The sequence below is a fragment of the Lolium perenne genome, chromosome 2 (genome assembly GCF_019359855.2).
Source record: "Lolium perenne isolate Kyuss_39 chromosome 2, Kyuss_2.0, whole genome shotgun sequence".
Classification (NCBI taxonomy): Eukaryota; Viridiplantae; Streptophyta; class Magnoliopsida; order Poales; family Poaceae; genus Lolium; species Lolium perenne.
The window spans coordinates 315,888,145-315,949,092 of NC_067245.2; the positions used below are offsets into that span (position 1 = coordinate 315,888,145).

At 43.2% G+C, this 60,948-nt stretch overlaps 2 protein-coding genes and 1 long non-coding RNA gene across 4 annotated transcripts; all 3 read right to left on the reverse strand.

The window, feature by feature from the left end:
* Positions 1 to 19,350: 19,350 nt before the first annotated feature.
* On the reverse strand, positions 19,351 to 22,463 carry LOC127336756 (uncharacterized). 2 transcript variants are annotated; one of them, XR_007873519.1, is made up of 4 exons: positions 21,875 to 22,463; positions 20,717 to 20,807; positions 20,114 to 20,187; positions 19,351 to 19,610 (listed from the first exon to the last, which is right to left on the reverse strand). It is a non-coding gene; the product is annotated as an uncharacterized lncRNA (long non-coding RNA). The 2 variants fall into 2 exon arrangements; XR_007873518.1 differs by lacking the exon at positions 20,717 to 20,807.
* Positions 22,464 to 31,766: 9,303 nt separating this feature from the next.
* On the reverse strand, positions 31,767 to 33,284 carry LOC127329565 (F-box/LRR-repeat protein At4g14103-like). The gene has a single exon (XM_051356065.2). The coding sequence runs from the start codon at positions 33,267 to 33,269 to the stop codon at positions 31,821 to 31,823; it is 1,449 nt and encodes a 482-aa protein (XP_051212025.1). The 5' UTR covers positions 33,270 to 33,284; the 3' UTR covers positions 31,767 to 31,820.
* Positions 33,285 to 35,827: 2,543 nt separating this feature from the next.
* Positions 35,828 to 37,170, reverse strand: LOC139835886 (uncharacterized mitochondrial protein AtMg00810-like). Its single transcript, XM_071825783.1, has 3 exons — positions 37,024 to 37,170; positions 36,808 to 36,897; positions 35,828 to 36,571 (listed from the first exon to the last, which is right to left on the reverse strand). The coding sequence occupies exons 1-3, from the start codon at positions 37,168 to 37,170 to the stop codon at positions 35,828 to 35,830; spliced, it is 981 nt and encodes a 326-aa protein (XP_071681884.1).
* Positions 37,171 to 60,948: the final 23,778 nt, after the last annotated feature.

Sequence of the window (60,948 nt, forward strand, 5' to 3'; positions counted from 1 at the left end):
TTGCACACAAGATATAAGATCTCTCCTAGACGTTTACTGTTTTTGCATATCTTTCATGTTATTCATAGTTAATGCTTAGCAGATGAGGAAGCTACAAAAGGGTACAAAACTTCTTAGAAATTATATGCTACCTTTTCTGCAAAAAGATATCTTATCTGATAAATTTGCCCCCTTTATGTCAGTTTTGTCTAGACGAATTGGTTAGATGTAGCTACTTAGACAATAGTGTTGTGCAACCAATGAAACATATTATATTGTGTCGTTAAAAAGTTAATTATTTCTCAATGCATTGGATGAATGCTCCTTCTTTTTCTATTGGTGGACGCATATGAATTACTTAGATTAGCAGTTCAGTGGAGTTTCTTTTGTTCCAGAAGAAGATAACTTGCGGCAATAATTGGTTTCTGGTTTTATCACGCATAAGAGGTACATTAAAACAAATAATCTAATGGCTACAAATTTTATTTCGGTATCGAGACAGTTTCTAGATCAAACATCAGCCATGTAGTAGTGGATGGTTATAAAGTATATATAAATTTGGTTGTAAGTTCAGCCTTTTTCTCCTATTCGTGTACTAACCTTGAACTAATGGTGTTTTAATATTTATAAGCAGGGAATATGGGAGATATAAGAAAATTGTACTGCGGGTTGGTTGCCGTATATCACTGTCTCATCCTTGAAGATGTAATGTGTAGGGCCGGATTGCTCACAGAGGAGGAAGAAATGCCGAAACGAAGCTTGGCGGCTCTCATTCTTGAAGGTGGAATATCTCGAGACTGTTGATTCCTTCATGTCTTTACAGCCTCGCAACAGGAGATTAATTATAACATTTTGGTCCATCTTTACTTAGGGTGTGTGCCTTAAAGACATACTGATAAACACTACATATTTAGAAGTGGTTTAAATGCTTGCTTACGGCCGGCTGATAGTTTTGAGCATGTAATGCCTTGAAATGAATTAGTTTTTGCTTCTATTGGATATTTAGGCATGTTAAAATGTCTATCAGATCAACTCTATATGATATGGGTTTCTGAAAAAAAAAACTGTATGATATGATTGTTCATGGCTTCATTCCACACAAATAAAAGCCAAATGATCCTGCTCGCAAAGGGCAAAGCACACTGCTCAGCTGCTTAGAGCATGCACAACGTGGCCTCCTAGGATGGGCGCTAGGTTGCGTCCTAATGGTTGAAACAAAAGAAGGAGTTGGGCGCTCCACCTTTTTCTCCAACAAACTAGCGTTGTTTTTTAACAGCAAACGTTGCCTACACGTAAAAACTGTTCTTTTTAGCGCCAGTATCAGCGGCTAGCGCTGGAAAATCAGGCGCTTTGTTGTTTTCAATTTTCGGTAAGCATTTTTAATCCGTTAATCTCTTCCCTAAACGGCTTGGGTTGTACATGCCCTTAGCCACATTTCATGATTCAGAGCAGCACATGACTTCTGTTTCATGTATGTTTTGTTTATGCAGCACAGAAATGCCTAACCATTGGGTGTGGAAAAACGAGATATCAGCCCTATGCGTCTTGCCGATCACCTTATAGTTGTGCTGCATACCATCAAACATGGATGAGCGTTGAAAGGCCTAATAACTTTTTTAATTGAATAGTTAAGATGAGCTATTGATGTAAAAATGACAACAAAGAATGGCGCGGCAACGTGCGCAAGGTCCTTCTAGTAAGTTCACTAACCTCACTACGATCTGTTGAGCGGCTAATGTTGGACATGTGATATTGTTATGTTGCAGACGAGCAGATCATTCGAAATTTTGAATAAAATAAATCCAAATAATACAACAGAGCAGTCGAAAGGCAGACAACTCTAGGATAAAATAAACACTGATAGATTTTTTTTAAAAGCACCATGTACGGATATTGACATTTTATTTCGAAACCGGTTTTTTAGCGCTAGCTACAGTGTTGAGCATGATTGCTGATTTCTTTGCATGGTAGGATACTGTACACACATAGATACAAAGAAGTAAAGACAAAAAGGAGGAAAGAAAAGGTGAGTGGAGACATTGCATGCGGGGCTCACATGTAGTAGTACTTTTCTTTGCTAATCCCTTTGCAGCGCCTCTCTTTTCTCTCTGTAATAGTAAAAATGCCCGTGCGTTGCCACGGGTTTATCCAGTTTTATTTCTTAATGCACATAATTAATTTAACATGATAATACCGAACGTAATAACAAGATAATATTATTGTGCATTTGTGTGGTTCCAAGTTCTAGATCTTCTTGTTACTCTTTTCACACACCCTCATTCTGGTCAGAACTAAAAGAATACATTCTTTTCTAATTAACATTTTAATATTTATAAATATAATAACACATGTATTTCAAATCCTACTTGTATTTAATCAATTTTCTTTTTACCTTTTACCTATCTGTTGTTTAGTTAGCTACTTGAATAAGTTATACAGTGTAAGTGTGTGCATGCAATCGCAGGATCCACAAACAAGCGACAATTGTTCAAATTAAGTTATGTAAGTGCTTTCATGTTATGGAATAAACATTGTCTTAAAATATGTCATATGAATCTGATAAATAGTAGTATTAAGTAGTAGGTAGAGTTGTTTTTTAAAATAATAAATTCCTACAAAATAAGTATCTTGTTACCTAAGTAAATACATGTTCAAAAATATGAAGAAAATATTAAGTTTAACATCCACAGATGACTTACCATTACGGAATTTGTATGATGCAATTTGTTGAGAAAATGATGATATTTCTCAAAATAATCACTTTAAAACAATCATGAAAAATGTATTAGAAGATTTTAAAATTTGAAAGCAACCATAATGTTTAAAATCCTAATATAATCCTAACGCTAACTGGACCAAACCAAATCTGACATTTATTTCATTGCCAATACTGAGAAGTGTATAAATTGATGAAGTAGCTCACTTCATTGCCAAACTATAGAGAAGAAAAAAAGGAGAGGTGTATGGTCAGAGATTTGGTGCACATAAGCACTAGTGATCTCACTTCAAAAAATAAATTAAAAATCATATTTCTAAGCTTCATAAAAATCTGAAAATAAATCATGATGTAGCCAGTATTGTATCCCACAATCGTGTAAATTTTCAACTGAAAATAATGTGTATTTTAGGATGCACAAAAATAACAAATGCATAGATCTGAGTATAGTGATTCAAATCCTACAAACAGAAAACATATTTTGTCATTTTTGTATAGGACAAAAGACAAAACATTTGAAATTGAGATTTTGTAGGTTAGTGTGGTACATCATTAGGTACTTTTAGCATTTTGTTACATAATTTTTTTAAACATATAAATATAATTTTTGAATTTTTTAATCTAGCAAGAGCAATTGTGCCTAGGATCCAATATGACTTTTGGGAGGTGTATGCCCTACTATGGATTACGGAAAGAAAAGAAAATCACAGCACGAACCGGACACACTCTCAACCTCTGTCACTCTCTTCTCTTTCCCTTGTCCAGCAGCGTCGACCATCCCTTCCATTGCCTCCCTGTCGTTGGTGCCTATGGCCGCCCCTTATCTGCCTCCCCGCCGCTGGCGAGAGGATCCGGTCCTTCCCTGCCGCTCCAACACCGGTGCAAGGACCGCCAAAGTTCCGCGTTCAGCGGCCTTCGGAGACCACACCTAGTAGGCTCATCGTCAGACACCGATGCTGCACCATCATCGCCGTGGCTGTCTGCGTGAGACCATGGATTGGATATGCCAAGTGGGAGATCTTTACAACGGTACAATGCCTATCCATGTTTCAACATGTGAACCTGCGTTTTTTTAAACAAATGTTTCTACTGGAAGTTGCTTAAAGTATATACAAACATAAATATTCTATATTATTATATCAGAACCTTCTTTACCAATTGACATATCCAGAAATGCATCAATACTCTGAATTCTAACAATCATGTAGAAAATTTAGATATCCTTGAACCAAGGATATGAAAACATCTTCCTTCTAATAGTACCAATATTTTGAAGATCAGGATGCTGCTAACAAACAAATATTTTGAGCAAGAAAAGAAAATGCAAACTCACTTGTGGCCACGCGGACATGATGCCTGGCTCAATGGAAATCTCCAAAAAAATATGAAAAATAAAAAACAGATGAATCAAACTGAGATATATGAACATTCAGGGAAGCACACTCCTATGATTGTTTATTTTATTTTAAAGTTACACTGAAAATTTACAAAAGGCCGAATAACCAAAGAGAAGCCAATTTTAACAATATGATCTGTACCCTTTTTATACAAAACCCGCTGATAAAGTCTTATACTGGCTTAACCTATGACTTAAATATTGTCCCAATTTATTTTGTCACAAGATAAAGTTCTACTGGGCTACATTCCAATTCCAAGTTATTCACTTAGCCTGGAAGCAAGAAGGGGCCATTTCTCCTGGATAGTCATGATTGTTTGGTGGCATGCAAGGCGGGAGGAAATGACAGAATTTTCAATGCAAAGTTCTGTAGGTTCTTCGTTGTGTTCCTAGCTGCACACCCACAACAATTTGTATAGGCAGGGATTGGATGAGAAAAATAAATATAAATAGGAATGGCAAAACTGCTCATATACTGTGGTGTTAAGCTAGAGCTTTTCTATTTGTACCAAAACCAGTAGCAATAAATAGCAAGAGGCAATCTATTATATACTAAAAGCACAATACGGAGGTCTAAAATAGAGACACCACGTTAATCCACATCATCATGAATATTTTTAACTGTTAGATATGTAATTTACGGTTAGGATTTAACGAGAAATTACGTTACGTACATTTTTTATTCACCCAGACTGACTTCCATACGTGCCATATAAATAAATAGAAACATGTAAACATGCTACAACGGAAGAGTCCACGCATGGATCGTGCACTGGCTAGAGATATGCCAAGAAAAAACACATACTCACGCCACTACATGCTATAACAGTATTGGTTACTATTTATATTTGCCTATAGACAAGAATATATTATTGCAACTTTTAACTGAAAACATCAATGTTGTGTCAACATAAACCTATTTCAAAGAGTATTAACAGCGGACAAAAATCGTTGCCGTGCATAAAAGTAATTAAGCAATAACGACGCGATCTACGTTGATTACATCGTTCTATAAAGAGAAGAAAGAAACATCCGACCGTCGATTTGGAAGATACTTTTTAAAAAATATTACATATAACCGGTAGACTTTTATAATTTTGTTGAAAAAGTACTATTAGACTTTAACCGGTTTAACCTATCCTTTTAGCACTGGGCGCGCATCCGATCTGGCCTAGCCTTAGCACGTTGTATTGCGATTGCCGCCGTGCGAAAAATCTGTCGGGCAACTATTCAACGTTATTCCTCCCGCTGGCATAGGCAAATCACACTGCCACCAGGCACAAAATCAGCAAAGAACATCAACTAGGCAAAGATCCATTAGTATTCCTCCCACTATCTTGGGCAAATAAACCAAACAAAGAATACCACATGAGCGACGGATCAATCTATCGTATCAGCCAAGCTAAAGAAGGACAAAAATCGCTGCCGTGCATAAAAATAATTAAGCAATAACGACCGATCTACGTTGATTACATCATTCTATAAAGAAAAAAAGAAAAAAACATCTGACCGTCGATTTGAAAGATACTTTAAAAAAATTACATGTTACTGGTAGATTTTTATAATTTTGTTGAAGAAGTGTTATTAGACCTTTGACCGATTTAACCTATTTATGCCTATCGCGTGCCTTTTAGCATTCTGCGCGCATCCGATCTGGCCTAGCCTTAGCACATTGTATCGCGATTGCTGCCTTCTGAAAAATCAGCCGGGCAACTATCCAACGTTATTGCTCCCGCTGGCATGGGCAAATCACACTGCCACCGGGCAGAAAATCTGCAAAGAACATCAACTAGGCAAAGATCCATTAGTATTCCTCCCACTATCTTGGGCAAATAAAGCAAACAAAGAATACGACATGAGCTACGGATCAATCTATCATTATCAGCCAAGCGTGCTTTGACCTTCAACTCGGTGACATAAGTTCGTTGGTTTCCATCAACGATACTAATCATAAGAAAATAGTTCTATTGACTCAACTACTAATGAAATTGAAAGGCGATGGCTTGATTAAGCTATGGGTGGATGAATCACTAATCATAGTAGTGAGGTGGCTGGCAAATCAATCAACACTTTGATAGGGTTCTGCTGGAAAATCTTTTCACCCTAAATGCAAAGTTGATGCCTCCACACATTACATGTCACACATTACATGGTTATAAATAGCCGAAGTTCATCACATCTTGGAATTATAAATTATGGAGAGAAAAGAGAGGTACATGTCTGGCTGGACCATTACATTTGAAGGGCTGTTGTTTGTGGGTACATGGGATATAAGTTTTCATTATATATTAAGGTACATGGTTGAAAATAGATACACCCTGCTGATTTAGTTTTGAAGTTTACGTATTCGAAGCATGGATGCAATAAATAGAAATACTAAGTTAATTAAATTTTCATGCTCATGTATTTTAAGCTACATTTTTCTGACCAGATGTAAGAAAAAATACTTTTATTGCATATCAATACAAAATCTTGATTCCAAGATTCAGGACTTTAGTCCCTCAAAGTAACGACAGGAGACCTTGGCATTGGGTAATATCTCAGCTAGCTATATGCCTCAATGATTCTTTGATCATACTTTAAATTTTGTTTGCGTTGGCTTCCTCTTATTTTTTTTTTGGTTATATCTTTTATAGATAATTCAGTTCTAAAATTATGATAAATATTTAGTTAAGCACTCCCCGATTTCTTTGCTCGTGAGTATGAAATAATCTGATTGGATATTGAATATAGCTCTAGGTACATAAAAACTATGATTTTTTGTTTTACTTATGTTCCAAAATGTAACCCCCAAAGTTTGATGTCAAACCTATATACTCGGCTGCTAATTCAAATATATATCATTTCTTCAATAGGAAGTATGCATTAGGTCCATCACAAAAATTAATTTTACAAAAAGTCACAATTATTTTCATATGCATCGTTGCAATTGATCAACATCTAAATGTCATCTACTTTTGAATGGCGAAGTACTTTCATTAAGAATTTTGCCATTGGAAAAATCAAAGTAACGATGGCAAGATCATGAGGTCACTTACCTCTACAATGACATTGAGAGTATCAAAACAATGAGAAATAAAGAATGTCATGATATTTTATTTTTTGAGCAATCGGTATCATAAATTTTTTACGCTCACACGATTAGTAATTTTATTGTTTACTTAATAATATAATTATATACACAATTGTCAACAGTTTATCTTTGAAATATCTCAATATCAAGTATATAATTTATTTTGTATATAGAAGTTAATAGGGGGATAAAATCAACATTTAGAAATAAATGATAAATATGATACCCTCGCGTTTGTGAGGGCCACCTTGCTAGTTTGAAAGAAAGTCCACATGTACTGGTTGCAAGGCATTCTTGTAAACTCATACATGTACAAATGATATCTCTAAGAATGTTCCAAGATCTAGAATTTGTATCAAATAAATTAAACGGAGCAAATACATTCATTTCTCAATAGTTGTAGGCATGTCAGTTAGCAGTGCATATTCACCTAGACGCTACTATTTTTTACTGAGAACTGAATGCAGATGGCAACACCACAAGTAATATGGGAAATGAAAAATTCATTGTTCCTAGGTGTCCACTACCTGAATATTTAGTAATTATAGACATAACTATATATCTCTGAATAGAAGCACGTTCATCTGTCCATGATCAAGCTCGTGACTACAGAAAGCCTAACTTAGATCATGGCATCACAAGCTCTGGATGCCACATAGCCGCTCCAGCTCTGGTGTGAATCAGGTAGTAACAAAAGACAAAACCTGTTAAGCTCATGCAAGATACACATGCTGACGCCGTCACGATGGAGATGAGGGCCTGGCTAGTGCAAAGAGAGTTGAGACAGTGAGGATGTGACTGGCAGCGAGCGGCGGACATGGATGAGGGGTGAGAGAGGATTACCTCACAACATGGCATGCCATGAACAACAATTTATCTTTAGTCACAGTCTAGAGTATGATGCAGTATAACTTGCAACCATGTGCAATAAAATAGATTATTGAAGTCCTTCCACAAATAAACAAATATAGAGAGAGTGTACAGCTGAACGAAAAATATAGACAACACGGAAGCGGCTGCTTCTGGAGGTATTTCGACATCTTACCTATGACGATTATTAAAGTCCTTACACACATAAACAAATAACTATAACGACCGTAGAGCTGAACCAAAAAGTACACAATACGAAGCACATGTGTCTGCTTCTGCGTGTGTTTCAACATCTTACCTATGTCGTCGTATACTCGTGGACCCACTGTGCTTTCTCGATGCGTTTAGGTTGCCTCATCATTTCAGATAAAATTTCTGCTCAAATAAATTTAATTGGATCATGAATGGCATTTATAGAGCCTTACAACCGAACAAGAACCAACAAATAATGAAAACAAACAAGATGTCAGCAGAAGTACATCCTAGAATCATCTTGCAAGAAAGGAACACTTAGACAGAGTGATGGCAATTCCAATACTTTCAGTTTCAGACCATGGCATACATGGGCTGCAATTTTGTAAATGTAACTTGAGTCAGGACTACACATATATGAAAAGCACCGCAACTGCCAAATAGAAAAGGGTGGCATGACATACTACATCAATTCAAAAAATCGAACAACTACAACCAATTAAAGCATCATCCTCTGAACTAAAAGTATTGATGTGCTCGCCTTGGACCTGTAAGCGCACAACAACGTCCACCTTGCTCTGCCTAACAACCTCCACCTAGGATTTCCTAATGTGGTTTATCAGTTGTATCTAAATATGTACTATGTATCCCTCCTCTACACATTTCATTAGGATGATGCAATTATGCTATATTCAAGGAATAACTTAATCAAATGTAGTATTCTGTTCTTATTGATTGCAGGCTCTAATCAAATGTAGATATAAAATTTGTTGTCTACTCTAGTAGATTAATTATACTCTCAGATAGTCATTGTAAAAAGTAATACAGAGTCCAGTAAAGTTAGATCTCTTTGAAATTTGGCGGTCCAAACTATGGAATAAATCTCCAACCACCTAATAATATTCACTCCTCCAACAACTTGCTCCAGATGATTAGAGTATAACCATGATAGGAATCCAAGATAGGCAGATATACACCAACATGAGAATTCCAAATAACCACTGCAAAAAAAATGCATTTAGTATACTGTATACAACAGATGTAGCCCAACAGAAGACGAATTTTACAGTGAAGAATTCGAACAATGAGCTTTCTCTTAGCATCCAATGGAGACCATTAAACGAATTTAAATGCTACTAGAAAATGTGAACTAAAGTTATAGTGATCATTTTAATTAATAAGATTATTGTTTCCTAAAATGCTCTTCAAATACACGGTGAATTTTAAGCCTGATATCTTATGGAACCATCAATATATATCACCACTTCACAACTTAAGTTGACAAGGCATCATCTGACGATTTTTCTAGTAGGTTGAGGAACATGCTAAAATGATCTTCCACTATCACATCGTATGTAATATGCAATCTTTCTACCAAACAGTTGAGCTTTTGAGTACTGTTCCTTAAGTGCTTCATCATCCACTACTGTATGATTCTCAAAGTCAACTAGTAGAATCATTCTAGGGTTAAGTCTGCCCTTTCTCAGGACATTCTCAGTAGGAATATCCACAACGCCAACTTCACAACCCATGACTACACGTAAAATCGACCAGGCCTCAGGCCATGCTGTCGAGGGTAGCTCCAAGGTAACGACCATCAGTAACTAATGGTGAAACCCAAGTTAGCTCAAGTAATCCATCAGGAAACGGGTTAAGAGTTACAAGATATTAGAGCAGGCCCATCCCAAGGCTCAACTCGTAGAGGGCTCTCTTCTCAGGTTCCATGTTTACATCATTCTGCCACGCCTCAGAAATCATCATCATTATGGCTTCTGGCAGGCTTCATCGACCTTGGATAAGGAGCTCAAGAACACCATCGAATGAGCCTACAGTTCACATGCTTTTCACTTAATAACTCAAAATGATGAGGCAAAAAATAATAATTTGCCAAGTGAAAATCCATGATGCATATTGCACTGCAGACCTGAATCTGAAGAGGTGGCATCTACAATTGAAAGAATTTTTGACATTTTTTCCTCTGATAGGCCACACTTCAAGAGACCCCCACGAGCTTTCATCCTGACATATATGGAATGGGAATCATAAATCAAAACTGCAAAGGCATATGGAGATTATTGCATCAAGCATATACAACAGAGGAAAAGGTTTCACAAGATTACCAATTCTTGATCCCTTTGAGTGTACTGATCTCTCCATTGTGGCCTAAGAGTCTAAGACACGCATTGGCTGTGCACGGTCCCAGCTAGGGAAAGTGTTGGTGGAGAACCTGGAATGAACCTGTTCAGATATTATGACTTTTAGAAATCATATCGTGGTCATGTTTTGTGTATCTACAATTTAAAAACAACACTTAGCATCCTGACATATATTGGATGGCAATATATGTAAAGTTAGCCAGAAAATCGAGGAATACCTTAGCATCCACACTACAGGTTCTAGTGTCAGATCTTTGAACTCAGTGATAATGTAGTATCAAAGCTTCTCTGGCTGAGAAATTTCATCGAACAACATCACATAGAAAACCTTCAAATCAATTGAGTACTCAAACTTTATTATCAGTCCACGGTGAATCAACTCAGGAAACCAGATGTGTATTATTATTGCACAAAGGAAGAAAGGACTCGATTGTATTCCATAACCACTTCAGCGACTAGCGATCTGACCTGGAGAACATGCCCTGAAAGCAAGCCTTGGATGCAGCGGGGGAGAGATTGGGTAACCGAAAGACTTTGGATGCGGCAGCTTCAGAACTTGGACGATAATAAGCTGTGCACTCGAAGGCCAGGCATCTGGGAGGACGGAGGACGCTGGAGATGCGAACATGTCAACAACCAGACGAGTAAGGCCTCTGGGAGGCGTGACCCGCGTACAGCACGCGACCGTTGGGAACCCCAAGTGGAAGGTGTGATGCGTATAGCAGTAAGTTTCCCTCAGTTAGAAACCAAGGTTTATCGAACCAGTAGGAGTCAAGAAGCACGTTGAAGGTTTATGGCGGAGAGATGTAGTGCGGCGCAACACCAGGGATTCCGGCGCCAACGTGGAACCTGCACAACACAAACCAAGTACTTTGCCCCAACGAAACAGTGAGGTTGTCAATCTCACCGGCTTGCTGTAACAAAGGATTAGATGTATAGTGTGGATGATGATTGTTTGCAGAAAACAGTAGAACAAGTATTGCAGTAGATTGTATTTCAGATGTAAAGAATGGACCGGGGTCCACAGTTCACTAGAGGTATCTCTCCCATAAGATAAATAGCATGTTGGGTGAACAAATTACAGTTGGGCAATTGACAAATAGAGAGGGCATGACCATGCACATACATGATATGATGAGTATTGTGAGATTTAATTGGGCATTACGACAAAGTACATAGACCGCTATCCAGCATGCATCTATGCCTAAAAAGTCCACCTTCAGGTTATCATCCGAACCCCTTCCAGTATTAAGTTACTAACAACAGACAATTGCATTAAGTATTGCGCTAATGTAATCAATAACTGCATCCTCGGACATAGCATCAATGTTTTATTCCTAGTGGCAACAGCACATCCATAACCTTAGGGGTTCTTGTCACTCCCCCAGATTCACGGAGACATGAACCCACTATCGAGCATAAATACTCCCTCTTGGAGTTACAAGCATCAACTTGGCCAGAGCATCTACTAGTAACGGAGAGCATGCAAGATCATAAACAACACATAGACATAAATTGATAATCAACATAACATAGTATTCTCTATTCATCGGATCCCAACAAACACAACATATAGCATTACAGATAGATGATCTTGATCATGTTCGGCAGCTCACAAGACCCGATAATTAAGCATAATGAGGAGAAGACAACCATCTAGCTACTGCTATGGACCCATAGTCCAGGGGTAGACTACTCACTCATCACTCCGGAGGCGACCATGGCGGTGTAGAGTCCTCCGGGAGATGAATCCCCTCTCCGGCAGGGTGCCGGAGGCGATCTCCTGAATCCCCCGAGATGGGATTAGCGGCGGCGGCGTCTCTGGAAGGTTTTCCGTATCGTGGCTCTCGGTACTGGGGGTTTCGCGACGAAGGCTATTTGTAGGCGGAAGGGCAGGTCAGGGGGCGTCACGAGGGGCCCAGGAGACAGGGTGGCGCGGCCAAGGGCTGGGCCGCGCCGCCCTACCCTCTGGCCACCTCGTGGCCCCACTTCGTTGACTCTTCGGTCTTCTGGAAGCTTCGTGTGAAAATAGGCCCCTGGGCGTTGATTTCGTCCATTTCCGAGAATATTTCGTTACTAGGATTTCTGAAACCAAAAACAGCAGAAAAACAAAGAATCGGCTCTTCGGCATCTTGTTAATAGGTTAGTTCCAGAAAATGCATAAATATGATGTAAAGTATGCATAAAACATGTAGATATTATCAATAATGTGGCATGGAACATAAGAAATTATCGATACGTCGGAGACGTATCAGCATCCCCAAGCTTAGTTTCTCGTCATTCCGAGTGTAAACGATAACAAAGATAATTTCTGGAGTGACATGCCATCATAACCTTGATCATACTATTGTAAGCATATGTAATGAATGCAGCGATCCAAACAATGTAAATGACATGAGTAAACAAATAAATCATATTACAAAGACTTTTCATGAATAGTACTTCAAGACAAGCATCAATAAGTCTTGCATAAGAGTTAACTCATAAAGCAATAATTCAAAGTAAAGGCATTGAAGCAACAAAAAGGAAGATGAAGTTTCAGCGGTTGCTTTCAACTTATAACATATATATCTCATGGATATTGTCAATGCAAAGTAATATAACAAGTGCAATATGCAAGTATGTAGGAATCAATGCACAGTTCACACAAGTGTTTGCTTCTTGAGGTGGAGAGATATAGGTGAACTGACTCAACATAAAAGTAAAAGAATGGTCCTTCAAAGAGGAAAGCATCGATTTCTATATTTGTGCTAGAGCTTTGGTTTTGAAAACATATAGAGATCATAAAAGTAAAATTTTGAGAGGTGTTTGTTGTTGTCAACGAATGGTAGTGGGCACTCTAACCCCCTTGCCAGACAAACCTTCAAAGAGCGGCTCCCATTTTATTTTATTTTTGTGTGGCACTCCTTCCAACCTTTCTTTCACAAACCATGGCTAACTGAATCCTTCGGGTGCCTGCCAACAATCTCATACCATGAAGGAGTGCCTTTTTATTTTAGTTTTATTATGATGACACTCCTCCCCACCTTTGCTTTCTCAAGCCATGGCTAACCGAATCCTTCGGGTGCCGTCCAACAATCACATACCATGGAGGAGTGTCTATTTTTATTAATTAATTTGGGACTGGGAATCCCATTGTCAGCTCTTTTTGCAAAATTACTGGATAAGCGGATGAAGCCACTAGTCCATTGGTGAAAGTTGCCCAACAAGATTGAAAGATAAACACCACATACTTCCTCATGAGCTATAAAACATTGACACAAATCAGAGGTAATAAATTTTGAATTGTTTAAAGGTAGCACTCAAGCAATTTACTTTGGAATGGCGGAGAAATACCATGTAGTAGGTAGGTATGGTGGACACAAATGGCATAGTGGTTGGCTCAAGTATTTGGATGCATGAGAAGTATTCTCTCCCGATACAAGGTTTAGGCTAGCAAGGTTTATTTGAAACAAACACAAGGATGAAGCGGTGCAGCAAAACTAACATAAAAGTCATATTGTAAACATTATAAAACTCTACACCGTCTTCCTTGTTGTTCAAACTCAATACTAGAAATTATCTAGACTTTAGAGAGACCAAATATGCAAACCAAATTTTAGCATGCTCTATGTATTTCTTCATTAATAGGTGCAAAGTATATGATGCAAGAGCTTAATCATGAGCACAACAATTGCCAAGTATCACATTATCCAAGACATTTTAGCAAATTACTACATGTATCATTTTCCAATTCCAACCATATAACAATTTAACGAAGAAGAAACTTCGCCATGAATATTATGAGTAAAGCCTAAGGACATACTTGTCCATATGCAACAGCGGAGAGTGTCTCTCTCCCACACAAAGAATGCTAGGATCCATTTTATTCAAACAAATCAAAAACAAAAACAAACAGATGCTCCAAGCAAAGCACATAAGATGTGATGGAATAAAAATATAGTTTCAGGGGAGGAACCTGATAATGTTGTCGATGAAGAAGGGGATGCCTTGGGCATCCCCAAGCTTAGACGCTTGAGTCTTCTTGATGTATGCAGGGGTGAACCACCGGGGCATCCCCAAGCTTAGAGCTTTCACTCTCCTTGATCATGTTGTATCATCTCCCTCTCTTGATCCTTGAAAACTTCCTCCACACCAAACTCAAAACAACTCATTAGAGGGTTAGTGCACAATCAAAATATACATGTTAAGAGGTGACATAATCATTCTTAACACTTCTGGACATTGCACAAAGCTACTGAAAGTCAATGGAATCGAAAAATCCATCGAACATATCGAAACAGGCAATGCGAAATAAAAGGCAGAATCTGTCAAAACAGAACAGTTCGTAAAGACGAATTTTATTGAGGCACCAGACTTGCTCAAATGAAAATGCTCAAATTGAATGAAAGTTGCGTACATATCTGAGGATCACTCACGTAAATTGGCATAATTTTCTGAGTTACCTACAGAGAATTTTGCCCAGATTCGTGACAGTAAAGAAATCTGTTTCTGCGCAGTAATCCAAATCTAGTATGAACCTTACTATCAACGACTTTACTTGGCACAACAATGCACAAAACTAAGATAAGGAGAGGTTGCTACAGTAGTAAACAACTTCCAAGACACAAAATAAAACAAATTACTGTAGTAAAAACATGGGTTGTCTCCCATAAGCGCTTTTCTTTAACGCCTTTCAGCTAGGCGCAGAAAGTGTGTATCAAGTATTATCGAAGGATGATGCATCTACAGCGGGGTGTGGAGTTTTCTCAACCATGCATAGTATATTGGATACATAAGTTTCAGCGGCTCCCTTTTCATTAGTCTTGGGCTTGCTACTCTCATCAAACAAATTTTCAGGAACAATCCAATCAAAATTCTTTTCTAGTGCCTCGCACATTCCCAAGAGCTTGCAAGGTATTGATGTTTTAATATCCCCCTCATAATTAACTTCATTAGTGTACTTTTGTCTATCTTTTTCCATCTTCTCAAGGGTACTGGCAAAGTTGGTATAAGAGCCTAGCATATTATATTTAGTGAAGACTTTTCTAGCTTCTCTTGCTATTCCCCCAAATTCTTTAAGAAGGGTTTCTAATACAAAATCTTTCTTTTCTCATTCTTCCATATCACTGAGTGTAAGGAACATATGTTGAATTACAGGATTAAGATTAACAAATCTAGCTTCTAACGCGTGTACTAAAGAAGCAACAGCAATTTCATAAGTAGGAGCAAGTTCTACCAGGTGTCTATCTTCAAAATCCTCAACCGTACTAATATGAGTGAAAAAAAATTCTATATTATTTTTCCCAAGGATAGACCCTCGGCCTACCGGTACATCTTTAAGAACAAACTTAGGAGGAAACATGATGAAATAAGTAAAGTAAATGCAAGTAACTAATTTTTTTGTGTTTTTAATATAGCGTGCAAACAAGATAGCAAGTAAAATAAAACTAGCAACTAATTTTTTTGTGTTTTGATTTAGTGCAGCAAACAAAGTAGTAAATAAAGTAAAGGAAGACAAAAACAAAGTAAAGAGATTGCGATGTGGAGACTCCCCTTGCAGCGTGTCTTGATCTCCCCGGCAACGGCGCCAGAAATTTAGCTTGACACGCGTACAGCACGCGACCGTTGGGAACCCCAAGTGGAAGGTGTGATGCGTATAGCGATGAAGTTTCCTCGATTAGAAACCAAGGTTTATCGAACCAGTAGGAGTCAAGAAGCACGTTGAAGGTTGATGGCGGCGAGATGTAGTGCGGCGCAACACCAGGGATTCCGGCGCCAACGTGGAACCTGCGCAACACAAACCAAGTACTTTGCCCCAACGAAACAGTGAGGTTGTCAATCTCACCGGCTTGCTGTAACAAAGGATTAGATGTATAGTGTGGATGATGATTGTTTGCAGAAAACAGTAGAACAAGTATTGCAGTAGATTGTATTTCAGATGTAAAGAATGGACCGGGGTCCACAGTTCACTAGAGGTGTCTCTCCCATAAGATAAATAGCATGTTGGGTGAACAAATTACAGTTGGGCAATTGACAAATAGAGAGGGCATGACCATGCACATACATGATATGATGAGTATTGTGAGATTTAATTGGGCATTACGACAAAGTACATAGACCGCTATCCAGCATGCATCTATGCCTAAAAAGTCCACCTTCAGGTTATCATCCTAACCCCTTCCAGTATTAAGTTGCTAACAACAGACAATTGCATTAAGTATTGCGCGTAATGTAATCAATAACTACATCCTCGGACATAGCATCAATGTTTTATCCCTAGTGGCAACAGCACATCCATAACCTTAGGGGTTCTTGTCACTCCCCCAGATTCACGGAGACATGAACCCACTATCGAGCATAAATACTCCCTCTTGGAGTTACAAGCATCAACTTGGCCAGAGCATCTACTAGTAACGGAGAGCATGCAAGATCATAAACAACACATAGACATAAATTGATAATCAACATAACATAGTATTCTCTATTCATCGGATCCCAACAAACACAACATATAGCATTACAGATAGATGATCTTGATCATGTTCGGCAGCTCACAAGACCCGACAATTAAGCATAATGAGGAGAAGACAACCATCTAGCTACTGCTATGGACCCATAGTCCAGGGGTAGACTACTCACTCATCACTCCGGAGGCGACCATGGCGGTGTAGAGTCCTCCGGGAGATGAATCCCCTCTTCGGCAGGGTGCCGGAGGCGATCTCCTAAATCCCCCGAGATGGGATTGGCGGCGGCGTCTCTGGAAGGTTTTCCGTATCGTGGCTCTCGGTACTGGGGGTTTCGCGACGAAGGCTATTTGTAGGCGGAAGGGCAGGTCAGGGGGCGTCACGAGGGGCCAAGGAGACAGGGTGGCGTGGCCAAGGGGTGGGCCGCGCCGCCCTACCCTCTGGCCACCTCGTGGCCCCACTTCGTTGACTCTTCGGTCTTCTGGAAGCTTCGTGTGAAAATAGGCCCCTGGGCGTTGATTTCGTCCAATTCCGAGAATATTTCCTTACTAGGATTTCTGAAACCAAAAACAGCAGAAAACAGCAACTGGCTCTTCGGCATCTTGTTAATAGGTTAGTTCCAGAAAATGCATAAATATGATGTAAAGTATGCATAAAACATGTAGATATTATCAATAATGTGGCATGGAACATAAGAAATTATCGATACGTCGGAGACGTATCAAGGCGGAGGACGGAGGAGATGAGAGAAGCGTCGGGGGCGTGGAGGCAGGCGAGGTGGGGGCCTAACTGGCGGTGGCGTGGAGATGGAGGTTGATGGGAGACGGCAGCAGGGGAGCAGGTCGTGGTATCCCGGGGAATTGGAAGATGGAATGAGGGACGAGCGATGCGCGACGGATGCATTGTGAATGTGATGGGCCTGGCCCAACCTGGTGGAGCGACGTAGTGCGTAAGCTGCAGAAAAAGAGGATGACGAAGGTAGTGTTGTAGTGGTAGAAGAGGGAACAACTTCCTCCTTTTTAAGTAGTGTAGAAGTGTAGAAACTTCTTATTTTATTCTCTTCTTTAGTATTTTTATTTGTTTTGTCGACTAAAGAACATTTGTGGCAGCCTTGTTTGCAGGATAAATCAAATCAGTTTGCATAAAGCCACTATGTAAACTTCTTATTTTTTTCTCTGTAAACTTCTTATTTAGTACTACTTTTATTTGTTTTGTTGACTAAGAAACATTTGTGGTAGCTCAGATAGTAAATCAAATCAGTCTGCATAAAGCCACTATGTAATGCTAGAGAGCCCTAGACCCAAGAGAAGATTAGTCAACAAACATACTAATAATGAGAGGTTATTGCACCACAAGTACAACAACTTGCACTCTATGTGCATTTTCATACAAATTCTTGCAAAATGTGTTCCACTCATACAAGAATTTGTCCTGGATGTGCACAAGTCATACAATTCAATGTGGTGGTGCCACGTGGCAATTTTCAGGCTGGTGAGGAGGGTTTTCATTGCAGCGTTGAAGAAATAGGATAATTGCGAGCAGGTCCTCGCCCCTCTCTGTATAACCACCATAGAAATTACGGAATAGGACGTTGCCTTCCTTTCTCTTCTTCGTGGATGGCGACGACGAAGGCGAGTTCGTGGGCGGCGGCGGACATGGCGGACGATCCTCGCCGGCGAGAGTGGCGCGAGGAACCTCCGCACTACGGTACATCTGGTGGCTGTCCTCGTTTTCAGTTTCTCCTCTTCTTCTCTGTGTTTCTCCTCCACGGCCATGGATTTCTTGGGGCTGATATAGCTTATGTGTGGACGATTATCTGCATAAAATTAGTCGAAAATGTTGTTGTAGTGCTTAGGGATAGGTTTGGGAAGGTTTTGGTCGAGATGGTAGGTCACTACAACAGGACAGAGCTTTGGTAACACAGTGTTGTGTTACTACATGTCCAAAACAGTGTTACTAGGCCGTGTAGTAACACAATTTGTGATGTGTTCCATTAGGCCGTGTTACTAAGAGGTATCCATTGTCACACATAATAATTGTTCCTACATGTTTTAACGTGTTACAATTTTCTTGTAGTAACATTATTCATACGTGTTACTAAGTGCACTAGTAACATGTTTTTATAACTATAGTCACACATATAGTAACATCTTTCTATGCACCATAACACTACTAGTAACATAGTTTTCTAACTATGGTAACACAATTGGTAACACATATTGGTGGTTCTAGTAACACAATTAGTAACATATTCTCGAAATATTGTACCACAATAATTAGATAATAGTGTGATGTGGATGCCACATGTGTTGACTTGGCAATCTATGTGGACGTGGATGCCACATGGCCTAGATGTTGAATTTGGTTGATGAAATGGCATTTTTTATTTGATTGCCTGCATTCATGAACATTTAATTTTACCTAGAATTTTCTATACAAATTAGCACATGTTTCCACGATAATTCCTGTCCAGTTTTGCATTTTAATTTTTCCCATCTAATTTGGATTGCTTTTCAGGCTCCTTAAAATCATCAATTACGTTTCAGTTACAAACTATCGTTTCAGTTACAAAATATATAAAAATACTGAAAATTATGTTTACATTAGTGAGACACAAACAACAACTAGTCGTTTGCAACAACATCATATGGCCTCCTCATGGCAAAAACATTGAGCACTTCATAATAACTAATCCAGAATGCCAGAATAAGAATGTCTACGATGAAACCAAAAACAGACTTGATTCCTCCGCCAATCATGACAAGAGACAACACCAAAGCACCTGCAAAATTAAAGTGAACATGTTATTGTTGTTAGGAAGAGATAAAGAGTGAAAAAATTATAATATTTAGGAACAAACCTAGATCTTACAAGAAAATTGTTATTTCAATACACATTTCACTTTCACTACATCATCACTAGTCTTTTTATTATTTTTGTGTGGAATAACTTTTGATTTCATTTATAGCATTATATTTCTTTTGCCTACAGACAATCATGTCAAGTCTGTAAAACATAACATAATACGTATATAGCCATGTAGGATCTTTGACTAGCAAAGCATATAGCAAGTCCATAGAAATTCGGACTTTGCAAAGAATAGTATGCATAGGAAGCTTTAAGGAAGGTAAGTGGGCTAAATGAATTGGTCGGTGCATATATCGGCACCACATAGTGAAGACAGATATAGGTTTATGCATTTACTAAACCTGCTGGTGCTAAACTGCATATCAAACGTGATTTAAATGAGATATACTATAAGAAAAATATGGACATAAATCCCACCATAGTGTTGGTAATCCATACCAAGAATTGTTCTCCCTATCCATCAGTACTCGTGTGTACGTTAGTTACTCCACCTGAAATAAGAGAAAGATAATTACAAGAAAATTATTTGGCAAAAGTCAAAAGGTAATATAAATTTTGTACTTTTGCATAAGACAATAATGCTAGTTGATAACTATTATATCAAATCAGTGAAAGATTGTAATATCTCTGTAAGAATGTGCGCGATGTGCTGTCAGGTGCTCAAATGAAGGTGTACTGCTGCACATACAAGTTATAACTCCGCGCACTTGGAATCCAAATAAAACTAGCAATAGAAAACCAAGAGTTAGTTAAGGATACTCTCTCCTCAACATTGGACACGTAGTCGGTTATGGACATTGCCATGAATTTCTAGGTACACTTGTGCCAACAAATTTCATTTAGCCCTCAACATGTTACGTGGCACTACTCAGGCTACCTCTCAATCTGATATGCATATTTGATGGACTCCACCTCAGTATAGTTTGCAGTTGTTCTCCTATTGAATAAGACACTGAACATTCAATAAAAAAATGTACTTGGCTATCTACAACATGCACTAAAATATCAAAAATGATTTACCTAAAAGCTAAGCAATATGCCCATTTTATCGGATGGAGACATATCAAAATTTATATTGCCTAATTCCACTCCCATCTGGATGGAGGATAATCTGCATAAATGAAAAGTTAGTAGTGTTCTGCATAGGTACAGATTATATAGAATAACAAAGGAAGTATCGACATCTCAATGGCAAACTACCAAAAGAGTACAGCACTGGAGAGCTTGTGAATTATGATGGAATAATTGTGCTCGTTTCCTAAAGGTCCAGAACTAGAAGTCATCTCCGTAGTTGCCAAGGCATAAAAGAATGAAGTTTTTTATGTGTACTTTGGGCATAAGAGATGTGCGCTTCCCGTGATATGGAGTGTGCACTTGTGTTTTATAACTCTGGCATGACTGCAACCGACAGGGTGAAAAGGTGTACTTTCCGGAGGTGACAACCCAAACCGGTTCAAATTATATTTATCTGCTAAGAAGGAATATTTACCATATGGGTACAGAAAATCGTGAGGTCTAAGCATTTGAACAAACTGCATGTTATTATAACTGTGCCTTTATCCTTTTAAGAATTGTGGCTTCACGTAGAGACAACTCTGTTGACAAGTTCCTACAAGAAGTACCAAAATAAACAAAAATAGCAATCATCACAAACCCAGTTTTGTACTTGGTTTGTCCATCACCAGCACTCTAGTTGATGGTACTAACTTAAGTCGTGACAAAGGCTTACTTCACTATTCTTATTTGTCAATTGAAAATATGCTCCACCTAGACTATCCGTAGTACATAGATATAAATGAAATAATTTCTTCTCTGCAATTTTAAATGTTAAATTTAGTTGCTTTAGTAGCAATGAACATTATGCAATGCCAAATGAAATTTCTCGCAAATTATAGTCATCAAACCATGGATTAGATCATACAAAAGTTTCCCGACTCTAAGCCAGGAAGGTTCATGTATAAGTGGAGATAGCATTCTACATACGGACTCCATATACTCTTTAATTATGAATTTTCTACTCCATCTGATCCCACTAAATCTGAGTTAATTAAAAAGAAGTTGTACTAAATCCAAGTCAATTAAAAGGGATCAGAGGGAGTAGTTCATTACGATAATCAAGAATAAAATTTAAAATTAGATGGCGAGTATCAAATGTCTGGAGCTGAATGAAAATATTACCATAGGTTATGTTTCTCAAATGTCATTTCGTCAACAGCAATCAATGACAATAAAGAACCTTGAAACCAAAGGGGCATTTTATCGAGCAGCTTCTGATCATCACTGGACATGAAAATATGAGAGTTTTAATGCGGGCAATTAGAAAATCAGGGTGATGTCCCAGTCCATCAAATTATACTTCTATTCCACAATAAGTGTATCGAGATAGTAGAACACGTGGGCTTTCAGGAAGCATAATTCGAAGAAAAAAAACACGAATTGGAAATCTGCACCTTTGCGTTAGTAGAACATGTGGGCTTCCAGGAAGCATAACTTGGAAAAAAGAAGTCCAATCTGAATCTGCACCAGTGGCGTCCACCGTCCAGCAGGAGGCCAAAGATGATGGGATCTTGCTGCCGGCACTATGTCCGTGCAGGGCCGCCGGGCGATAGAGGGGAATGGAGATCCCAGTGATGTGGTGGTCGGTGGGGGTAGGGATGGGATGTGATGGGTGGCTCGGCGGCGAGGTCTTGCGGGCGGCGCGATGGTGGTTGACTAGCTCCCTCTATAGATGAGATTAGAAATAGAGTCTGAGTTAATTACGGGATTTTTTTTTTCACGCGCTGGTGATAAGGGATTTGGCAGGGAGCTCTCTATATATAGGAACTATTGATTGGAGGGAAAAGTGAAAAAAAAGCGGGAACAATTAAAACATTTCCCTCCCGATGGTTTTTAGTCTCAACAAAAAAAACAGATCGGGAGAAAAAGAATTTACTATTTTTTAGAGCAACTTCAACGTCATCTCGCACTGCGCTAAAAAAAACCCCGCCAATATAGCTTTCGGAAGGATGCTCACGCAGCTCCAGAGGGCGCGAAAAAAATGCACGTGCGGTAAAATATGGGAGCGTTTGGGATAATACCCTATCCGACGTGGGATATTTTGGGCACCGGCTCGCGCGTGCGCTACAAACAGAGCTCGCGCGGGAGGAAACCCTCGAGGACATTTCACGCGCCGCACCTCTTCGACGCCATGTGCAGCGCCGCTTCGTCACCTCGCCTCCGCTCCACCGCCCCTTCTAGCCCCTCCCTCCGATGTTGGGGTGCCGCCGTACCGCCGCGGGACGCTGAGCTCGTCCCGCTTCCGTGGTGTGCGCGCGCGGCTGAACGACACGTTCTACACCGAGCTCCGTGCAGTCGGGTTTCGCTTGTGCCTCGGCACCTACGAGATGTGGTGGCGTGGCACCGCGGCAGCCTGTGGCGTGATATAAACTTCAACGCATCAACTCGCCCGCTGAGGCGGAGTTCATAGTGCCGCCTCCAATCCTGATCAGTGACGAGGACCGTCACCGCCAGGCGCAGCGGTGGCTTACCATCGCCAAGGTGGACGAGCTCGCTATTCAAGCCTGGCACACGAACTTCCCCCAGGACATCATCGATAAGGAATTTCTTCATACCGAAGAGGCGAAGAGGAGGGCGAGGCAGACAGACCAGCGTCGAAGGAGGGCTTTTATCAACGCATAGCTGGAGGGCCCGTCCACCATCTCCGGCGACAAACCGAGCTGGGATGACCTGTGGATCGAGTCCGATGACAACACCAGAGAATTTCCTCCATGGCGTGCGGTGACGGGACACAATAGGGCAGCGTTATGTCCGTGTGGTGAGGCGAACCACCACTCCATAATTGTCATGCCCATGATGCCTCTATTGTGGAGTGATATGTTGGAAGGAACCCGTCCCTTCCCTCAAATCGACCGAACACTATTCCTACAACGCGGAACTTTGATGGGAGTATTGCAGCGTTACTCACAAGACCGGGGTAAGGTCACCCAAGAAGGGTGGAACTGAGTGGCGCCATATTTGTTTTCATATTCCTGTGCGGAAGCAGAAACAAATACATAAAACCTAAAAAACAAATACATAAACAGGTATTTTCGAAAGCACATGAGTAGCAAATAAGGTGTGGACATGAAGCGGAAGGCGAATGTTTATCGGAACCAAGAGATCATTTGAATCATGAAGGAAATATCATACAACAGAAGAACCGACAAGCCTAGTCCCTCAATCTATCGCGACTTATGAATGGCTTAATTGATCATCTATTTTGGGATAGGCTGCTTCGATGGTTCAACTTGTAACACATTCCCACCAACACACACCTATGTGCTACTATGTTAATATTATTGTAACACATTATGTCCCACACATATCTATATGTTACTGTGTCGATATCCCCGTAACACACTTTTGCCTCTGATACAGTTTGTGTTACTCTTAATTGTTGGCACACAAATGTCGTGTTACTGCAATTTTACATGTAACATATTTTGCCATGTGTTACATGATTATGTTACCAAAGCTCTGTTGTGTTGTAGTGGGTGTTCATGTTTGGCTCCAGAAAATTTTGATCGGAAAAGCTCCGATTTTTGCAGATGAACAATTCAATTCAGCTCGGATGAATGCATCTATTCTATTGCTGGTACTGTGTTTGTAACAATGTAGCAGTAATCCATCTTGTTTTACGAAGTTTAGGTCGAAATCAAAGATGCACAAGTTAAATGAATATAAAGACTGTATTTTTCACTGTTAACTGACATTTAACACTTGACCTAAATTCTGCAGATGATCCGGATAGATTTATTGTTGAATTGGATCACAATGGGTTTTTCTGTGGTATGAAGGAGCATTTGCAGTATATTTGTGGGACTGTGGATTTCTTTGACAATTGCAACACTGATACTTTCTCACTTCTTTGGCTTGAGGATTTTGTTAAGCAAGGAGGGAATGAAATGACAGACAGAACAAAGTTCTACTGGTGTGTTCCTGAGAGTGACATGAGAGATGGATTGTGTCTCATTGAGAATGATGGTGACACTTTTGCAATGATGGCAGCTGTGAGAGAGGTGAAGACACTGTCAGTTATGGTTGATCATAAATATTTCTTGCAGGGGCTAAGGACAGATGTAGTAGTGCGAATTCCAAGCAAATACACTGGAGCTGGAGATGGAGCAGAGCAAGAGAAATATATTAATGGAGAACCTATGTCATCTGCATGTCTGTCATCAGGAGATTTACAAAGTGAGGATGAGGATGAGGAAGATGGTGACACTAACAGTGACTTCTATAACAGTGATTATGATGCAGAAGATGGTGATGATGATCTTTTTGTAGATTTCATTGACAAAGATGTTAATGACCACAATGAGTGCACAGACATTGTTGAGTGTGAGGATGATGCTGGTCTTGATCATGAAAATCTGAAACTGACAAATGAGCAGCAGAAACATCTGGAATACAAGTTCAAAGAATTCAACCCTGAAGTTGACATGGCAACCCTTGTCTTAAAAGTAGGAATGTTATTTTCTAGCATGGCTGAATTTAGGAAGGCTTTGACAGCTTATGGTGTGAATGAGAGAGTAAAGATTAGGAAGTCAAGGAATGAAGCAAGTAGGCTTGATGCTCATTGTGAGGAAGGATGTCCTTGGATGATCAAGGTTTCAGAAGAGAAAAGGGAGGGAGTCATTCTAGTGAGACAACATTTCAGTGAGCACACTTGTGAGAGGGAGTCATTCTAGTGAGACAACATTTCAGTGAGCACACTTGTGAGAGGTACTGGGAGTTGAAGTCACTGACAGCTCCTTTCCTCACTCGGATCTTCATTGATGAATTCAGATATAACCAAAAACTAGGCTTGAAAGCATTTGCAGCCAAAGTTCAAAGGAAATTCAACATGTGCCCAAAACAGATTTAAGTTGGGAAGGGCAAGGAAGGCAGCACTTAAGATAATTCATGGGGATCAAAAGGAGCAGTTTGCCCTGTTATGTGACTATGGGCAGGAGTTGAGGAGATCAAATCCTGGATCAAGATTTTTCCGAAGCACCAACCAAATTAAAGAAGTTGCAGATGATGTTCCCAAAGAGCATCTGGCCACATTATATTGGTCATATGATGCATGCAAGAGGGGTTTCTTGGAAGGTTGCAGGCCTCTGATATGCATAGATGGATGTCACATTAAAACAAGGTACAAAGGAAATTTGTTGACTGTAGTTGGCATTGATCCAAATGACTATTTCTATCCTATTGGAATGGGACTAGTAGAAGTTGAGTGCACTAGCTCATTGGAATGGCTCCTGACAACACTAAGGGATGATTTAGGGATTACAAACACTGGTCCTTTCACAATCACAGTGACAGACAGAAGGTATGTCACTATCTATTCAACCCTACTTATTCAGCCCTTACATTACATACTTATTCAAACAAAGTACATGACATGCTTTAACCTTTCCTATGATAAACTAGGCCCTTGTCCTTGCCTTTACCAATCAGTGCCTCTTTTATCTTCTTGATGCCCTTCTTCAGCCAGCACAACATAACTCCAACTTTCACCTTTTCTTCAAGATATGGTGACACATTGTACCTTCTCATTTTGGGAGTAGGTTTTGGTCTGTCTTTTGGAAGTTGGATGATCTGTGTGTACCTAGGGAACTCACCTAGCTGCTACAAGCTAGCAGTTGCTTGTTCCATCTACATGCGCCTAGCAGCAGCTTCTTCCTCCTCCCTGCGCCTAGCAGTAGTAGCTTCCCTCTCTTCCAAGGTTCTCCTACGATAAACTAGCAACTGCTTGTCTGCCTTAGCCATGAAAGCACATCTGGACAGAGAGTCATCCTTGGAGCCAGATGCACCAGTAGAGCCAGTGCTCCTCCTCCTCAAGGATAGATTGTCCATCTTTGTTTGCATTTTTGGTTTAGTAGATGGATGCCATTTATAGGATGTGGCACAATGGCATGAGCACACAAGCTGAACAGTTAGCACACAAGCTGAACACTTCTGGACAATGCCATGAGTTTGATCTGTAATCTCAAGCCAGAAAAGGGAAAAGAATATTCTCTATATTGGGCAAAATTAACTTTTCAGTCGACCTGCCATATTCACAAGAATATTCTCTGATTAACATTGTTTCTATCTTACAGAGCCTCATCAATGCAGTTCAGAAAGTATTCCCTGATTCAGAACATAGGCACTGTGTGAGACACATTTACCAGAATTTTCACAAGAAACACAAAGGCCAAACTCTGAAGAATGATCTATGGGCAGTTGCAAGGTCTACAAATATTCCTACTTGGGAAAGAAATATTGAGAAAATGAAAGTGGGTAGTGAAGAAGCTTGGGCATGGGTGGAGGAATTGCAGCCAAATACATGGATTAAAGCTTTTTCAATGATTTCCCAAAATTTGACATGCTTCTGAATAATCATTCTGAAGTTTTTAACAGCTACATTCTTGAGTCTAGAGAGTTTCCTGTACTATCAATGTTGGAAACCATTTTTAGCAAAATCATAAATAGAAATATGGGAAAGCAAAAAAGAGGCAGATACATGGCCTGGTACTATTTGCCCCAAGATAAGGAAAAAATGATAAAATGACGGAATGGGCAAAGAATCTAGGAGCATCACATGCTGAAAATGGTGTGTACCATGTCACATCAAAAAAATTTGTGAAAACCTACAATGTTGACATGGTCAGCAGGCAGTGTGATTGCAGGAGATGGCAACTTACAGGGATCCCTTGTCACCATGGCATTGCTTGTTGCAAAGAAGATAGGCTCCAAGTGGACAAGCTTGTGCATAGCTGTTACATAGACACATTCAAGAAAGCTTATGCATACAATTTGACTCCTCTTAGATCCAGGGTCCATTGGGAAAATATGAATGCAGCAACTGTGCATCCTCCAATCTACACAAAGGTCATGGGAAGGCCCAAGAAGAACAGAAGGAAAACTCCAGAGGAGAAGGAGCAACATGGAGTCAAAATCATCACAAAAGAATGTGTGACTATGCACTGCTCTATGTGTGGAGCAACATGGAGTCAAATTCATGCCAAGTGGGTATTGGATAACCTAAATGGAGCTACCACTGTGGAAGATGAGGATGTGGATGATCCTTCTGTCATGCAACACTTAATGCCTATCACTCCTGCCCCTAGAAATGATCCAATGCATCAAATGAGAACACTGGTGCATCAAATGGGCCAAGAGGTAACTCCATGATCCATTACCAATTTTTCAATAAATGTTTTTTGAATCAATGTTTCCCTATACCAATATTTCAATCAATATTTCAATAGGCTGCAGCTCATTTCCCTATACCAAGAGTGCAACAACCATTACCTGAATAAAGTGCCTTTGTGGTGTCTGCAAGAGAGGAACTACCACCTACAAGGCTGACCACTGCAAGTGCAAGTGCAAGAGGAAGAGGAAGAGGAAGAGAAGCTGGAAGAGGCAGAGCTAATGCACAAGCAGATAGAGGAAGAGCAGGTGCAAGTGCAAGAGGAAGAGGAGGAGGAGCAAGTGCAAGAGGAAGAGGAGGAGGAAGAGCAAGTGCAAGAGGAAGAGGAAAAGGAAGGAAAAGAAAAGAGCCAACTATGGTAGAGGGGGCCAGTTCATCACAGCCAACTGTGGCAACTGCATCAAATGCAGGAAGAAGAGGTTACAACACAGGTCTAGGATCAACCTACTACTTGCTTTTTGGTGATGAGCAACCCAGAATTAAGTTGCCTTATTTGAATGAGGCATTCCCAAGTGACAATCAGAAGAAATTCAAATTAGTCAGACTGCACCTCAGTGATGAATTTGTAATGTTCTAACTGAATGATGTTTCAGATGGTACAACTGAATAATGTTTTAGGATCATATTTAAATTTGTAAACACTTGAATGCTATCACTGCTACTCAAATGATGTTTGCACCCTTCAATTTCTCTTCCTCTATTACCAATGCCTGAATGCAAAGCAAGTATACCAATGCCTCAATGCAAAGCAAGTACTGAAGAAATTCATATTTATTCCATAACATAGTTTGTTACAAGCATGATTTTGATCTAAACAAGCATGGTTACCACCTACATTTCCCCATTCTACCTCACACTGATCATAGCAACAAGCACTAAACAAACAGAGAACAAGCACAACATTACACATTCCCTCCAATCTCTGCTTCTAAGCTCTTGCCTATGTTTCTTCTGCATTTTCTTGTTATCTGCCTTCCTCATCTCTAGCTCTAGCTCCACCCCCTTTAGCTTCATCAACAGCAATGAATTCTCCTCTTGCAATTGCTTCTTCTACTTCTTAGAATAAACACAAACCAACTCAGTCCTAGCTTAACTGAATTCCACTAAACACGGGAATGAAATGACATGTTAACACTCACCAGTGTAGAAGGAGAAGATGATCCTCCTGCTGTTGACGACTCCATTGCCCAACCATCGCCATTCTTCCAAAAGTATTCACCTGTGATCATCTCCCACGGATCTCCCTCCTTCTAGATGCGCATGTCTTCCTCGTTCAATTTGCTGGCGGTGGTGGCGGGGGAGGCTGCCGCAGGCTGTCCACCTAAGCGTCCATGACGCGAATCTTCTCCTCCAAGCTCACATTGCTTGGGATTGGCGGCCGCCAGCCATTGGGCTCTGCCATGGCCGCCCTCTCCTCCTCCGATGCTAGGCAGCAGTACAGCAGCATGTACTTCTGGTATAGTTTCTCGTGCCTCCATCGCCTCTCCTCCGCAGCCCTCCTCTCTGTTGCCGCCCTCTCCTCCGCAGTACTGCCATGGCCTTCCTCCGCCGCCGCATGTCGCAGCCGGTGTCCACGACAAGAAGCATGTGCTGGGGCCACGGGCCTGCCCCTCCACTGTGGCCCTCCGCGACGGGCAAACCCTGGCGGCGGCGACCGGCCGGTGCTCTCCATGCTCCCCTCCCCTTGGTGCTCCATGCATCAGCAGTCGATTTCGCCGCAGCTAGGGTTCGAGAGGAGAGGAGAGGGGAACGAGATGAGTGGAGAGGAGATGGGAACAGAGCTTCTGATCGCGCGTGAAATCTCGATTTCTATAAGGACTTCTCTGCAAAAACGCTTTGACGGTGGACTAGGGACGCGTGGCAGCTCCAGACAACACTTGTACCAACGGTGCACATCCAGAACAAGTTCTTGTACCACTTGAACACGTTTTGCAAGATTTTGTATGAAAATGCACATAGAGTATGCAATAACCTCTAATAATGAGGACAAGGGACCACTCCACTCAATAGGGGAGAATAAATCGAATAACCAAGATATGTGAGAGAGGCGCTACAAGACAATTCCAAAACGAGTCAACCCATATGCTATATATAGTGCCTATGCCTACTAGGTAATCAACAGTAGGGGTGGTACCAAAGCGGCAGGAATTCTCTAATCTTGATGTCGCATGGACGGTAGCGATACCCGTGCGTAGAGCGCAGGTGCGCTACTCCACTTTTTCCTTTTATTTCCAAGGCCTAGTGTAGCTAATAGGTGCATCTTTATCATTAACCAAACTAAAGCTGAAGATTAGCATTCAGGCTGTAGTATAAGCAACTAATTTAAACAAGAATTGAACAAAGTAAGAGAGTAGCATTCAGATTGCAGAATACAGTTTTCGTGACAGGAAAATTAAAAAAGCATGTGAGCACATTATGGGCTTTGCATTCCAGCAGCAGCAAGAGAATGCTTTAGACAGGTTCTTGTTTAGGTGATGAGCCTGAGCTAGGGGGAGCCAAAATGATATGTATCCCAAAATCCAAAGATTTTGAACTAGGAATTGGAAATGTAAGAAGCAGAATCCAGAATTCCGACATTCAAACCATCATAACGTAACCACACAAGTGTTATTTTAGAGTAAACTGCAATCCAACGCTCACATGTATATTGGTACGATTGAGATGTCAGTAGCTAGGATTGAGATGTCACAGTAGGTTGAGGTGAAATAGAAAGTACAACTACAAAATTTGGAAACACATGTTGCACACTGATGCAGAATCAATATTTTCCAGTATCTTTTCCTAACTTTATTTTTGTATTCTGTTTCCAGATGTCAAAAAAATACAGTGGAAAAGAATAGGGCTCTACCCGTAAAATGAAACTACTAACAGAACAAAAACTAAAAAAACTAAAAGAAGGGGAAAGATGGTAGAAGTACACTATATGCTAAATGCGATTTACACATGAGGAGACCTACAAGCTATCATAGCTAAGCACCGTCAGTTGTTATCTGCACAGCATCGTACCACCGGCGGATATTTAAAATTCTTTTGTTTTGTTACTTTTTTCTCTATGGGTTCCTTGTATCTGATACATGTTGAAATGAGCGAACCTACACAATAAAGCATATCTAGATACATACATTTACAAAAAAAAAAGTTAAAAGGTCTTACATTTTTGAATGGAGGGAATACTAAATTACAAAAATGTACATTTGTCATGGTACACTAGTAGAAAAAGAGACTTCCATCCACCCCCATTAGTCCCCAAAATATAGGAACCATGACTAAAGGGTTCTTTAGTTGCGGTTCGGGAGGTGACCCGCGACTAAAGACCTGGACCCAGCGCGCTCAGTGGCCAGCTGGTGAACGGGAGGGGCACCTAGCTATGACACCCTCGCTTGCATAAAACTCAACCGGGTTTTCCGGTACCACTAGTATAAAAATATACGGGCTGATATTCACCGGTATTTTTATAATTTTCTCAAATTTAAGTAATTTTGCACAAGTTTTAAATTTTGTTGGAAGAATCTGGGGTAGTATTTAGTCCGGTATTACCGAGATTTCCGGTAACTGGTAATACAGGTACCCACTGGTATTTTTTCGAGAATGAGAAAAAAACCCTTGCCTCCAAACTTAGTGCTTCTTGTTGTTTTCTCGCAAAAAAATATTTCTGGCCCGCCCAAAGTTTCGTGTCAAGCTCCGCCGCTGCGTAGTAAGAATATGCAAAAAATCTTGCAGCAACAAATACTCTCTAGTTCGTTAAGACAAATTCTGAGAGTGCTTCATGAATGAAACACATGTTTTTATTAGGCACAACAACACATAGCTAGGTACCGAAATCTCTTACAGAAAAATTATTCTCATGTATGTTGCTTTAGAAAAATGTTGTGCGATTGCTTCACGGACGATAACTAAACCCAATCAGAGGAAGAACTGCTGCGCATCAGCGGCCACGACCCATCTCTCGATCTCTTTCTTCCTTCCAGCCTGCTCCTGGAGTGATCCCTTGACGAAGACGACGCACAGCCTTTCAAGAACCAGCGCATTGCGCAACAAGAGCCTGGCAACCATACTCTGCAGCTCGTCACCATGGTAATGAATCATGTTGATCTCCCTGACTCGGTGCTGCAAGCACGGGACCGAGAAGGTGGCCTCGTCGGGAGGCTCGGGCTTTCCGTAGGGATCCACGGGGAACTCCATCAGTAGCCAGAGAACCTGGAGGTTTGGCGTCTGCTCCAGGATGCCCCGCAGCCCGTCGGGGCTCTGAATGCCCCCCTGGAGGGCCAGCTGCGTGAGGTTGGGAAACAAAGGGAACCCTGTGAAGTCGTATCTGTATGGGATACGCTCATGGTGGAGATGCAGGCGCTGTGTGTTGGAAATTTCCTGGAAAAAGGTGTTGATCTTGATCGTGTCGTGCTGCGCCATCATGCAATAGTCGAGTTTGCAGATCTCGACGGTGCACAAGGGGATGATCTTCTCCGGTGTGCCGTGCAGAGAGAGGAGCGACTCCGGGGGCACCGTTCCGCGGTAGTCGAGTGACATGAGCTCGGAGGCGTCGATGTTGACACGCTTCATGCCGTGGCAGCACCAGAGTGTGAACCTGCGGAGGCGTTTGTCGAGAATGGAGACCTTCTGGATCTTGTTGTTGGCTTCTAGCGTCAGGTCGACCAGGCAGGGGCAGCTTGCGATGAGCCGCTGGATGCCTGTCCCAGAGTCTCCATGGTCGACGCCGGTGAGGCGGAGCGTCTCGAGGAAGGGCAGGTTGATGGCCGCGGGAAGATTCAGCCCGCAGTAGCTGAGGCATAGCGAGCGCATGGCGGTGCAGGAGTAGAGCCCTCTTGGAAGTTCATACCAAGACCAGTCCGATAGCGTCCGCCACTCGTCTTGGGTGCGTTGTGCACAGGTTGGGCCGAGGCGGAAACACAAGTCGAGGTGGAGCTCTTTTCTGCAGTGGCGCAGCACGTAGGAGAGCCACTGGTCGACGTGGCGCGTGTTCCAGCCGGGGCAGCTGTTGAAGGCGACGCGGAGGCGGCGCAGCGGCACGTGGAATCCGGCGCAATGGCGACGGCAGAGGAGCGCCGACCAGACGTCCTTGAAGAGCGTGGTGCTGACGCTCTTCATCTCCAGCTGGGCGTCGTCGTGGTAAGGGGTGTTCCAGTCGTCGGCCCTCGCGGTGGCTTGCTCCTCGAACGAGACGCTGTCGACGCTTGCGAAGACGTGGCGCCAGCGGCGGGACAGCGCCGCCGCGCGGGCGGCCGGCTTGGTGGGGAGGAAGGAGAGGATGTGGCCCAGCACGTCGTCGGGAAGGTCGCTGAGGCGGTCTCTGCTCCCCGACGGCGACGGCGACGGCGACGCCGACGCTGAAGCCATGCTGATCCGATCCGGCAATTACGCCGTCGATCTGGCCATATGCAACTACTATAAGGGGTTTCTGTAGAGTTTCAGGTGGATCCCGATCCCAAACTCGTCACGTTACCGACTAAGGCTAGGTCACGTTACCGACTAGAGCAAGGTTTATAGTCGGCAGCCTCAACTGACTAACCACGAGTACAAATTTTGTCACAAAATCTGTTAACATAAACACGGCACTGATCTGATCCATGACTCGACGAAGATGGAGCCGTCGCACAGGCAGGGACGAGACCGGCTTAGCGCTCTCCCCAACATCGCGCTACAGCACGTCCTCTCCCACCTCACGTCCGACGAGGCCGTGCGCAGTAGCGCGCTCTCTCGCCGGTGGCGCCGCGTCCACGAGGCCGTCCCCGTCGTACGGCCCCAGCTTGAGCGACCTCAAGGTCTGCTTCGACCACCAGGTGACCAGCGCGATCATGGGCAAGGACGCGGCGACCCCGATCCGCACCTTCCATGTCACCGTCCTGCACCCACCGTCCGAGCTGCTCGACCAGTGGATCGTCACCGCCGTGAACTCTGGCGTCGAGGACCTCGACGTCAAGCTCAGGTACTATGACGAGTCAATGAGCACACTCTGCCCTTCCGTCCGCTGCCCCTACACCGGAGACAGGAACTCGGCGGACTTCTAGATAGATGAGAGGAACATGTACACCAAGACGCAGCCCCATATCTTCCGGTGCGGCACACTCCGCCGCCTGTGCCTCACAAACTGGACACTTGATCTGCCGGGAACCATTGCCATGGCCCATGGCGTCGCTGGAGACGCTCTGGCTGGGCAGGATCATGGACCCACGTCGTGAGCTGCAGCAGCTGATCTGGAGCTGCCCCTGGCTCGTCAACCTGACGCTGGAGGAGTGCCCCACCATCACAGAGATAGCCGTGACCAGCGCTCGCTTGCGAACCTTCACCATGATCTGCTGCCACAACGCCACAAGCATCGAGCTGCACTCCGCCTGCGTCCAGTCGCTGCGCTACAAAGGTGGCCTCCCTCCCCGCGGGTCTTCTTCATTCATCATGGTCGCAAACCCCGCGACAGTCAAGGCGGTGAGCATTGAAATCTGCGAAAACCTCTCCAGCAAAGGACCAAGGGACGTCGATCCAGTCACAAGGCTCATCAGCCAGTGCGCCAAACTGGCGTACCTTCACCTTTCCTTGCGCCCATCAATGGCCTACTACAGCAGCATGTTCACAAGCGTCCTGCGCGACCTCGGCAGCCTCACTCACCTGAGCCTCCGGGGCTGCTTGCCCACGGACCACGCCGTTCGGTCCGTGTCAGCCTTGCTTGTCAACACCAAGAACCTCCAAGTACTGTCGCTGTTTCCTCTGGGTCCAGATCCTCCAAAGAAGATGACGAGAGGGTTCTATGGCCATGACAATTCCGAATCAGATTCAGATACCGAGCCCGAAGATAGCACCGTGGATGATGGCGTCGAATATACCAACAACCGGATGCCTCAGAGTCTTTGGCGCACATGTGCCAGATGCTTGGAATATAATCTGAGAAGAATCAACATTGAAAACTACCAAGGACGGCCTCTCGAAAAGATGCTTGCAAGGTTTCTTCTCTCCAGGGCTGCTGCTTTGGAGGAATTCTCAGCTACGCTAGCAGCTGGACTACACAAGGATGAGACTGCAAAGGAGCTAATATCCTGGCGATGGAATCGCCGTACCAGAGGAACTTGTAACTAGATGGCAGCAAATGTTTCTTGCGCTTGTAAGATCTAAAATTAGAAAGACTTTTCTCTCATTATTTTTAACAATGAACTTTGGAATATAATAGATATCATTTGATTGCTTGAATATTTTGACACTATATTCAGAAATAATTAACTCAGCTACGATTTGATAAGCAATTAATGTCACATCATGTCCCAAGTTGCAGAAAGCAGATAATTCTAGGATAAATAAAAGCAAATCACACAATACACAATGTAGCAACTGACGGACAACTCGAAACGGGAAAAGTGAATAACACAATACATCCAGTGAAAAAAATGCATCTGATAGTTTAATGCCATTTGATTTCCCATGTATACCAATTTTACATGAATTACAACGGGATTGACAAAACTACCTATACATTATTAAGCTGAGTTGGAACAAAGAAACAGATTATGTAGTCATTATGTAAGCTGCTTGAAAAACTCAAGGATATTCAGTTTGCAATGCTGTATCTGAAGTTGCAAGATCAATAATACCTTCAATAAATCCTGGTGTTACTTTAGCATTTACATTCAATACTCTCAAGTGTTGAGAATAAGCAACTATTAGTCACTGTGGACCAAAGGCCAGTACATGTACATGGTGCAATATGCAGGGAACCCCTCATACACTGGGAATATACAGTAAAAGGGTCTATACATAGCTAACACCCCCCCTCAAACTCATGGTGGATCAACAATACTAAGTTTGGAGAGAAAGAAAACATGCTGTGTTCTAGTCTGGGTCTTCGTGAAGAAGTCAGCAAGCTGTAGCTCGGAAGGCACATAATGAAGAGCCGACGTACATATAAGGAATCAACACCTTCTCAAAAAAAAGGCGTCAACACCGATGTGTTTTGTGAGCTCGTGCTTCACAGGATCACGTGCAATGCTGATGTCACCACTACTGTCCGATAAGAGAGGAGTCGGGGCGGCAGCAGAAACACCAAAGTCCGCAAGTAACCAGCGTAACCAAGTCACCTCAGCCGTCAATAGAGCCATCGCTCGTAACTCAGCCTCGACACTCGAACGAGAGACTGCAACCTGCTTCTTGGTCTTCCAAGCAATGAGAGAGCCACCAAGAAAGACGCAGTAGGCAGAAAGAGACTTGCGATCATCTGGATCGCTATCCCAGGTAGCATCTGAGTAGGTCTGGAGCTGTAAGGAGCTGGAGCTAGGAAAGAAGAGAAGACGGGAGATAGTGCCACGAAGATACCGTAGGACACGAAGGAGATGACTATAGTGGACACTAGTGGGAGCAGACATGAACTGACTCGGAATGTGGACCGGGTAGGAGATGTTAGGACGAGTGACAGCAAGATAGACAAGGCTCCCAACCAGGTGACGATAGCGAGTCGGGTCCGGGAGAGGATCACCATCAGTGGCACGGAGGCGGACATTGAGCTCCATAGGAGTCTCGACAGTGCGCTCATCACCAAGAGCGGCACGAGTGAGAAGGTCCTGAATATACTTCTCCTGGGAGATATAGAAGCCATCGGAGGTAGAGGAAACCTCAAGCCCAAGAAAGTAGCGGACAGGACCAAGATCAATCATGAGAAACTGATCACGAAGACGGGCCTTGACAAAGGCAATGTACTCAGGGTCGTCACCTTGATGATCATGTCATCAACATAAAGAAGAAGGAGAGTCCGACCACGAGAAGATGTGTGAACAAAGAGCGCAGGGTCATGTGCGCTAGGGACAAAGCTAGCGGAGGTCACCACAGAGGCGAAACGCTGAAACCAGGCGCGAGGGGCTTGCTTAAAGCCATAGAGAGAGCGCCGGAGACAACAGACCATGCCATCGGGAATAGAGTAGCCAGGAGGTGGCTGCATGTATACCTCCTCACTTAACTCACCGTTAAGAAAAGCATTCTGCAGATCAAGCTGAGAGACAGACCAGTGATGAACAGAAGCAACGGCAAGAAGAGTACGAACAGTGGTCATGTGAGCCACTAGAGCAAAGGTCTCATCATAGTCACGGCCATGCTCCTACTGAAAGCCGCGAGCGACAAGACGAGTCTTGTAGCGCTCAAGAGGACCATCAGAGCGAGTCTTGATCTTGTAGACCCACTTGCAGGTGATGTGACGAACAGAGGAAGGAGGAGTGAAAACATCCCAAGTGCCAGTACGCTCAAGAGCAGCAATCTCCTCAGCCATCGCTAGCTGCCATTCGGGATGAGCAAGTGCATCCCGATAAGAGGTCGGCTCACGGACGGCAGAAAGACCGTAGTGAGTGGGAGAATAGCGATCGGGAGCAGGACAAGGACGAGCACGAAGATGATGAGTCGGCTCGGACGGAGAGGGCATCACACCAGAGGTGGAGCGCATGTCAGGAGGAGCAGCATCATCCTCACGTGGACGACGAGAGTAGTGAAAAGGGTAGGGAGTGACCACCGTGGGCAAGGAAGGTGACATGGGAGAGGAAGGTGTGGAGGATGGGGAAGGTGGTGAGGGAGGAGAGGGGGGTCTGGTGGGCGAAGGAGGAGAGGCTGGTGAGAGACTCGGCGGAGCAGGGACCTGAGAAGGAGGAGGAGGTGAGTCAGGAAATATGAGAAAAGAGATATCATCCACCGATAAGGAAGAGGAGGAGGGACACGGGTAGAAGGGACGGGACTCATCAAAAGTGACATCCCGAGATATGCGCATCCGAGGGCTGAAGGTTGATGAGATAGGTGGAAATAGACACAGCCTTAGCCCAGAAGTGAAGAGGAAGAGAGGCAGCGATCATCATCGCACGAGCCGTCTCAAGCAGGTGGCGATGCTTGCGCTCAGCCACGCCATTTTGGGCATGGGCGCCAGGGCAGGAGAATTGGGCAAGATACCCTGCTCAGCAAGAAAACACGCAACAGCTGGGAGATATACTCACCAGCAGAATCAGCCCAAAAGACATGTATTGTTGGGGGGATGACCCCCCATATGCCAAAGGCATGCCGGACTAGCCTCGCTTAGGCTATTGAGGTACCGGTTTAAAGATTATTCCGGGCAAGGAAGTTAAGATCATGCTAAATAGAAACTATGCCAGTATCCCAGAAGGGGTATACCGGAATAGGCTAAGAAGGTACCGGAGTACCGGCATGGGCTACACTGTAGCACGTCGGCAGTCCGGTCAAAGATTCTCTCAAGGACTAGAGGACAAGGATGAGCGAATCACTTCAGCTTTAATCGAAGCTCTGAGGCCAAAGCAGAAGATGACGTAAAAGCTACCGGAGGATCTCACCGTTCCTGATTAAAGGTCTACCGGCTTCACCTGCTGCCAAAGAGGCTTTGTAAAGTAGTTTGTCTAGTCAAAGATGCCATTAGGGTTTCTTCCCCTGTAAGTCACCATCTCCCCTATATAAGGAGAGGGAGCACTTCCTTGCGCGGGATCCGAGTAGTAGGCAATTGAGCAGTAGAGAGATAGAGCTTGTACTGTTCTTCTTCAACCTCTGGCCAAGGCCAAGTTCATCAGTAAAGATACCGGAATTCCATCTGGATTCCACCCTTGTGTTACCAAAACCCTCCCCCATATCCTCTAGCGCACATTCGGCCCCAACTTAAGCCATCCCATGGCATCTGTCTGTTCACCACGACGACAGTTGGCTCCCACCGTGGGGCCAGCAGCTGCGCTTGCTGGAGTTCATATTCGGGCAGGCCTCCTGACCATCTCCGGCGAACGCATGGTCACTGGCCTCGTCTACCGCCTCTTCTCGATGGACTTCATCAACGACAACGCTGGCTGCTTCTCCAACTGCGGTAAGTTCCCCAAGAACGGCCGCGTCATCAAGTTCGGCAGCCATCGCGTCTACTACGGCACCGTCCCGGAGCGCCAGTGCCTCTCGCCGGTGCTGGTAGCGCTGGACCCGCCAAGATCTGCAGTTCGCAGCGGCCGCGTGATACGTCTCCAACGTATCTATAATTTCTTATGTTCCATGCTTGTTTTATGACAATACCTACATGTTTTGTTCACACTTTATATTGTTTTGATACATTTTCTGGAACTAACCTATTAACGAGATGCCGAAATACCAGTTCCTGTTTTCTGCTGTTTTTGGTTTCAGAAATCCTAGTAAGGAAATATTCTCGGAATTGGGCGAAATCAACGCCCAGAACCTTATTTTTCCCGGAAGCTTCCAGAGAGTCAGAGAGGGACCAGAGGGGAGCCCTGGGGGCCCCACACGTGGTGGCGGCGCGGCCAAGGGGGGGGCGCGCCCCCCTAGTGTGTGGCCCCCCCCCCAGGTCCCTTCTGACGCCGCCCTTCCGCCTACTTAAGCTCTCCATCGCGAAAACCCTAGAGGAATAAGCCACGGTACGAGAAACCTTCCAGAGCCGCCGCCATCGCGAAGCCAAGATTCGGGGGACAGAACTCTCTATTCCGGCACGCCGCCGGGACGGGGAAGTGCCCCCGGAAGGCATCTCCATCGACACCACCGCCATCTTCATCAACGCTGCTGTCTCCCATGAGGAGGAGTAGTTCTCCCTCGAGGCTAAGGGCTGTACCGGTAGCTATGTGGTTAATCTCTCTCCCATGTACTTCAATACAATGATATCATGAGCTGCCTTACATGATTGAGATTCATATGATGAGCTTTGTATCACTATTAATCTATGTGCTACTCTAGTGATGTTATTAAAGTACTCTATTCCTCCTCCATGATGTAACGGTGACAGTGTGTGCATCATGTAGTACTTGGCATAGGTTATGATTGTAATCTCTTGTAGATTATGGAGTTAATTATTACTATGATAGTATTGATGCGATCTATTCCCCCTTTCATAGTCTGAAGGTGACAGTGTGCATGCTATGTTAGTACTCGATATAATTGCAATGGTCTATCATGCACTCTAAGGTTACTTAAATATGAACATCGGATGTTGTGGAGCTTGTTAACTCCGGCATTGAGGTGCTCTTGTAGCCCTACGCAACGAATGGTGTTCATCATCCAACAATAGTGTGTAGAAGTAGCATAAGAGAAGAGAACTTATTTATTTATGTGATCAATGTTGAGAGTGTCCACTAGTGAAAGTATGATCCCTAGGCCTTGTTTCCAAATACTGCAATCATCGCTTATTTACTGTTCTGCTGCATCTTTACTTACTGCACGCCAACAAGCTATTTTCTGGCGCCGTTGCTACTACTCATATTCATTCATACCACTTGTATTTCACTATCTCTTCGCCGAACTAGTGCACCTATACATCTGACAAGTGTATTAGGTGTGTTGGGGACACAAGAGACTTCTTGTATCATGATTGCAGGGTTGCTTGAGAGGGATATCTTTGACCTCTTCCTCCCTGAGTTCGATAAACCTTGGGTGATTCACTTAAGGGAAACTTGCTGCTGTTCTACAAACCTCTGCTCTTGCAGGCCCAACACTGTCTACAGGAATAGAAGCGTGCGTAGACATCAAGCACTTTTCTGGCGCCATTGCCGGGGAGGAAAGGTAAAAGGCATTCACACTCCGGTCCCAGGTAACCAAGCACTTTTCTGGCGCCGTTGTGAGTGCTCGAAGCTATTTCCTTTAGATCCTGCAATTGCATCTTTTTGTTTCTTGTTTATCACTAGTTAGGCATAATGGAAAGCAACTGTGAGCTTTTGAAGCTATTTCCTGAGTTAAGACATGGATTGTTTGGTGCGAAAATTAAAAAACCTATTGAACCTTATTTGCATGCTAGTAGCAATGATATTGGTATGAACGCTTTGAACACCATTGTTGCTAATGATATGGAAAATTCTAAGCTTGGGGAAGCTGGTTTTGATGAGCATGATATTTTTAGTCCCCCAAGCATGGAGGAGAAAATTTACTTTGATGATACTTTGCCTCCCATTTATGATGATTATAATGATAGTAGCCTTTTGGTGCCACCTACTATGGAGGATAAATTTGATTATGATTACAATATGCCTCCTATATTTGATGATAGCTACTTTGTTGAATTTGCTCCCACTACAATTAATAAGAATGACTATGCTTATGTTGGGAGTAGTGATTATTTTATGCATGAGACTCATGATAAGAATGCTTTATGTGATAGTTATATTGTTGAGTTTGTTCATGTGCTACTGAAAATCTTTATGAGAGAGGAAAATATGGTTGTAGAAACTTTCATGGTACTAAAACACCTCTCTATATGTTGAAAATCTTGAAGTTACTCGTGTTTTATCTTCCTATGCTTGTCACTTTGTTCTTCATGAATTTATTTGTGTACAAGATTCCTTTTCATAGGAAGTGGGTTAGGCTTAAATTTGTTTTGAATTTGCTTTTGATGCTCTCTTTTGCTTCAACTCTTATTTCTTGCGAGTGCATCATTGAAATTGCTGAGCCCATCTTAATGGCTATAAAGAAAGCACTTCTTGGGAGATAACCCATGTTTTTATTTTGCTACAATACTTTTGTTTTATATTTGAGTCTTGGAAGTTGTTACTACTGTAGTAACCTCTCCTTATCTTTATTTCATTGCATTGTTGTGCCAAATAAAGTCTTTGATAGTAAGGTTGATACTAGATTTGGATTACTGCGTAGAAACAGAATTCTTACTGTCACGACATTGAGTCGCCCCGTCTGTAGGTAACTCAGAAAAATCGGCCAATTTACGTGCGTGATCCTCAGATATGTACGCAACTTTAATTCAATTTGAGCATTTTCATCTGAGCAAGTCTGGTGCCTCTAAAAAATTCGTCTTTACGTACTGTTCTGTTTTGACAGATTCTGCCTTTTATTTCGCATTGCCTCTTTTGCTGTGTTGGATGGATTTCTTTGCTCCATTAACTTTCAGTAGCTTTGTGTAATGTACAGAAGTGTTAAGAATGATTGTGTCACCTCTGAACATGTGAGTTTTTGATTATGCACTAACCCTCTAATGAGTTTGTTTCGAGTTTGGTGTGGAGGAAGTTTTCAAGGGTCAAGAGAGGAGGATGATATATGATTAAGAAGAGTGAAAAGTCTAAGCTTGGGGATGCCCCCGTGGTTCATCCCTGCATATTTCAAGAAGACTCAAGCGTCTAAGTTTGGGGATGCCCAAGGCATCCCCTTCTTCATCAATAATTTATCAGGTTTCTTCTATTGAAACTATATTTTTATTCCGTCACATCTTATGTACTTTACTTGGAGCGTCTGTGTGCTTTTATTTTCATTTTTGTTATTTTCATTCTCTGAATAAATACTTGTGTGGGAGAGAGACACGCTCCGCTGGTTCATATGAACACATGTGTTCTTAGCTTTTAATGTTCATGGCGAAGGTTGAAACTGCTTCGTTCATTGTTATTTGGTCGGTTCAGGAAATGTTGCATGTGGTAGTGGTATAATGAAACACTTGCATAATCTTTTAGATCATTGAGCTTTGATAACCTGATTCTTTGCAAACGTTTTGAGGTATTTAGATGGTAAGATTTGCTGGATAAATAAGTTAAAATTAGTAGTGGATTGTTTTCTTTAAGCTTGTGCCGTACTACAAACTCTACTTAAATAGTTGAAGGTGTAGTTGGACTTGATAGCTTTCCATGTCTAAGAGTTCATCGTAATAACTAAGTTGTGCTGAAGGTCGAGGGAGCTAGCGGGGTACTTGTGCCACCGTGAACGGCCCTCCTTGGAGTGAATTTTAATCATGCTCTTAATGATGAACCTGCTAGTTGTTTGCAATAAGCTTGTGAGTTCTTTTTTACTAATGTTAAGCTACGGTTTTTGGCACTTCCACCATCCAAATTTGCTAGCCTCTTCGGTATTGTGCATTGCCTTTTTCTCACATTGAGAATTGTGCATACTTCGCCAGTACATCCAAACCCGTGGGAGGACTTTCTCTTGTTCTCCTACACATAAGCCCATACATCTCCTCAAAACAGCCACCATACCTACCTACCACAGCATTTCCATAGCTGTTCCGAGATATATTGTCATGCAACTTCCATTTTACATTACATGTTGTCATTTATCATTTATATATTGTTTTGCATGATTCTATACAGCTGATGTGTGGTTTACCCATTTTACGCTAGATCATTGCACATCCTGCTACACTGGCAGAGGCATACAGTTTCATACATCATGTTTTATTCATTATGAGTTATTTGTACCGAAAAGTGTGTTGTCATATTAGGATGTTGCCCCTAAAAGTGAAAAGAGCCATGGAGGCCATCAAAAATAGAAACAGAAAAAGAAAAAAAATAGAAAAAAAAGAAAAAGAAAAAAAAAAGAGAAAGAAGAAAGAAAGAAAAAGGGGGCAGCATTACTATCTTTTATCCACACTTGTGCTCATGTTTTAGCACCTGCAGTATTCATAGTCATCATTTGTGCTCATGTTTAGCACCTATACTCCATGTGAGAGAGTTTTCATGATTTACTAGTATAACTATGTGGGGAATTTACACTATAGAACTTGGGTTGTATATTCCAATGATGAGCTTCCTCAAAAGTGCTCTAGGTCTTCGTGAGCAACCAAGTTGGATGCACCCCCACTAGTTCCATTGGAGAGCTTTCATACACATATAGCTCTATGTGCATCCGTTGCATGGCAATCACTACTCCTTGCATAGCTTCGATTATAATACTTCCTCTTGTCTAATAATCACTTATAGCTTTGTAAGACTTTCTTCCATTTGGCCTTCCAAACCCCCATTAACGTTCTTTATGCCATAACATCTTGGTGCTAATAACAAATGCTTGCGCTCACCGGTTGAGTAGACTTCGAAACAGTTGATTCATGACGTTCATGTTTATGTTTACTTGACTGAATCCTTCTTATGTTGTGAAATTTTACTTGATGCTTGGAATGAAGGATAGAACTTCTACGCTGAATACTTAACACACCTTTAATGAACTTTGTACGGTTTCATGTCTTTGAAGCAATAGTTCATGAAAACTTCTAGCTTGTTTAACTCTTGCATTATCATCTCTTATATCAATATAGACATTTGCTTTGAGTGATTTGGTCTCAGTTCATATGCTTTACATCATTATTGGATCAAGATTATGTTGGTTGCATGCCACTTCAGAAATTATCTTTGTTATCGTTTACCTACTCGGGGGCGAGTAGGAACTAAGCTTGGGGATGCTGATACGTCTCCAACGTATCTATAATTTCTTATGTTCCATGCTTGTTTTATGACAATACCTACATGTTTTGTTCACACTTTATATTGTTTTGATGCATTTTCCGGAACTAACCTATTAACGAGATGCCGAAGTACCAGTTCCTGTTTTCTGCTGTTTTTGGTTTCAGAAATCCTAGTAAGGAAATATTCTCGGAATTGGACGAAATCAACACCCAGAACCTTATTTTTCCGGAAGCTTCCAGAGAGTCAGAGAGGGACCATAGGGGAGACTTGGGGGCCCCACACGTGGTGGCGGTGCGGCCAAGGGGGGGCCGCGCCCCCCTAGTGTGTGGGGCCCCTAGGTCCCTTCTGACGCCGCCCTTCCGCCTACTTAAGCTCTCCGTCGTGAAAACCCTAGAGGAATAAGCCACGGTACGAGAAACCTTCCAGAGCCGCCGCCATCGCGAAGCCAAGATTCGGGGGACAGAACTCTCTGTTCCAGCACGCCGCCGGGACGGGGAAGTGCCCCCGGAAGGCATCTCCATCGACACCACCGCCATCTTCATCAACGCTGCTATCTCCCATGAGGAGGGAGTAGTTCTCCCTCGAGGCTAAGGGCTGTACCGGTAGCTATGTGGTTAATCTCTCTCCCATGTACTTCAATACAATGATCTCATGAGCTGCCTTACATGATTGATATTCATATGATGAGCTTTGTATCACTATTAATCTATGTGCTACTCTAGTGATGTTATTAAAGTACTCTATTCCTCCTCCATGATGTAACGGTGACAGTGTGTGCATCATGTAGTACTTGGCATAGGTTATGATTGTAATCTCTTGTAGATTATGGAGTTAATTATTACTATGATAGTATTGATGCGATCTATTCCCCCTTTCGTAGTCTGAAGGTGACAGTGTGCATGCTATGTTAGTACTCGATATAATTGCAATGGTCTATCATGCACTCTAAGGTTACTTAAATATGAACATCGGATGTTGTGGAGCTTGTTAACTCCGGCATTGAGGTGCTCTTGTAGCCCTACGCAATGAATGGTGTTCATCATCCAACAATAGAGTGTAGAAGTAGCATAAGAGAAGAGAACTTATTTATTTATCTGATCAATGTTGAGAGTGTCCACTAGTGAAAGTATGATCCCTAGGCCTTGTTTCCAAATACTGCAATCATCGCTTATTTACTGTTCTGCTGCATCTTTACTTACTGCACGCCATCAAGCTATTTTCTGGCGCCGTTGCTACTACTCATATTCATTCATACCACTTGTATTTCACTATCTCTTCGCCGAACTAGTGCACTTATACATCTGACAAGTGTATTAGGTGTGTTGGGGACACAAGAGACTTCTTGTATCGTGATTGCAGGGTTGCTTGAGAGGGATATCTTTGACCTCTTCCTCCGTGAGTTCGATAAACCTTGGGTGATTCACTTAAGGGAAACTTGATGCTGTTCTACAAACCTCTGCTCTTGGAGGCCCAACACTGTCTACAGGAATAGAAGCGTGCGTAGACATCACCGCGCCGCCGGCAGCGTGGAGGTGTTGGTGGTTGGCGCGGCTGACGCCGGCAAGGATGCAGCGGCGGAAGGCGCTGGACCGACGAAGTGCACGCGCACGACCAAGCCGCCAACCAAGCGTGACCAAGTGGTTGCGGGTACATCTGCAGCGCCACCAGAGACTCCTCTCCAAGCGGCCATGAGCGTGCTGGCGACGCCCATCGCGCAGAACATCGATCCGGCAGCGGCTCAGGCGGAGCTAGAGGCACAACGGCAGAAGCTGCTCTCCGGAGGTGCGGACATCATCCGGGCGCAGCGCGAGCTGAACCTAACCCTACGTGAGTACAATGCTGCCCATAGCTTTGCTTCTGTTAGCACTCAGCCTGCTAGAGTACCGGAAAACCGGCTTAGAGCTCGAAACCTAGATCAGGATTTGCGTAAGGAAGTCTTTGCCGGAAAAAGTACCTCTGCATCCTTGAGCATCATAGAAAAACCTAAGTACAGCAGTCCGGATAAAACCATAAAAGTTGCTAGGGCTGCAGTAGAGCTGTGTGACTCTCTTACCGGAGATGCGTTAGCAAAACAACAAGATCGAGTTAGGGAGTTGCTTGATATGATACAGGAGCAAAACGCTGAGCAGCATGCTAGGGTAAACAAAGCAGCAGCGATGTCAAAGTCGGTGTGTTCGGCAAAGAATGCCGGAAGCAAGTCCCATGGGTAGGCTTCGTCCCCCCATCCGGACAGAAGAAGAGAAAAAGAAGTGAATGCGCAACAAATGACTGTGTATGATCCGGTTCTTGCCGGAAAACAACAAGCCGGGCGACACGAGGCTGGAAGAAAAAGCCAAGGGGCATTTCGTGGCTATGCCGGAAATGGCTATGCCGGAAATGATTATGCCAGTAAAGGTGAAACCGGGCAAAATTATCGAGCGGCAAGAGCAGCTTATGCTGAGGAGGAAATGCCTCCACCGAGGTACCGGCAGGCAAGAGCCGCGGTACCGGAACGTTACGATGAGGCTGACTCCGGAGTGGAAAGGATCGGAGCTTACCGGAACCCATTGGGCGAACGCTTAGGAGAAAGGTGCCTGCCAGACCGGGATGCGAGGCACAGGCTGGACAGGGTGTACTTATCAGAGATGATCGAAGCAGAAGGTCCTCCGGGTCCTCAATGCTATGGCCCGCGGATCATGAAAGAGGAACCACCGGTACGCAACTTCCAGTTGCCCCGTGACACAAAAACGTACGATGGCACGACTAAGCCGGAAGATTAGCTTGCGGACTATGTAACTACAGTGTACGTCGCTGGCGGCGGAGGAACCATGACAGGCGGAGGAAACCGGCGCTGGGCCGTGAGAATCATACCATCTTTCCTGGTAGGACCGGCACGTATTTGGCTTAACAATTTGCCAAACGGAAGAATAAACGGCTGGTTGGACTTTGAGGAAGCTTTCGTGAGCAACTTCAGCAATACATACCGGAGGCCAAACAGGCCGCAGCAGCTCGCTTTATGCGTGCAACGCTCCAACGAAACAGATCGGGATTACCTGACCCGGTGGAACTCCACAGGGAACTCCTGTGAAGGGGTAATCGAGGCACATGCCATTGCTTGGTTTTGCAATGGGTGCAGAAGAGGTTCACCATTGTGGCAAAAGCTGCACAGAAACATGCCAACAACTTTGGCTGAAATGATACGTGTGGCGGATAGCTACGCATTGAGAGATCCAATGCAACCGGCGGTTCAAGCTGAACCGGCACAAACGAGCCAACCGCGCCAAGACCAATACCGGGACAATCGGCACAACAAAAGAAGGGAAGATTTTCCGGATCGGAGGTACGGTCAGCAGCAAGTGGCCGCGGTGCAGGATAATTCCGGCGCCAGCAGAAGCCAGAGGCAAAAAACCGGATCGCAGCCGTGGGCGGGTCCTAAGAAACAATGGGTTGAAAAGAAACCGTGGCAAAATGATGAGAGGTACACCATGGAATCCGCTATGGATCAGCCGTGCCGGTGGCACACACCGAATCCGGCGAGATCGGCAAAGCATCTGACAAAAGATTGCTCCTGACAAAGAGGTTAATGGAGAAAGGTACGATGAAAGATGTAAGGGACCTGATTTCCGGAAGATTACCACCACCACCGCTTACCGGAGCAAATGCGCTGCCGGTACAGCCGCAGCCAAACTGGCAGCAGCAGCAACAAGTTCATCAGGTGGGGGATGGCAATGGCCAGCCACCACCGCCGGCACCTTTGGGCCGGAACGTTTATCAGGATCCGCACCTGTGCTGTGTGGTGTTCGTCACTGAGCCAACTGACAGGCAAAGCATGCATCGCCGATCCATGGAAGTGAACGCAGTGATGTCGGCAGTTCCGAAATAAATGATGTGGTCAGATCAGGAAATTACCTGGTCGTTCAAGGATCACCCAAAGATAATGCCAAACCCAGGTGGCTATGCTCTAGTTGTGGACCCAATCATGCATGGGCCAACAACTCGAGTCAAGTTCAGCAAGGTGTTGATAGACAATGGGAGCAGCATAAACATCATGTACCGGCACACCATGCGTACGTTGGGAATAACAGAAAACATGCTGCAACCAACTCACACAACGTTTCATGGAATCGTTCCGGGCTTGTCCTGTTCGCCCATGGGAAAAATCCGGGTGGATGTGTCATTCGGAGGACGTGACAACTGTCGGGTCGAAAACCTTCTGTTCGAGGTGGTGGATCTAGACAGTCCTTACCATGCATTGCTGGGGAGACCGGCACTTGCGGCATTCATGGCTTCAACTCATACGGCATATCTCAAGATGACAATGCCGGCACCTCGTGGACCCTTAACTGTGGTGGGAAACTACAAGATCTCGCTGGAAACCGCTTCCGCCGGATCAAACCTAGCAGAATCGATGGTGATAGCAGAGGAAAGAGAAGGATGCAAACCGCAGTTGCCCTGGCTCAGTCCTCACAGTTGAGCTTAGCGGCAATGAGTGGTAGTTTGGGCACACCGGCATTAAAGCCAACCAAGGAGACAAAGGACATCGTGCTGGACCCGGCATACCCTGAGCGTACCGTTCGTATCGGTGCCGGACTGAGTGAGGCATAGGAAAGCGCGTTCATCAACTTCCTCCGTGAGAATCGGAATATCTTTGCCTGGTCTACCGATGACTTGGTAGGAGTTCCGAGGGAGTTGGTTGAGCACTCTTTAAATGTCCGGAAGGATGTGAAGCCGGTAAGACAGCCCTTACGCCGGTTCGCTGAAGACAGGAGAAAGATCATTGGAGAAGAAGTGACAAAGTTACTGGTTGCCGGTTTCATCGTGGAGGTATTGCATACCGAATGGCTAGCCAATCCGGTGCTGGTCGAGAAGAAAAAATAGGAAAACCCCAAAGCTCCAAAGGTGTGGCGCATGTGCATCGACTACACCAACCTGACCAAGGCTTGCCCAAAAGATCCGTTCCCCTTACCCCGGATTGATCAGGTGATCGATTCTACTGCTCGGTGTGAATTGTTGTTTTTTCTGGATGCTTATTCCGGTTTTCACCAGATTCCCCTGAAAAAGGAAGATCAAATAAAAATTGCGTTCATTACCCCGCACGGGGCTTATTGCTATGTCACCATGCCTTTCGGTTTGCGCAACGCTGGTGCAACGTACCAGCGCTGTATGCAAAGGTGTTTGTTTGATCAAATTGGAAAAAATGTGCAAGTCTATGTGGACGATGTCGTGATAAAAACTAAGGCTTATTGTTTCATCGGCAAAATGTACTTTCGGTGTTCCTGCCGGAAAACTACTTGGTTTCCTGGTATCAAGTCGCGGTATAGAGGTTAACCCGGTAAAGATCGGGGCCACTGAGAGAATGACAATACCGCAGGAACTTAAGGACGTGCAAAAGTTTACCGGAAGCTCGGCGTCGCTAAGCCGGTTCATAAGCAGGTTGGAGGAAAAGGCTCTGCCACTCTATGCTCTAATGAAAAAATCCGATACCTTCGTCTGGACCCCTCAGGCAGACGCATCATTCAAAGAGCTAAAAAATATGCTAGCCACTGCGCCGGTATTGGCTTCGCCTCTGGAAAGGTAGCCCATGTTGTTGTACATAGTAGCAACGAACCGGGTTGTTAGTGTTGTGGTTGTGGTAGAAAGAGAAGAGGAAAGGAAAACCATGCAGAGGCCGATATATTACCTGAGCGAGCTGCTCTCCGTCTCAAAACAAAATTACCCTCACTTCCAGAAAATGACCTACGGCGTGTTCATGGCCGCCACAAAGCTCAAGCACTACTTTGAGGAACTCCCGATGAAAGTGGTGAGTGAGGCACCCATTTCAGACATCATGTGCAACAAGGATGCTAGCGGCAGAATTGTCAAATGGGCAATTCAGCTAACGCCGTACGTACCGGTATACGAAAGAAGAGATTCCATAAAATCACAAGCCTTGGCTGACTTCCTGGTCGATTGGGCGGAAATGCAGTACAAACCACCGGAACAAAAAATAGAATACTGGAAGATGCACTTTGATGGATCCAAGCTCAAAGAGGGTCTAAGTGCTGGTGTGGTTCTTACTTCACCTAAAGGAGATCATATCCGGTATGTTCTGCAAATACACTTCAGGACGTCAAATAATGTCGCTGAATATGAGGTTCTGATCCATGGGCTCAAGGTCGCAAAAGAAATTGGTGCGCATCGGATCATTTGCTACGGTTACTCGGATCTTGTGGTGCAGCAGTCTTCCGGAGATTGGGACGCAAAAGATGCCAACATGGCCTCATACTCGTTTCATGCGCAAAATATTGCCGGATTCTTCGAGGGGTGTGAGTTTCACCGTGTGCCGCGGGCGGAAAATGAAGCCGCGGATACGCTCTCTAAGTTGGGTTCCTCCAGGCAAGAAATACCTCCCGGAATAACTTTGGCTCACCTAAGGGCGCCGTCAATCAAGCCAAGTCCGGAGTCTGAGTCAATCTTTGTACCGGAGTCACATGTTGTGCCAATGGACATTGATGAAGGAAACCCGGGAACTGTTCCGGTAAACCCGGGGACTGCGGGATCTAAGCCGGAAGAAGTTATGCTGGTGGACAATATGGAGATAGACGTACCGGTATTTCTAGTTCGGGAAACACCAACCTGGGTTGAACCTATTAAGAAATTCCTGATCAACGGCACCCTGCCGGTTGACGAAAATGAGTCAAGAAGGATCCAGAGGAGATCCAAGGCCTATACCATCATCAACGGCGAGGTGTACAAGAGAAGTGTTACCGGTGTCCTCCAAAGGTGTGTGGAACCGGAAGAGGGAAAATAAATGCTGGTGGAGATTCACCAAGGAGAATGCGGGCATCACGCCTCATCCAGGGCGCTGGTGGCAAAGGTGTTCCGGCACGGGTTCTACTGGCCCACGGCACTGGAAAATGCTGAGGATCTGGTACGAAAATGCAACGGGTGCCAGAGGTACGCCAAGAAAAATCATACCGTTAACTTGGCCATTCGCTGTACGGTGCCTTGACATGGTTGGCCCATTCAAAACTGCAAGGGGAAGCATGACCCACATCCTAGTGATGGTGGATAAGTTCACCAAGTGGCTTGAAGTGAAACCTATCGCAAAATATGATGGGCACACTGCGGTGAAATTCTTGAAAGATGTTATCCTGCGGTATGGATACCCGCATAGCATCATCACTGATAATGGGACAAACTTTACCCAAGGAGAGTTTAAGCGATTCTGTGAGGATAACAACATCCGGTTGGATCTGTGTTCAGTGGCACACCCGCAAGGCAATGGCCAAGTGGAAAGAACCAATGCTTTGGTGCTTTCCGGTATCAAGCCAAGGCTCATTGAACCGCTTGAAAAGACACCGGGATGCTGGCTCGATGAGCTACCGTCGGTGCTGTGGAGCATAAGAACAACACCGAATCGGTCTACCGGATACACTCCATTCTTCATGGTTTATGGGGCGGAAGCCGTGATACCAACTGACATTATCCATGACTCACCAAGGATTCAGCTCTATACCGAAGAAGAGGTAAAAGAGGCCCAAGAAAACGATGTGGACCTGCTCGAGGAAGCAAGAGAGCTGGCTTTGGCAAGAACAGCCATATACCAGCAGAACCTCAAACGCTATCATAGCCGGAAGGTTAATCCGAGGGTGTTCCGGGAAGGGGACCTGGTGCTACGCCTAGTGCAGCGCAATGAGGGACGCCACAAACTCTCACCTCCGTGGGAAGAACCTTTCATTGTGAGCAAGGCTCTACACAATGATGCCTATTACTTGATCGATGCGCAGGAATCAAAGAAGGGAAAGGCGGACAGGTCAAGAGAGGAGACCAAGCGCCCATGGAACATAGCTTTGTTGTGTCCTTTCTATTCCTGAAGATGTGCTGTAACGAGTTCCTTTTTGTACCTTATTTGCTATGAATAAAGATGCCGGCACCTCGAATGAATCTCGGGGACTGCCTCTACCGGAGTTGCATGCAATGTGTTTATTTTTCTGTATATCGGTTTGATTGTTGGACATTTTCTTTTTCTGGTTTAGTAACGTGCTAAACCTACCGGAGTATTCGACTTTGCTGCTGCCCGAAACCCGGCTTCATGGCAAGCAAGATAAACCTGAAGGATTTAAGCACGTAAAACACGCAAAGAGAGGTTGAAGACAAACAATCCGAAGAAAGCTTAACTAACCCCGGTTATACCAGTTTTTTGTGAAAAAATTCGAGTTATTTCTAAGTTCAAGAAAGTGCTTGCTTGGCAAAAGAACTTTGTGACTCATACGCCAAAACACCTAGAGAGGTAGGCAGAGCCAAAGAAAAAGAACCAAGTGTGCATCAGATTGGATGCGGAAACAATTCCGGAATCTTCACGGTGCAAGATCAAGGCAAACAGTAATGGCAAATTGCTAGAGTAGCATAACAACATAACATAATAAGCTACCGGCATATCATATAAGATACCGGCATAATAAAGTGTAGCACAACCAAAAGGGCTTCGAAGTATTATCTTACATCAAACACCCCGGCATACCGGGGGGGGGGGGGAATTTAACGAACATTGTTTTAGACCAACAGGTGTGGCAAAGATAAGGCGCAAATTCAGGCAACAGGAGGCTGGTGGCCAGCTTCAGGCGCTTCCAGAGCTTGCTCTAGAGGGGCATCGCCTTCTTCAGCATCCTCCTCCTCATCGTCGCTAGCACCTTCTCCTTCCTCGTCGTCAGAGACTTCGTCCCTGACGTCGGCATGGGGAGGGATAAAGATGCTGGTGCTGGCATACTGAGCGACCCGGTACGCGCGGTCCTGGCGCTTGGCAGTTAAGGCAGGATCTGTGTCGGTAGGAGCCTTGCCGCGCAAACTGTGGAGGGCGTCGAGGTCCAGCTCCTCGTACCAGGAGCAGGCAACGCGAAGCGCTGCGTCAGCTCCGGCACGGGCCGATGAGCATTTCCACTCGCGGAACCTTTTGCCGGCGTCTTTCAAGTGTTGGGAGAGGAGCGTCAGATTCTTCGGTACCTCTTCCCCAGGCCACAGGACCTTGAAGATTTACATAGCCACCTCCGGCAGATCGACCAGATGCCTGTCCACAGCTCTCATGTGGGAGATCCGAGCGGCCAGCGCAACAAGATGGTCGTAGGCATTCCAGGGAGCATTCGGATTGCTAACAGCATGTTCAGCCCTGAGCTCTGTCACCCTCTTGTGTGCATGTGATACGTCCAAAACGTATCTACTTTCCCGAACACTTTTGCTATTGTTTTGCCTCTAATTTGTGTATTTTGGATGCAACTAACACGGACTAACGCTGTTTTCAGCAGAACTGTTCTGGTGTCCCGTTTTTGTGCAGAAATCCAACTTTCGGGAAAATCCTCGGAATTTATGCAGAAGGCCCTATTTTCACAGAATACTGATGGAGCCAGAAGGAGAAGTAAGGTGGAGGCCCGAGGGCCCCACACCACCTGGCGGCGCGGCCCAGGGGGGGCCCGCGCGGCCATGTGGTGTGGCCCCCTCGGCCGGCCTCCGATGCCCTCCTTCGGACTATTTATCGGCCTCGACCTAAAAACGCACGGAGAGAAGTCGAAGTCGCCAGAAACCCTCCAGAACGCCGCCACATCGCGAAACTCCGTCGCAGGAGCCAGAAGTCTCCGTTCTGGCACTCCGCCGGGACGGGGAATTGGAGGAGATCATCACCGCCATCACCACCGACGCCTCTCCATCAACCAGCAATGTTTCCCCCATCCATGTGTGAGTAATTCCCCCGCTGTAGGCTGAAGGGGATGGTAGGGATTGGATGAGATTGGTCATGTAATAGCATTAGATTGTTAGGGCATAGTGCCTAGTGTCCGTAATTGGTACTTTGATGATATTGTTGCAACTTGTTATGCTTAATGCTTGTCACTAGGGCCCGAGTGCCATGATCTCAGATCTGAACATGTTATTATTTCATCATGATATTCATTGTTTATGGTCTTACCTGCAAGTTGTATACACATGTCGCTGTCCGGAACCAATGGCCCCGAAGTGACAGAAATCGGGACAACCGGAGGGGATGGTAGTGATGTCAGGATCACATGTGTTCACGGAGTGTTAATGCTTTGCTCCGGTACTCTATTAAAAGGAGTACCTTAATATCCAGTAGTTTCCCTTGAGGCCCGGCTGCCACCGGCTGGTAGGACAAAAGATGTTGTGCAAGTTTCTCATTGCGAGCACGTACGACTATAATTGGAACACATGCCTATTGATTGCTTTGTACTTTGACACCGTTTTATTATTATCTGCAAATGCCCTGCTATGATTGTTACATGAGTTTCTCTCATCCATGCAACGCCCGTTATCCATCCCTGTGCCTACAGTATTTTAATCCTGCTGTTTACTATAATTACTACTGCTGTTTCTGCTACTCATTGCTGTTATTTCACTCATCTTTGCTATAAAACTGTTACTCTGATAAATTCTTGTGAGCAAGTCTGTTTCCAGTGCAGCTGAATTGACAACTCATTGTTAAGGCTTCCAAGTATTCTTTGTCTCCCCTTGTGTCGAATCAATAAATTGGGTTATACTACCCTCGAAGATCGCTTGCGATCCCCTATACTTGTGGGTCATCAAGACTGTTTTCTGGCGCCGTTGCCGGGGAGCATAGCTTTATTTGGAAGTTCACTTGGATTGATATTGTTCGCTGCAAATTCTCCATCATGGGTAAAACTCGCGATCCTAAAGTCGCCATATTACGATCCACTACAAGAAAAGGTACAACTCTGAGTACCTCTGCTGCTCTTGATTCACCATCTGTGATAAGTCAACTTGTTTCACCACCGCAAGCTTCACTTGCTGGTACTTCTGCTGAATCTGAAAACTCTTATAATATTGATAATGTTTCTGCTGTGCTTGATGATAGTGGTTCATTGGGATCCTTTCTAGATGCTACAATTGCTAGGTCTAGACAAATTGAAAATGCTGAAACTCCTAATGTTACTACACCTGCTAGTTCACCTGAACTTGATTACTCTAGTGATGATCCTGATGAGGATTATGTGGAGCTTAATGATGATTTTATTAATAGATGCAATGCTACTACTGATGCAAGAAAAATTAAAAAGTTTCTCGCACAATATACTGTTAGACATAAGTTATCTCCTGATCCTGAATTTGCCACATCTCCTATATGCATTAAGGATAAAGATTATGATTTTTCTCTTGATCTATCTCACATAGCTATTGTAGAGAAAACACCCTTTTGTGGTACTGAAAAAGAAAGTGCTGTAGAGCACATGATTGAGCTTTCTTCTATGAGTAGCTTGTTTTCTGATGATGTCAAGATGCGTACTTACTTTGTCGCTAAATTTTTTCCTTTCTCATTAAAAGACGATGCTAAAACTTGGTATAATAATTTGCCTCCTGGTTCTATTAAAAATCCAACTGATTTGCGTGATGTTTTCTTTCGAAAATACTTTCCTGCTAGTGCTCAACATATTGCTTTACAGAAAATTTATAGGTTTGACCAGGGAGATGAAGAGAAATTGCCCGAGGCTTGGACAAGATTTTGTTCTCTTATCAGAGCTCGACCTGGACATGATTTAGAAAAGAATGATCTACTTGATATATTTTATAGTGGACTAACCATTGCGTCTAGAGCATATTTGGATAGTTGTGCTGGTTGTGTTTTCAGGAAAAGAACTCCAGACGAAGCTGAAGAATTATTGGCTAGAATAAGCCGGAATTATGATGATTGGACTACACCTGAACCAACTCCAACGCCAATATTGAAGAAGAGGGGTTTAATTAAATTGAATGATGAAGATATGAGGGAAGCTAAGAAGTCTCTCAAGGAGAAAGGTATTAAATCCGAAGATGTGAAGAATCTACCTCCCATAAAAGATATATGTGAGACAATTCCCCCTTCAACCATGATTGAGGTAAACTCCCTTCAACGCTTTACTAGGGAAGATATTCCGTATTCAAAACCTCCTGCTCAATGCTTAGATGAGTTTGATAATTATATTGTTAAGCAAGAAAATTTTAATATGAGAGTAGAGAATCATCTAATGGAAAATTCTCAAGCTATTAGCAATTTGCATGATATTGTGGAGAGAACCTCCAATGATGTTAAGATGCTTGTTAAACATTTTCAAATGGTTCAAACTCAAATTGATCAACTCACTAAAGTGCAAAATGACTTGTTAAAAAATAATTCTAAAGAGAAACATGCTTATGAAGTAACAACTAGAGGCGGTGTCTCTACCCAGGATCCTCTATATCCTGAAGGGCATCCCAAAAGAATTGAACAAGATTCTCAACGAATTGAACCTAGTGCTCCTTCTAAGAAAAAGAAGAAGAAACATAAAAATGTTGTAGAATCCTCTGAACCTGTTAATGATCCTAATAGTATTTCTATTTCTGATGCTGAAACTGAAAGTGGTAATGAACATGATAATGACAAAGATAATGATAAGAATGACGCTTCTGATAAAGAAGAAGTTGAAGCTGAACCTGAAAAGCATGCTAAAAATAAAAAGTATACTAAAGAAGATTTTATTGCTAAGAAACATGGTAATGAAAGAGAACCTTGGGTGCAAAAGCAAATGCCTTTTCCTGCTAAGAAACTAAAATCAAAGGAAGAAGAACACTATAATAAATTCTGTGATTGGATGAAACCTTTATTCTTGCAAATACCTTTGACTGATGCTATTAAATTGCCTCCTTATTCAAAGTATATGAAAGATATTGTTACTAACAAAAGGAAAATCCCCAATGAGGAAATTTCCACCATGCTTGCTAATTACTCTTTCAATGGCAAAGTTCCAAAGAAGTTGGGCGACCCAGGTATACCTACTATTCCTTGTTCTATTAAGAATAATTATGTTAAAACTGCTCTATGTGACTTGGGAGCCGGTGTTAGTGTTATGCCTTTTTCTCTTTATAAGAGACTTTATTTAGATAAGTTGATACCTACTGATATATCTTTGCAAATGGCTGATAAATCTACTGCTATTCCTGTTGGTATATGTGAGGATGTTCTTGTTCAAGTTACTACTAACTGCTTGATATTAACTGATTTTGTTGTGTTGGAAATGCCTGAAGATGATAATATGTCTATTATTCTTGGGAGACCTTTTCTTAACACCGCAGGGGCTGTTATTGATTGCAACAAAGGGAAGGTTACTTTCAATGTTGATGATAAGGAACATACCGTTTATTTTCCCAAGAGGATTGAGAAAGCATGTGGAGTTAATACTATCTCTAATGTGAGAACTATCAAAATTGGAACTATCGATTGTCCTATATATGAGCCTAAAGAAGAATATCAAACTCTCATAATTGGATCCATATCAATCCAATACAAGGTAACATGATTGATTTGAGGTTTATTTCTTCATATGTTATGTAAAATTTATTTGGTGGCAAGACTTGATCAACCTTGTTAACAAATACTTTTTATATGCATAGAGGGGTAAACATCATCTCTTTCTTCCTCCATTTGTTCTACTTGCTGTAGCACTTTTGTTTCGCAAAGCTTTTAGTTAATTAGAGATTTCAAAAAAAATTCCTGCACAGTAATAATAAACTTAATACCCAGAAAAGTGCATTTTTCAAAGTTTTCAAAAATTCACAAAAATTATACCGTTGGTCCTATTTTTCGACGAGGCACCTGGGAGCACCAGAGGATGACCAGTGGGGCACCGCAGGGGGCCACCCCACCAGCCGGCGCGGCCAAGGAGGGGGGCGCGCCACCCTGTGGTGTGGGCCCCTCGTTGCCCCACTTTGCCATCTCTTCCTCCCAGAATCTTCTCTCTCCCGAAAAAACTCGAACCAGCTTTCTCTCACTCGCGTTTTTGCTCAAGAGCTCAGGATTTTTCGATCTCTTTGCTCAGCCCAGATTTCCTGCTGAAATTTGGCACATTTGCTCCTTGGTATGTGACTCCTCCAATGATCCAAGTAGAATTTCGTTTGGTTGAGTATATATTGATTATTTTGCTGCTGTAGGTGACATGTATGGTGAGCTTGCATGCTTGTTCTAAGTTGAATAAATTAGTTTTGATGCATGATTAGTACTCTAGCAAGTTCCTATAGTAGTTCCCCTTGATTATATGTCACCAAATCAAATTTTATATGATTGTTGAAAAATTTCAGAAAATGGAGTGGAATAGACATCAATTGAATCAACAAGAATTGGAGGTACAACAAGTCATGAGAGTGAATCGCGAAGAGGGGGTATACCCTTCTTACTATCAGTGCGCAGATTTCATGGGAAGCGCAGGAATATTGGAAGATGTTCAAAGTCTAATTCTTCGTGCAGGGTTGAGCAATTTTGTTGATGGAGAACCAAGCCAATATGCAAAATTAACTATGTCTTTTGTGCAGGACTTTAAGTTCAATTGGTCGCGTTCTAACCCCACGGTTCAGTATAAGATTTATAATAAATCTATCAACTTGCCATTCAGTGATTTTTGTGCAGCAATCAGGGTACCGCAATGGGGATCGTGCGAGAAGATGAGGGGATCGCCGCAAGAGCTCTCGAATCTCTACAAGATGATTTGTCATGGAAGGAGCTTCTCAGAGGATAGTGGTAAAATTAGTAGTATTCAACTCCCAGCCATTCGCTACTTTGCTTATTTCATCACCAAGTGCGTTCTTGCTAGAAGGAATGGAAGTAAGTTATCTATCCCGGATTTAGCCTTCTTAGCTGCTGCATTACAAGGTGATAGGACTTATAACTTGGGTGCTTTGATAGCCTATAGACTTGCTACTAACCGTGAGAAGGGAGGAATTTGTGGAGGTCTCATCGCCTCTCGTTTATTAGATATGCATGGTGTAGAACCTCACCATCTTGATATTCCGCTCACCGTAGAGAAACTTGATATAGCCTCCATGATTAATCATGAATTTGTTTCTAATTCATCTAACTTGGGTAACCTGTTGTACAAGATGACTTTTTATAAGAAAACTTGGAGGTTAACTAAGAAAACTGAAAAACTAGTAAAATTGCCTGCGCCTGTTCTATTTAACCTTGATTCCAGGAATGATTGGTCAGTCACAGAAGGTGCACTGAATGCACACATAGAGGGAGGAGGCCATCATGCAAGAGACAACACGGAGGAGGCCGAGGAACCCCTCGACTCATCCGATGCAGCAAGTTCCTCACATCAACATTTTGGAAATGTGGAGCCTCCACGTTCTTCTTCTGCACAGTGGCCCTACTATGACTACGCCATGTACGATCCACCGGCGTGGAACCCTGACCCTCGCTGGGGTTGATCTCCACTTAGGCCAAAAGCCTAAGCTTGGGGGGAGGTATACCGGCATCACTCATTCTTTGCATATTATGATTGCTGGATACTTGTATATACTTGTTTAGTTTGTTTGAGTGGTTTTCGAATGAGAGGAAGATGATATTTGGGGAAGTGCTGATTGAATACAGATTCTGGGCTGTCACCATAAAAATTCTCAAAAACATCCAGAACGTTATTTTGCGAAGCCACTTTTTGTGCATGTTCCCCAGGTTGTTATCTAACTTTCATTAGTTGAACACTTTTCGAGCTGAGCAACGGAAGATTTTTGTAAAAATCGATTTCTGTACTGCTGTCAAGTTTTGGCAGATTTCTGTCATCTTGCTTTTCTGTGTTTCTTTTAGTTTTCATCTTCTTGTTTTTGCTTTGTTTCTTTCTCAAAACACAAAAAGACCAAAAATATTTCTGTTGTTTCTCTTCATCATTTGTTTGTTTTGGTTTCTTGCATTTATTTCGCTTTATTTGCTATTACTAGTTTGCTATAAGAAAACCTAAAAAGATTTTGCTTTGTTTGCTTGTTTCCTTTTGTGCTTGTTTCAAAAATCGAAAACACCAAAAAAAAATTCTGTTCTTCTTTGGTTTGTAAAGTTCATTTTGAGTTCAATGGTTTTCGGTGGCTGGAGCGTGGTTTTCATTTCATATTATCCAAGCTACACAAGTGAAAGGCAATAATGACGATCTACGACAATTGGATTGTGGTGAGAGGCTGGTATGAACTCTATTTGTTTTCATTTTTGTACATATACTCATCCATGTGAGCATGCTTAGTTGGTTCATGTGAGGTATATGTCATTTGAGAAAGTCTAGTAGTTCATGATCTCTCATGTTTAGCTCCAATTTATTAATATGAGTAGCATGTCATGGATGTTTGCTTGCATTGTTTTATTCATAAGTAAGTAGGTATCCTCCTCTGAATAATTCGTTTATATCGACTTGGCACATGCTCACGCATGCATATGACTGAACAAAAGTCAACTAAGCCTCGATGATTTAATTTGCTTCAGAGTTCTTGTATCACTTTTATGCCTCTGTTAATTTATTTTGCCGCAAGCATGATTATGACAGTTACTGCTCTCTTGATTTGTCGCTCCCCGGTCTATTGCTAGCCTTCACTTGTACTGAGCGGGAACGCTGCTCGTGCTTCCAAACACCTGAAACCAAGTTGTTCCAAAGTGTCCACCATAAATACCTATGCATGGCATTTCAAACCATTCCAAGTAAATTCTCATGCGCTACCTTTAAAACCTTCAAAATGCTTCTAAATTTGTGTTTATGTTTCATAGCTCATGAGGAAGTATGTGGTGTTTAGCTTTCAACCTTGTCATTTACTTTTGACGGACTCTCATATGGACTAGTGGCACATCCGCTTATCCAATAATTTTGCAAAAAGAGCTGGCAATGGGATTCCCAGTCCCGAATTAATTAACTTAAATAGACACTCCTCCATGGTTTGTGATTGATGGACGGCACCCGAAGGATTCGGTTAGCCATGGCTTGTGTAAGCAAAGGTTGGGGGGAGTGTCATCATCATAATAAAACTAAAATAAAAAGGCACTCCTTCATGGTATGTGATTGTTGGCAGGCACCCGAGGATTCGGTTAGCCGTGGTTTGTGTAAGAAAGGTTGGAAGGAGTGCCACATAAACATGCAAATAATTCATGGGAGCCGCTCTTGAAAGTC

Bases quoted from the DNA above. Each gene is read 5' to 3' on its own strand.
- LOC139835886 (XM_071825783.1), bottom strand. From the start codon at position 37,170: ATGGCTGAGGAGATTGCTGCTCTTGAGCGTACTGGCACTTGGGATGTT. The intron at 36,898-37,023 runs GTCGCTCGCGGC...TCTGTCTCTCAG, and splicing joins AGCGCTACAAGACTCGTCTT to CTTGATCTGCAGAATGCTTT. The intron at 36,572-36,807 runs GTCTGTTGTCTC...CTTCGTGATCAG, and splicing joins ACTCTATTCCCGATGGCATG to TTTCTCATGATTGATCTTGG.
- LOC127329565 (XM_051356065.2), bottom strand. From the start codon at position 33,269: ATGGCTTCAGCGTCGGCGTCGCCGTCGCCGTCGCCGTCGGGGAGCAGA.